A 72,089-nucleotide genomic window follows, 5' to 3' on the forward strand; every position below is an offset into this window, starting at 1 on the left:
TTATGTGCTTATGTGTAATTGTTTTATTTAACTATCGATTATTGGATACTAATAATTTATACCTATAATAATTACCAGATGGAAAACGCTGGTAATGAACCAGTTAATGAAGTAAATCAATCTGAGCAAAATCAGGAAAATCAATTTATGACTAGGCAAGATATCGAGAATATCGTTGCTCAAGGGATAACCAATGTTATTCCAGCAATCCTGGCTGCTGCTCAGAAACCTGCTGAACCTCAACAAATCATTCCTAGTAAACGTACTCAAGAAGATAATTTCAGTAATAGTGTAAACGGAGGCGGCAATCATGATAATCACAACAATGATCCACGGCAGGCCCCACTCCCTAAGAAAATGAAAGCTGCAACGCCTGGTTGCACTTACAAAGAATTTCTTGCTTGTAAACCAGCTGAATTTACAGGCAATGAAGGGGCAACTGCGGCACTGCGTTGGTTAGAGAAAACCGAAGCAGTACTTATGATAAGTAAATGTACTGAAGAAGACAAAGTTATGTATGCTTCGTATCTTTTTAAAGAAGGGGCGCTAGAATGGTGGAATACGGTACTTCAAGCCAAAGGAAGAAATATGGCTTATGCCATGAATTGGGAAGAATTTAAGCAGCTAATGGAAAGAAAATTCTGTCCCGAGTATGAAAAGGAACAAATGGCAAATAAGTTCCTGAGCCATCGTATGGTGGGTGTAGACTGTCGAGGATATACTTTGACATTCTTCGAATATGCGAGAGTGGTACCAACCCTGGCTTCGCCAGAACCGGTGCTTATTTCCCGTTATATTTGGGGATTAATTGGTGAAATCCGTAACAGCGTTAAAGCTGCGAGACCTCGCACTATAGACGATGCGGTAGAATTAGCTAACACCCTAACTGACGAACTGGTACGTACAAGAGAAGAAAACCGGAAGAAGGATTTGGCTCAGAAAATTACCCAAGGATTTCGTATGGGTAATAATAACAAGTTCAAGAAGAGGGGAATCAGGCAATCTTCCACTCCGCCTTTCTGCAGGAATTGCAGAAAGAAACATTTTGGAAAATGCAATGAAACCTGTAACTTTTGCAAAGCTATAGGACATCGTGAGGAAGATTGTGGGAAAAAGACCAGGATCTGCTATAACTGTGGTGAAACCGAACATTTTAGAACCGAATGTCCCAAACTGGTCAAACCAGCAGACAACAAAACTAAGACGACTGACAGAACTACCAAAAAGAATGCCAGAGCATTCCAGCTGACCACTCAGGAAGCAGAACTCATTCCCGATGTAATAGCTGGTACGTTTCTAGTTCACAACGTGTATGCAAAAGTATTATTTGAATCTGGTGCAAACCAAAGTTTTATCAATGCTTCATTCTGCCAAGCTCTTAATTTACCCTTGACCAATCTTAGGCAGATTTTTACAGTCGAAACGGCAGATGGAAATTATGTTAAAATAGATAAGGTTTTGCGAGAAGGAAATATAGAACTCTTAGGCCATAAATTTTCCGCAAACCTATTACCTATGAAATTAGCCGGATTCGATGTAGTATTAGGAATGCATTGGTTAGTGGCCAACCATGCTCAAATCCTTTGTGATAAAAATTCTGTAGAAATTCGTACCCCCACAGGAGAAGTAATTTTAATTACAGGAGATAAACCTCGAAAGCCACTAAAATTCATTCCCGTAATGAAATTGGCTAGTTATTCAAGGAAACAAGAAATGGTGTATATGATTTCCGTAATCATTAACACTGAGAGTAAGGAACTTCAGGAAATCCCAGTAGTCTCAGAATACTCTGATGTATTCTCAGAAGAACTACCTGGATTACCACCTGACAGGGAAGTAGAATTTAGAATTCATCTAATTCCTGGAACTACACCAATAGCCAAAGCACCTTATCGGTTAGCACCCACAGAAATGCTAGAACTTAAGAAACAATTAGATGAGTTGCTTGGTAAAGGATTCATACAACCTAGTTCGTCCCCGTGGGGAGCACCAGTGTTGTTTGTGAAAAAGAAAGATGGATCGATGAGAATGTGTATCGATTATAGAGAACTGAATAAGATTACAATTAAGAAACGATACCCATTACCTAGGATTGATGATCTTTTTGATCAACTACAAGGAGCTAGATACTTTTCTAAGATAGATTTACGCTCCGGATATCATCAGTTGAAAGTACAAGAAGAAGACATACCTAAAACTGCTTTCAGAACGAGGTATGGTCATTATGAGTTTACAGTCATGCCCTTCGGATTAACGAATGCACCTGCAGCATTCATGGACATGATGAATCAGATTTGTAAACCATACTTGGATAAATTCGTAATTGTCTTCATCGACGATATACTTATTTATTCCAAAAGTCAGGAAGAACATTGTGAGCACCTGCATGCACTCTTAACTTTGTTAAGAAAAGAAAGGTTGTACGCCAAATTCTCGAAGTGTGAATTTTGGCTGCAAGAAGTACAATTTCTAGGGCATATGGTAAATCACGAAGGTATTCACGTAGATCCTTCTAAAATAGAAGCAATCACCAAATGGAAGGTTCCACAAACGGCTATGGAAATTAGAAGCTTTTTAGGCTTAGCTGGCTACTATAGGCGATTTATTAAGGATTTTTCTAGAATAGCCGTACCATTAACTAAGTTAACCTGTAAAGCAGTTAAGTTTGAATGGGGACCCAGACAAGAAGAAGCTTTTAAGATTTTAAAGCAAAAGTTGACAAATGCTCCAATTTTAGCCTTGCCAGAAGGAACTGAAGATTTTGAAGTATATTGTGATGCTTCAAATTTAAGATTAGGATGTGTGTTAATGCAACGCAAAAAGGTAATTGCGTATGCCTCAAGACAATTGAAGAAGCACGAGGAAAACTATACAACTCATGATCTAGAATTAGGAGCCATAATATTTGCCCTTAAGATTTGGAGACATTATCTGTATGGAAGTAAGTTTACTGTTTATGTTTATACATATCATAAGAGTTTAAGATACATGTTTGGGCACAAGGAATTAAACATGAGGCAAAGAAGATGGATGGAAATCGTAAGTGACTATGACTGTGATAATCAATATCACGAAGGAAAAGCAAATGTAGTCGCAGATGCTTTAAGTCGTAAGTATCATGAAAAGCAAAAGCGAGTCCATGCTCTTAGATTAAATCTACAGTTAGATTTAATGGAATAACTAAAGAAAGTTCAAGAAACAACAACTGAAGACGATGCTGAAGGAATGAAAGGACGGATAAAAGAGTTAGAGCAAGGAAATGATGGAATTTGGAGATTCCATAAGAAACGAATTTGGGTACCTAAGCAGGGAGATTTAAGAAATAAAATTTTAGAAGAAGCTCATAAATCTAGGTATACCATACATCCAGGAAACAATAAAATGTACCAAGATTTAAGGAATAATTTCTGGTGGATAGGAATGAAAAAGGATATAACTGAATATGTATCTAAGTGTCTTACTTGTTCGCAAGTAAAGGCAGAACATCAGAAACCTTCGGGACTACTACAACAATTAGAAATGCCGGTATGGAATTGGGAACTCATAACAATGGACTTTGTTACTAAGTTACCCAAAACCAGAAAAGGTAATGATGCGATTTGGGTAATTGTGGATCGATTAACCAAATCAGCTCATTTTCTACCAATGAAAGAAACCTTTAGTATGGAGAGGTTAGCCAAGTTGTACGTAGATGAAGTAGTATCCTTACATGGAGTTCCGCTCTCCATTGTATCGAATAGGGATAGTCGTTTCACTTCCCATTTCTGGACTAGTTTTCAGGAAGCAATGGGAACCCGACTAAATTTAAGTACTGCATATCATCCACAAACAGACGGACAAAGTAAAAGGACAATACAAACCCTGGAAGACATGCTTCGAGCATGTGTGATAGATTTTGGTGGTAACTAGGATAACCATTTATCCTTAATTGAATTCTCCTATAACAATAGTTATCATTCAAGCATTGAAGCTGCCCCATTCGAAGCACTGTACGGACGTAAATGTAGAACTCCAGTTTGTTGGGCAGAAATAGGAGAAAGTCAATTATCAGGTCCTGAAATTGTACAAGAAACCACTGACAAGATCACGCAAATCAAAGAAAGACTGAAAACAGCTCGAGATCGTCAGAAAAGTTATGCAGACAATCGCCGCAAGCCACTAGAGTTTCAAATCGGAGACAAAGTACTTTTGAAAGTTTCTCCTTGGAAAGGAGTCGTACGATTTAGTAAGAAAGGAAAACTGAGTCCAAGGTACGTAGGACCATTTCCAGTAATTCAATGAATAGGACCAGTTGCTTATCGTTTACGACTACCAGAGAATTAGCTGTAGTACATGACGTATTTCATGTATCCAACCTCAAGAAATGTCTATCAGACGAATCCCTGGTAGTACCTCTTCAAGATATCGAGGTAAATGAAAAGTTGAAATTTGTGGAGAAACCACTGAAAATAGAAGATAGAAAGATCAAGTTTCTTAAGCACAAACGACTAGTATTAGTCAAAGTCAAGTGCGATTCAAAAAGAGGACCAGAATACACTTGGGAGCTGGAATCAGAAATGAAGCAAAAATATCCTCATCTATTCCAGTAAATCTCAAGGACGAGATTTTTTATTAAGGTGGGGAGGATGTAACAACTCTCACTATAAATATTATTTATTATGTTAATTGTCCAATAAGGAAACCCCAATTGACAAACCCAAATAATTCTGCATAAACCCTAAAATTTTCATAACAATCAGAATCAGGATCAGGGCCCCTAAAACTCAGGGGGGGTAAACCCTAGCTGACGATTATCTAAATAACTCGCGGTAGAATTCGAAATTATCAAAACTGTCAACTCAGATAAGCTAGTTAGGGACGTGGCTACCCTATGGAGTAGGGTGACCCCTCATGTCATGCGACGCCCCCACGTAGACCCCTCGCGTCATGCGAGGGGGGTCAAAATTTCAGTATAAATAGAGGGCTTTGGGACTTGATTTCTGGAGTTGAAACGACGTAAAAAGTTGATTTATGCAATGAGTTATAGTCCGAATACTTTACAACACACACAAATCATGAAACGCTGCCGCGATAACAGGGTAATAACTCGATCGCTATTACGATTCAACGTCCGATCGATTGAAACTATCCAACGAATGTTTAAGTGCCGCTCAAATTGAGTTTATACTTTGTCATTCATCGTTAATTTGATGGATGTTTAAGTATTGCACTTTGTCATTCATTGTGAGGGTTTAATCTCGTGAATTGTCGTAAATGCTGTATTGGTTACTAACCTAGTTTCATGTGCATTGTTATTTAAATTAGGTTAAACAGGCTAATCAGTAGATTAAACTCCGCCCGCATAAATCTGCAATGTGAGTCATTCTTTTTTTACCAAACTTACTTCCAAAATCATGTTTGTTACAAAGTTATAATTACAGGGATTAAGTCTTTGTAGTCTTCATTACAGCCGGTATGTGGGGTTTTGTATACATTACTTGTTAATCCATCACCATTGGACAACGAGATAGCCAAGAGGTGATAAGACCATAGTCACAGACACCATTGGACAACGAGATAGCCAATGGGTGGTCGAGTGACAAATACCGTGGATATATGGTTGACATGTAGAAACATTGTAATCGCTCTTAATACTGTAAATTATAACAATAATATCGTTTTAGACAAAATGAATGATTCACTCAGTATTTCCCCGCTGACAAAACCTTTTTCAAACATGTTTCAGGTGATCTGTTGTGATCCAGGAAAAGTGCCGTGAAGCACTACAAGCTTAAGGAAGTGGCTCAATATAAATAAATAAAGAAACATGTTTTGTAAAATAAAGATTTCCTAGTGAAATCACTTTATTGTAAATTACAGGGTTTTATCCCTAAATTATGTAATAAAGTAAACGGGCATTTTTTGTATTAAAAGATCCTGTATTAAAGACTTCCGCTGTCGCTTAAATTAATACCACGGGGTTCCTCTCCCGCGGCTCTTGACCGGGTCTAACCGGGGCTGGGGCCGTGACGTCTGTGCAAGCTTTTGCTCCGCATCAGACACCCTCCACAACAAACCCTTCTTCTCAGCATTAAACTTCTCCCTCTCCTCAGCGAATGCTTTTTTTATCATTTTCAAATTCAAGAGCCTCCTCCCCCATCAGCTTCCATTCTCGAACAATCTCCTGTGAGGTAGCAAAAAAGTTAACCCCAGCGTGAATGTGATCATCCAGGAGATCAAACCGGTTACGCCTTTTTTGAAATAATCTCTCGGCAGGGGGGAAGGACAATGAGAAAAACTCTCGGCAGTTACCATGATCATTCATCCGGGAGCCCTGAGTTAAATTCAATCGAGGAGCATGCGGCAGATCATCACAAGCCGGGTCATGGGTATCCCAAGACCCAGCTTGGATATTTTCGAACTCAGGACTCCGGGGCACTCCTGAAGTAGCACCACCACCACTCGGTGGACGCCTGGTATAGATGGTTTGACGAGGTGTAGCTTCACTAGACTCTGCCTCTGTTTCAATACCTTTATCTCGACCATCTCCACCAGCACCACCTGCGCCATCACCACCACCTTCTCCGACTTGTTCAGTCTCCACATTAACCTGTTTCTCCTTCTCAGCCAGATCCTCAGAAGGAGGGGATAGACCAAAAGTCCTAGATGGTGGAGAAGTAGGAGGAGTAATCTTAGAAATGTCAACTTTACGGGAAGTTTTCCCTGACTTTACACCTGTCACCAGACAACCATGATAGTCAAAGACAAGACCGAAAGCTAAATAATGAGACTCACAAGCGCAAAGTCTTTACCTTGGGGAGCGCAAGCAACGTATATCTTCTCCAACAGATTACCGCGTTTCGCGCAAAAAACTATCATGTCAATCTCAGATTCCGAAGGAGCAGGAGGAGTTTCCTTCTGGAGTCTGGACCTTTTCGACGCAAGCATAGCAGCAGCCTGCTCATCAAGTTTCCGTTTCTTATCTTCTAAAGCTTTCTTCTTCATCATCTCCGTCAAGGTGGCGCTGTCGTCAGGATCAGACCCACCACGCTTCTCTCCTGCCCCTAAACCAGATAGTGTATCAGAAACGACAACATAATCTACGAAAGGAAGAGTAGAGGGACGCTTACGAGGAGTTTTAGTAGCTTTTTCCTCAGCCTTCTTCTCCTTCCCCTCGGACTTATCCAACTTTTTCTTTCTCCGGGCCTCCAGCTGCTCAGCAGTCTCAACCGACACTTCAACCTCAACATCAACAGGTTCATTCACTGGTTCATTAACAACCGCTTGCGCCGGGCCTGCACGCGCGGAATGGGGGGTTAGGCCTTCAAGAGATCTGTCAGAACCCTCACTCGAAAGGACGATAACTTCCTCACGAGTGGGGTCAGAAGTACCATCATCTTCACCATCTTCACCTAAAAAAACGTTGGCATAAGTAGCAAAACTCTCGTTAGTAGGATGCAAGAAACGGTTGCGGATCTGGTCCAACCATGTCGGTTTCCTATCCTCCTGAACCGCCTCAACCATGGCACCACCGGCCTTCGGGTCAAGAACATTTAACAAGCTGTACCCAACTGCGTAATACAAAAAAATGAGGAAGAACACAACAAAAACCAGAGAAAAAAGCAAAAACTAAGAAACATTACATACGTTTGCCTTGATAACCATAAACAGGAACACCTAGAGGGTTCTTCGGAAACCACCGCATGCTCATACCGGCACCAACCAACGCCCTCTCCTCCAGCTGAGAAATAGAAGTGGCTTTGTGCGTCACCTTCTTGTACCATTCTTGCTTAGCAAAATCCACAGTCACGTCGACCTTAGGGATCCCTGCTCGATAGTGCATGTCTACCGGAATAACACCACGGCGAATGTAAAAGAACTTCTGTTTCCAATCATGTAGGCTTTTTGGAGGATTGGAACTACAAGGGATAACACCGCTGGTCCGGGATTTAAAAGAATAAAAACCACCGGTGTAAGTCACGGTATAAAAAACATTGAACATCTCAAAGGTCGGCTCAACACGGTTGGCCCTGCAGATAAACTCAAAATGGGTAATACGAGGAAGTCCAATCGCGTTGATTTGGGAAATATGAAGCCCATAATTCGTCAAGACATCAGCAGTAAACTTGGTCATATGGAGCCGGAAATTCCCCTCCCGAAAGAAGGCCGCATACAAAGCGATGTAACCTAGAGGTGCATCCACGGCGGTAGAACCTGGGGTAGGAAACGGAGCACCCCATTCCGGAAGAAAACCCATATCCCTAACCAAATTGTGGAACTCTTCCTCTTTCCAACTGATCGTCGCTCGATCAGGACCGGGAGGATTCCTACCCTTATATTTTCTTTTCTTAACCACAGGATTGGCCCCAGAAGACATGTTGCAAGAAGATGAAGAAAGAAAATATGAATGATCTCTGAAAAGGAAGAAAAGAGAGAAGTATGGAAAGAACCGTTGTTCAAATTTTGAAAAAGTAAAGGAAAGGAGAGAACCGCCATGTATTCATACCCATCGCATTTAATCCGATGGGTAGTGGGCCGTCAGGAAATCAGAACGTCACCCAACAGGGGAAGGACACGTCAGCAGAGAGAGAAACCGTCACCTCCCTTTTCGGGAGCGTGGGCGGCACACGTCTGACACCGGGATGGAAAGTAACTGACACCACTGAAAAGGCGCCTGCTCACCTCCGACAAGACAGGGACATCAGACAGTCACATCAGTTGTCTTCATCCCAAGAAAAAAAACTTCTTTCAGAAGGAAACACCACCACGCCGTGCGCCACGCGTCTAGTTGGCTCAACTTTGCAAAGTTACGAACATGTCGTGCGCCACGCGTCCGGTTGGCTCAACTTTGCAAAGTTACCAACATGCCGTGCGCCATGTGTCCGGTTGGCTCAACTTGGTAAAGTTACCAACACACCGTGCGCCACGCGTCCAGATGGCTCAACTTTGCAAAGTTACTAACATGCTGTGCGCATGCCGTGCGCCACGCGTCCAGTTGGCTCAACTTTGCAAAGTTACCAACACACTGTGCGCCACGCGTCCAGTTGGCTCAACTTTGCAAAGTTACCAACACACCATGCGCCACGCGTCCAGTTGGCTCAATTTCACATGTTACCAACACACCATGCGTGACGCGTCCATTTGGCTCATATATGCAGAAACACCACTGTACGGGATGCGCAGTGCGACCACTCGGCTTAACCATGCAAAACAGCAAACATGTATTTCAAGAAAGCCAACAACAACTACCCTTATAAGTCCAGAATCCCTCCTAGACGATCAACTCAACTAGAAGGCACACTGGACTGAGGGACTTGAAGAGGTATGGTCCCAATTCCTTGCCTACATGGCAAAGACCACACCACTTTTCCATCCTACATGGCGCCTACATCAGCAAACGAATACGGAAGCTTCTAGAAGCTTCTGAAGGAGTCAAGGTGGCACCAAAGATGCTCTCATCGACAGAAAGGACAGGAAGTGTCACCACTCATCAAGCGCCATGTAGACCTGCAGCAAATCAAGGAGCAGACCGACAGCAGCGGTACGATGTTTCCAGCGTGGACAAATATAGGCGCGCCACGTGTACCACCACCCTGACCACAGCAGAGGAGACCAAGAGGATATTCCCCTTGGTCGGACAGCTGGCGCCCTATAGCAGCTGGCAAGGTTGCTCCTCCCTCTTTCACCCTCCAGCTATAAATAGGACCCTTCATCATCCAGGTTAATTCGATTCTCTCCACTCCATACTCTCACACTCAACACACACTGTTTTATTTCCTCAGAACAGTACTTATTCTCACGCCGGAGCCCGGTTAAGAGGGAAACCCCCGTATTCCCCTCTTAACGAGCTAACGGTGTTGCTGTTTTGCAGGACCAGTCTTTTGGCGAGTAAGAAAGGAGATTAAACCCACGAAAGAGACAACCCAACTAGTTAATCATTGGATTTAACAAGTGTTTCATCACTTTTATAAAAATACGTAACAAGGATAAACATTTAAACTTTTGATCGGATTCTATAGAACATCCATGCTTTAATTTCAATGACGATGATGACGGTGGCGATGACTGGAATAATTGCAACTTTTATTAGTTTTTTAATGTAATTTGTTTAGTAAAATCAATTTTTAGTATTTATTTTTTTGTTGTGTAGTATTATTTAAAATTATAATTTTAAATAAAGAAATATATTTATATTAAATTAAAAACATTGATTAAGAAATAATTAAAGTTTAATTTAACGCTCCCTTGCTTCCATGTTATAACAAAATTTCTAGACATTTATAGATAGATACTCGCAAGTAAAAACCAAATATAAATATCCAAAATAAAACGGTATACGGCACCACCTATTCACACTATAAAATCAAGCATCGACAGTCGGTCACCAATCCATAGAAGACACATTAACCAGAAGGATTCAGTTGAAGCTACATTCACCATGGTTAAGGCAATCAGAGTTCATGAATATGGTACACCTGAGGTCACTAACTCTTCTTCTCTCTTTCTATTACAAAAGTAGATATTCAAGCATGTGTGTGTGTGGTTCATATTCCATGAGGACATTATCTTCAAGATGCTTCGTTTATACTTAAATCTACCATATAAATAAATTAATAATAGTAATAATAATTGATAGTTATTGATTTTAATGTAATCGTTGTTACAGGTGATGAAATGGGAAGATGTGGAAATAGGAGAACCCAAAAGTGGAGAGATTAAAGTGAAAATAAAGGCGATTGGGGTTAACTTTTTGGATATTTATATGCGTAAAGGTCTAGTTCATGATTTTACTCCACCATTGCCATACACACCAGGTGTGCTTCTTTTCCTCCTTTTTTTTCTCTCTCTCTAATGGATGACCGTGTAGAACACTAGAACTTTTATGATGGTAAATCATTGGAATTTTTTATATTTATTTTTACTTTTTTTATCTTTCGGTGGTTTGGAGAAGTTTTCTTGCTTTTTAGTCAAATTTTGGAACATGCAATGAGATTGTAGGCGGATGTGAATAGTGTTTATGAGGATCCTTTAGTTCAACTAGCCGAAGTTATACATGTGTTAAGAGTTCGAGATGAGTTGGCAAAAATGTATTGGCTTTTTAGTATAAACACTGTTCGCTAGTCAAGTCACACTAGCGAATCATTAGCAGAGCCGTTCGAGATGAGTTGGCAAACATGTATTGGTTTTTCAGTATAAAAACTTGGTCATATTAGTGGATCATTATTTATTAAACCATGCGTAGTCGTTGGGGTGAATAATGCCCCACCCTTGGGCGTTGTGCGCCATGTGGCAACCCAGTCAGCAATTGTGCATTTTTCTAAAATGGGTGTAGTGGAGATGTGGGCATTATGTTAAAAAAGGGGTATAAATAAAATTAAATAAAAAAAACATTAAAAAACTTTATTGGACAAGAAAAAGTAGAACATCACTTATTGGCCAAAAACTTTTGAACATGGGCGTGGAAAATACGACGCCAAACAGCAAAGATTCAAAAAAAAAAAAAAAAAAAAACCGCCACGGGGGCCATGAATGGGCGTGTTTGGGCGTTTTGGGCCAAAAAAAAGGCCCCAATTTCTCACCACTACGGGTGGTCTTAGAATCAAAACAAGTTCTAAATGTTGACTAGAAATTATGAAAACTTCCTAATGATAAAAAAAAGAGTAAACTGCCATTTTGGTCCCTGTGGTTTGGGCACTTTTGCCATTTTAGTTCAAATCTTAAACTTTTTAAATCTGGGTCCCTGTGGTTTGCATTTTGTTGCCATTTTGGTCCAAAAGTGAAATTTGACCAGAATCCCCAAATTAAAACCCTCTGTTTTGTCCTTACCCTCAAGGGTATTTTGGTCATTTTAGAATTATTATAACTAAATATTAATTAAATCTTTTTCTATTTATGATTAAATATAATATTGTCTCTCTCCTCTCTCTCTCTCTCTCTTTCATAATATCATTTGTCTCTCTCCTCTCTCTCTCTCTTAAAGAAAGCTGACTTCTGGTTTTCTTCAATCCTCATCTCTCTCTACATCTCACCTTCTTCATTTCAAGAACTAATAAAGCTGAAACAAACAACTATCTTGATCACTTTTACGGATATTTGATAAATACAATAAGCCGATTAACAACAACATCAATCCGATTACACCGAAACTCTTTCAGATCTTGAATATTCTTTCAGATCTTGAAAATTCTTTCGGTGGCGGTGGTGTTCGAGAGACACCGGAGTCGCAGCAGGAGGAGCAGTCACAGGGGCCGTTGGCAGGAGCCATTGGAGGAGCTTCCACAGGAGCCGTCAGAGGAGATGCCACCGGAGCTTTCATCGGAGCTACTGGAACAGTAGAAGGTGACGCAGCCGGCAACATTGTTACGACAGTTGACGGTGGATGGCGATTCGCTCGCTGCTCACCCGTCTTCAGTCACTCCGGTATGCCCTTTGTCTCAATCACTGTATTTATACATCAAATACTCAATACAGACAACAAATCTTGTGCAGTTAGGGTTCAATTTGATTTCTGCGTTTGATGTATGTGTGAAACAGATACAAATTAGGGCTAAACATGATTTCTGATGTATGTGTGAAAACAGAACGGTTAAAGAGTGGAAAGGGAACCTGCTTCGACTAGGATGATGATCTTAGAGAATCCCATGCCTGCTTGCATCGCCATGGCTGCGATTCAAGATTTGCAGAAACGAACGAATTCGTGTGAAGACGGAGATGCTAGAGAGGAGAGAGAGAGAGAAGAGAGGAGAGATGGGTGGTGGGGATGATGCGGTGGTGGGGGTGGTGGTGGTGTGGGAACTTTGAAGAAGATGATTTATGTTGAGAGAGAGAGATAGATGTCTGATGAGGTTGAAGATGGTGATGATAATGGGTTTTATTATAATTGAGTTATAATAAAGAGATAATAAATTTAAAATGACCAAAATGCCCCTGAGGGTAAATACAAAATAGCAGGTCATTAATGGAAAAGCTGGTCAAATTTGAAATTTGGACTAAAATGGCAACAAAATGCAAACCACAGGACCCAGATGTAATAAGTTTGAGATTTGGACTAAAGTGGCAAAACTGGCCAAACCACAGGGACCAAAATGGCAGTTTACTCTAAAAAAAATTGGCAAATCATTACACTTTTGTTCATCCATCCTCACCATTGTTTGAGTTCAACCTTTGTATTTACACACCAACAATCTTATAAACAACTTTTAAATTGTAATTTTCTTACTCAAAATTCAACATCAAGATAGTTTAAATACAGAAGACCTTGAAAAACCCATAACACAAAGATGTCAAAAATAATTGCATGAATGGCATCATCCTTTTGTGAGATATGAGATTTCTGAGATCTTGTTCTTGTTGCCATTTTCTATTTTTATATGAAAACTATATGTATATCATGTGGCTGTACTTGTTACAGAACAATTGGGGAAGAAGACATATAAATACTCTATTCCCAGATTTGCTGCTTTTCTTTGGCCTTCAACACTCCAACCCATAGCTTTAACCTTTCATATTTTAAGCATAAAACAATAACATTTTAAGTTAGATTTATTTTGTCCCAACGTACTAATGGGGTTGATATTCTCGACAATCAAACCGAAGGTTTGGAGTCAGCTGGAGTTGTAATCGCGGTGGGTACTGATGTCACGACCTGCAAAATTGGAGATATGGTGGCTTATGCTAACTACCCTGTGAGCGCTTATGCTGAAGAACAGATACTTCCTGCAGATAGAGTTGTACCTGTTCCCGCTTCTATTGATCCTATTATAGCAGCTGCCGCAATCTTTAAGGGATTGACAGCTGAAGTTTTGGTCCGGCGTTGCTTTAAGGTGCGTAAAACATTGCTTATAGGTCGGAATCTATAGAGTCAAAATGGGTAGTTATATGACTGAATGGTTGGTTTTGGAAGTAGGTTGGACCTGGGCATACAATACTTTACCATGCAGCGGCAGGAGGTGTTGGATCTTTAGCGTGCCAATGGGCAAATGCGCTTGGGGCCACTGTCATTGGGACTGTTTCAACCAAAGCTAAAGCGGTGCAGGCGAAAGAAGATGGATGCCACCATGTGATCATCTACAAAGAAGAAAACTTTGTTGATCGTGTTATGGAGATCACATCAGGAAAAGGAGTTGATGTAGTATATGAATCTATTGGGAAGGACACATTTGAGGTAACAGATAAAAATTATCGGTTTATATATAGTAGTAATATTAAGTAGAGAACCGTAAGAACCGCATAATGTATTTTGATATAGTGAGTGATGGATATAATTGTAGTTAAAAAAGAGTGGGATAATGCGTTACATAACTGCTATCATAGTTGAATCCAAAGGCACGAGTGCATTATGTGGTTGTAGCGGTTCTCTGCTCTAGTACCACCCTCATATGTTATAAACAACAAACAATCTTTTTTTTTTCTTTTGAAGGGCTCGATGGCGTGCTTAAAGGCCCGTGGACACATGGTGGTATTTGGGATGGCATCAGGTGAACACGAACCTCTAAGATTCCAAAAGGTTGCAGAAAAAGGAATCTACTACACTGCTCCAACGATAATGCTTTACACAAAAGAACGTCACGAGCTCCTTGCAGCTTCGGAAGAGCTTTTCTCTAACATTGAGAAAGGAGTCTTGCGGGTTCGTGTAAATCACAAGTACCCTTTGTCACAAGCGGCCCAGGCCCATTCAGACATGGAGAGTCAAAAAACCACAGGTTCCATCGTGTTGTTGCCCGATGCCTAGTCTTATTTAGTTGTTGAATCTATTGAATAACAATAATAATAATTTACGAGTCATTTTGGTAAGATGTATGCTGTTTGCTCATGGCCAGTTATTCGTGGTCTACACCTTTACGCGTGTAAACATATGTATGGTTTACCCCAACCGCCTTGTTTTTCACTTTGATTTCTCTGCTTTTCGGTTCCCTTAACTCCACATCTTCCCATTTCATCACCTGTAACAATTGATCACAATATTATAAAACAAACAATACTCACTGCCTTTATTCAAGATTTAACCATATACCACTTGGAATCAAATGATATTAGAAGCCAGAAGGGTGATTGAAGATGACGAGAAGAAATTTAGAAAGTTGTATAGACTCGTCTTACAAACAAGGGAATGAAAGAAATGCAACTAATTAAAAGGAAACCACTAACTATAGGACTTAATAATTAACCAATGAAAAGGAAATAGAGATGGGCAAATCGGGGTTTTTTTTTATACCCGGAACTGGTTCCTAATCGTACCTAGTTCTTGACTGAGTTTGAATGGGACCGATTCTTGTAGGAACCGGTTCCGTTTTCTACCCGGTTTCAAACCAAAATTACCGGAACCGTTAGTAACCGAATCCTGGTAGATTGTAACCGGTTCCTCCGGATAACTTCCAGAAAAAGCTGCAAAACCTGCCGGAATCGATTCCAACGGCTATAATGCCGTTAGAAATCGATTTATTGCCATTAAAATCGGTTTCAAGTATTTATATGCAGATCACCATCAAACAAAACATACTCCCACTCAAATCGGTTTCAACTTTCAAGTTACACCTCAAATCGGTTATGGCGTGCAACGATGAAGTGGACATGGTTTTGGAAACCAAAAGAAATCCCCAAGTTTGGAAGCACTTTGACCTGTGCTTAATGACCGATAGCCATGAGATGGCACGATGCAAAGGTTGCGGCATGTTCATGAAGGCTACGGCAAACTTGACGCTTAAAAAACACACCGACCGTCATTGTCCGGTTACAAAGGCTACGGCGAAGAAAAGTGATGGCGGTGGATCATCTGGAACCGTTTCTTCGAAGGTTTAGTGTGTTTATGTGATGTTAGTTTGAGTGTGTTTTATGTTAATGTTATGTTTAGTTATGATGTTGGTTTTATGTTAATGTTATGTTTTAATGTAATGTAATGTTCGGTTGTAATGTTTGATTTTAATGTAATCGGTTTTATTTTAATGTAGCGGGTTATTTTGTTTACGAATGAACCAGTTCCGGGTAGGAACCTATTTTTTTATAAAATGTGGAACCGGGTAAGAACTTACGGGTTTTTAAACCCGGACCGGTTCTTCTATACAGCGGGTAGGAATTGAAACCGGTTACAGATCGAATCTACCGGGTTGGGTTTGGAACCGGTTATTATGCCAACCTCTGATCTTATTTAGTCCTTGAATGTCTTGAATAATAATGATTTGCGTGTCATTTTAGCAACATGTATGTTGTTTGCTTATAGCCACTGATTTGAGGTCTACACACTGTTGTTGAGCCACTAGTTCGTATTTAGTTCATGCATTAAATAATATATTATGAGTAAGTAACTAAGTTTAATGATCAAGGTTTAGATTTGTATGTGTAATAGCCCCCAAAAAAATCTTCACTAAAGTTTTTTATAATTAAGTTTTTATTTTATACCGTCGGTTTTAATTGAGTTTAAAATATGAGTTATATTGGCTAGAGGTGGTCATGTTTGTGGATTGACGGGTTAACTATTTTAATTATAAAAATTAATGTCATTTTTTCATTTGTGTTTGAAGTTTTGTATAAAATACGTAGTTGTTTTAAATTATGGTCCTAAAAATCAAATTTTAAATAAAAATAAAAAAGTAAACACGTTAACCAGGTTAATAAGGCCCATTTAGCTATGTATGTTAGCACATCAAACTAACCCGAACTCGTTTCTACTAATTCCAAACTCATGAATTTTGTGTTAGGTTTGTGTGAAATAACAAAATCCACACCCTACTTTTGAGCCAAGTTTTCATTTTAGTTAAGCTTTCTATTTCATTTGTGTGCGGTTTACATGTCGGTTACCGCATATGCATTTTTGTAGATTAGCGAGTTAACGTCATCCCACACGTTATGCCGGGATACTGAAAAAGTTAAGATATAATAAGTTTTAAAAGTTCATATAATGTCGGCTGGTCAAATAGGTCGGCTATTAATAATCAGTGGCAGACCCATGAATTTTTTTCATGGGGGACGGAAATTTTATGGGGTGGTTTATCGATTGTTAAATGTTAAAAAATGGTCCACTTTGGGTAGCGTCGAGTCAAACCGAGTCACATACTAAAAAGATTAAACCTAATTAATGTCTAAATACACAATAAAAATTCATCATTCTTCACTAGAAATACATTAGTACAATATATTTACAATTGCTCTTTATAGATTTTTAGTTTTTAAATTTAGCCATAATGTAATAAAATTCATAAAACTAGAAAACCCTCTAAACAAATATTTTGAACCATATTAAATAAAGTAAAAAGCTATATAAAAAATGTATGGAAATCTTAGAGAATATCTCACGCTATTAACCCCAAGCTATTAACCAAAAGTCTCAAACAAACATTTTCTTCTCTTTGAACCTAAAATCCTATTATTAAAAAATAGTCTAACAGATAATGGTAGAACTAGAACTTTACAAGACATGAGGGTCATAATAAAAAAGTTTATATTCTCTACTATGTTACAATTACTATTTGTATAAACCTAAGGATGATCAAATAACTTTAGGGATTGTTTGGTGCGCGGAATGTTTTGGTATTGAAATTGCAATTTGTATAGGAATTAGAATTTAAAGGAATTGGATTTGGAATTTAAACATTCCAATTGGAATTGGAAATTGTTGGAATTGGAATCTCAATTCCATTTTTGACGTATTTGATTGTCAAATGCATTGGAGTCCATCACCCCGACACCCAACACCCCCGGTTCGGATCGAAACAGTACGGGTGGAAAGAGTACGGGTCGAAACAGCTCTCGTCGAGACAATTTGCGTCAAAAACAATTCGGGTAAACGGTACGGGCGAAACTGTTCGGATCGAAACAGTACGAGTCGAACAATTCACGTTGAACGGTTCGGGTCGAAACGATTCTCGTCGGAACGGTACAGGTCAAAACGAATCTCGTCGAAACGGTTCAGGTCGAAATGGTTTGAGTCAGAACGGTACAGGTCAAAACAGTTCGGGTCTAAACGGTTCGAGTCGAGACAATACGGGTCGAAATGGTACGGGTCGAAATGGTGCGGGTCGAAACCGTTCGGGTCGAAATTGTACGGGTCGAAACGGTTCGGGTCAAAACGGTGCGGGTCTAAACGGTACGAGTCTAAACGATTCAGATCTACACAGTACAAATCGAAACGGTGCGGGTCGAAACGGTATAGGTCGAAACGGTTCAGGTTGAATTAAACGGTTCGAGTCGAAACGGTACGAGTCGTAACAGTTCGGATCGGAACGGCTTGGATCGAAACGGTACAGATCGAAACCGTTCAGGTCGAAATGGTCGAAGATTCCAATGAATTTACTAAAATTCCTTCACATATAGGATGGATTTTGAATTCCTTTAGTTAAAGGAATTTGAAGGAATTCATGTCAAATTCCAATTCCAATTCCATTGTGAACCAAATACATAAAGATTGGAATTAAGATTCCAATTCCATCAAATTCTGTGAACCAAACATCTAAAGAAATGGAATTCAAATTCCAATTCCATTGAATTTCTGCGAACCAAACGCACCCTTAGTTTTCTCTAATGGAATCAAGGTTTAGATAGGTGATTAAACCCTAAATTACATAAATAATAATAAACAAACCATTAAATAAAAGAATAAATCTGGATATTTTAAGTTAATGGTAGGGTTCATCTACAAAGTTCATTTTTCCTACAAAGTGTACAAAGTAATAAAACACTACAATTTCAGCCATAAAACACACTCAAAACCCACAAATAATAGAGTAATAGAGTGAAGATCACTAAAACATAATATCCAAACCCTAAATGTTCATAGAAACTTCAAACACACCATCATAGAACTATGAATATAAAACACAACATGATAATCAACATAAAACACATAATGTTAGTCATTCGATAATCAAAGTCTTATTATTCAAAATATAACACAAAACTCACAAGTATGACGTTTTAGTAATCTTCACTTTGTTATTTGTAGCATTTGAAATGTTGATTGTATGTCTCTCTATTAGCGCATATATTGTATATATTTTGTATAACATATCTTTGATATCGTTTCCATACTTAGCGCATTGTAATGTTGTATATATTGCAACTTTTTCTAATGAATGAAATCAAGAGTTTACATTCCTATATGGTATCACGAGTCCAGTGAGCCAAACCCTAAATTGTCGTCGCCCACCCTCCCCCTTCTTCTTCTTGCTGCCGTCGCACCCTCCCCTTTCCCTACTGCCTCTCTCGATCATCTCCTTCTTCTCATGGACACTAAGATTCACCCGGCCATGACGGTCAACAACATCAAAAACATGATTCCCATCACCCTCGAGGTCGAAACATCTGATTACACCACCTGGACCGCCCTCTTTGAGGTCCACTGCAGCGCCTACCAGGTCCTTGACCATCTCAAACCCAAGCAACTCGCTGTCGCCCCTGCTCCCGCCGCCGGCTCTCCTGAAGCCGCTGCTTTGGCCGAGTCGGAGGCCCTCTGGAAGCGCCTTGACTCCATTGTCCTACAGTGGATTTATGGAACCATCTCTACCGATCTCCTCTGCATCATTCTTACCCCAGGCCAAACCGCATGCGAAGCTTGGACTGCGGTTGCTGATCACTTCAGTGATAATAAAAGTGCTCGCCAGGTTCAACTCCAACAGCAGTTCTCCAACATCCATCTTGATGCTTTCCCTTCCATGTCCGCCTACTGCCAACAGGTCAAGCATCTGGCAAACCAACTGAAAAACGTCGGGGCACCAGTTGATAACCAACGTCTGGTCACCCAGCTTTTGAGTGGCCTGACCGATGCCTATGACAACATCTCCACGGTCCTACAACACCGGGATCCCTTACCCGAATTCAGTGAATGCCGCTCCCGCCTTACCATGGAAGAAACTGAAAAGAAAGCACAGGCCACACGAGCCGCCTCTACCTCCTCCACCGCTCTCGCAGCCGTGGCCAGCCCTTCCGCGCCTGCTGACCAGCCTTCTACTCACTTCTACACTGCTTTTCGCAGCCGCGGCCGGGGTCGTTCCCGTGGCCGAGGTCGTTCCGGCTCAAGGGGCGGCGGTCGTGGTTACGGTGGTCAGCCCCAACATCCTTATATAGTGTTTCCCAACTCCTGGACGGCTCAGCAATGGGGTTATCTCATCAACAACACCGCTCCACCCTATGGCACACCGCCTTGCCCCTACCCGACCAACCCGCGGCTACATAACCCCACTGCCGGCATCTTAGGGCCACATCCTGATCAAGCTCACATGGCTGCTGCATTCACTCCTACGGACATTCAACAGGCCCTCTACACTCTCGCTCTCAATCAACCTGACCCGCATGGCATCATGGATACGGGCGCAACAGGCCACATGACCATCCCCCAAGGTAACATCTCTCCGTCTGTTTTTAATACTTGCACTAACAAATTTATTACAGTCGGTCAGGGCCGGCTCAAAGTTTTTGGTGGCCCTAAGCGAACTATAAAGTCGACGGCCTTTTGAAGTGATCCTTTTTACAATTCGACATTGAGTTATTGGTATAAAATTATAAAAAAAATGATAGAATAATAGGCAAATAGCAATCTGCTTAAATTATCGAAATGTCTGTATTATCAATTGCAATGAAATAATCAGATTATCACAATGCTTATATCATTAATCACAATGAAAAAAACTTATGATAAATCAGATTATGAAAAAAGAAAAGAGAAAAGAAATGGAAATTGGCAGACAAAAAAAACCCGCATAGTTACCCTGTTCAAGGGTGTTCAATAAAAAGACAAAAAAGATATAAAATGGCTATTGCTTAGAATCGAACTAGAGACATAAAAGATATAAAATTGCCTACATAATAAAGGAGGGGTCTTCAAACCACTAAACTACAATAAATGTTTGCTTATACAAACATATTATTTATATTAATACCCACATTAGATTAATATATATTGTTTTTTTTCTTCAAAACGGAGGCCCAAAAACTTTTGTGGCCTAAAGCCCTAGCTTCACTTAGATGACCTTTGGGCCGGCCCTGCAGTCGGTAATGGCATGACCATTCCTGTTATCGGACAAGGCAACTTCACCCTACCCCCTCCTTACCCCCCACTTAAATTAAACAATGTCATGATTGCCCCACATCTTATTGAAAACCTTATTTCTATCCAAAAACTCACCACCATCAACCTACTTTCTATTGAATTTGACCCTTTCGGTTTTACTGTGAAGGACCTCAAGACCAAGGCTCCCATCCTACGATGCAATAGCTCGGGCGACCTCTACCCGCTGACTGCTCCTCTTCCTTCCGTCTCCAACACCTCTAATGCTTTTGCTGCTACCTCTCAAGATCGTTGGCACCAACGACTCGGGCACCCGGGCGCTTCTTTATTGCATTCGTTATCTTTACCTATTTCATCTACTATTGATAAACATAATAAAACTTTATGTGAACCTTGTATTTTTGGCAAGAGCACTAAATTTCCCTTTTATGATTCCCCAATACTACTTGTCTACCTTTTATGTTATTCACAGTGACATATGGACCTCGCAAGTGCCTAGCATCGGGGGCCATCGATATTATATTTTGTTTCACATGTCTTCTCCATTTTTTCTCAATTTAACGCCTTAATAACCACCCATTTGAAAAGAAAATAAAACAATTTCAATGTGACAACGGAAAGGAATACTCCAATTCTTCTTTCCAAACATTTTGCAAACAACACGGTATGCATTTCCGTTTTTCATGTCTCTATACCTCCTCCCAAAACGGCAAAGCCGAACGTAAAATACAAACCATTAATAACATGATACGTTCTCTCCTTGCCCAATCCCCCCTTCCTCCTAATTTTTGGCACCACGCTCTTGAAACAGCCACCTACTTACTCAACATCATCCCCAACAAACACCATAAATTTCTCACCCCTACCACTCGGCTCTACCACCGTGACCCAACTTACGATCATCTTCGGGTGTTCGGTTGTCTGTGTTACCCTATACTTCCATCCACGACTATAAATAAACTTGCCAACCGATCAAAACCTAGTGTTTTCCTCGGCTACCCACCTAACTATCGGGGCTACCGTTGCCTCGATCTTTCCACCAACACCTTCTACGTCTCCCGTCACGTACATTTTGAGGAGACGGTCTTTCCTTTCGCCTCCACCATGCCACCCGCCCCTCGAGCTTACGAATTCATGTCCGATGTTTTTCATCCGCTCCTATGGGATCGGGTTTCCTACCCCTCTACTCGTCCAACCGCTACCCCGCTCACGGCCCAACCCAACACCTCACCCACGGCCCAACCCAATACCTCACCCACGGCCCAGCCCACTACCTCTTACCTGCAACCGAACTCGGCCAACCTACCTCCGTCCAATCCCTCGTCCAGTATTCCCACCCGGATCATGCGCACACGCGCAATGGATGGTATAGTTAAACCCAAACATCCGTTCAACCTTCACACTTCTACCATCGTCCATATACCCAAAAATCACCAAGTTGCTTTGTCCGTACCCGAGTGGTTCAGTGCCATGTCTGACGAAGTTAGTGCACTTATTAAGAATGAGACCTGGGAGTTAGTTCCTCGGACACCCGACATGAATATCATACGCAACATGTGGCTCTTTAAGCATAAATTCAGGTCCGATGGGAGTTTGGAACGGTACAAGGCTCGACTGGTTTGTGACGGTCGGAGTCAACAGGTTGGTATTGATTGTGGTGAAACATTCAGCCCGGTTGTGAAACCCGCTACTATTCGGTTGGTTCTTTCTCTGGCTCTCTCTCAAATTTGGCCAATTCATCAGCTAGACGTTACAAACGCCTTTCTTCACGGCAACCTGGCAGAAACGGTCTATATGCATCAACCCATGGGTTTCGCAGTCGAGATTTTCCAGATTATGTCTGCCGTTTGCGCAAGTCTCTATACGGTCTCAAGCAGGCACCTCGAGCCTGGTACCAGCGCTTTACTGACTTTGTCTTGTTGCAGGGGTTCACACAGAGTAAATCAGATCACTCCCTATTTATTTATCGGCATGGTCGAGACACTGCATATCACCTTATTTATGTCGACGATATTATCTTGACCACCTCGTCGGACGATCTTAGAAGACGTCTAATGTCTGCTCTCGCTAGCGAATTTGCTATGAAGGATCTTGGTCCTCTCACTTATTTTTTGGGCATCTCGGTTACACGGTCTGGCAATACCATGTTCCTTTCTCAGCAACACTCGAGACATTATACATCGTGTCGCTATGGATTCTTGTAAGCCAGTCGTGACCCCTGTCGACACCAATCCGAAGCTCAGCAGTGCCTCTTCCACTCTGTTTGCTGACTCCACTACTTATTGTAGTCTTGCTGGTGCTCTTTAGTATCTTACTTTCACCAGACCTGACATCTCCTATGCTGTTCAACAGATTTGCATGCACATGCACTCACCTACTGAAGATCACTGGAATGCACTTAAATGTATCATTCGTTATTTACAGGGCACCTCGGAGTACGGACTTCTTCTAAGTCCTACTCCTAACTTATCTCTTATTGCGTATACCGATGCTGATTGGGCTGGATGTCTTGACACTCGTCGCTCCACTTCTGGATACTGTGTTTATTTGGGTGACAACCTCCTTTCGTGGTCTTCTAAGCGGCAAGCCACAGTTTCTAGATCCAGTGCTGAAGCTGAATACAGGGGCGTAGCTAATGTTGTTGCGGAAATTTGTTGGCTCTGAAATCTGCTGCTTGAACTTCATCGCCCATTGTCTCATGCCACTTTGGTATACTGCGACAATGTTAGTGCTATTTATCTGTCTGGTAACCCCGTCCAACATCAGCGGACGAGACATATTGAGTTGGATATTCATTTTGTTCGAGAGCAGGTCCAACCGGGGTGTGTTCGCGTTTTGCATGTGCCATCGCATTACCAGATTGCTGACATATTTACTAAAGGGTTTCCTCGTGTCCTGTTTGACAATTTTCGCTCCAGTCTCAACGTTCGGAAGCCTCCCGATTCGACTGCGGGGGTGTATTAGCGCATATATTGTATATATTTTGTATAGCATATCTTTGATATCGTTTCCATACTTAGCGCATTGTAATGTTGTATATATTGTAATCTTTTCTAATGAATGAAATCAAGAGTTTACATTCCTATACTCTCCATGTCGAGTGGTTCACAATAGTTGTTTACGGGTCAAAAATTTAAAAAAAAAAATTAAAACATATATTTAAAGGTGGTGATGTTATTGGGCTCACACGTAACAGACTCCACGCAGCATACTGCGGTTGGGTTAGCGCCAGGGTGAGCCACATACTTGGCCAGGTGGCTCGCGAGCACTGCAACGGGGTGCCGTGAGCGGTCACGCATCAGCGCCGGGGTGAGCATGGTCTCTTGGGCGAGCGACTGTTTTGGGAGTGTTTGGGGAAAGTCTAATATTAGATGTCTATAGAGTCTTGTTGCAAAACTCATTAATCAAATCCCAAAAGTATCTCTACAACTAAAAATCATGTCTCTAATCAAGATGCTAAAATTGCCAACTTGAATGAATTAAATGCATTGGATATCTATTTGGTTTAATGCATTGTATAGTAAGCATTAAACTAGACACTTTCCCATGTACTCTAAAAAAAGGAGTATCATCCTATCCTTAATCCATTTGTAATCCTAACACATAAGCTGCATAAATTAGACCATAAATTACATTGCAAATCTATACGATATGTTTACTGATATGTTTCTAGAATGAAAATGAAAATAAAATCATTGTCATAGCATCTTCACTAAATATTTCAATAAAACAATGAAAAATAAAAATATTGAAGCAACAAAAGACAAACTTTAGACAATGTGTGTCAAGAACACAAGCCTTTCACCTCTCTTTGAATCTCACAAAACACTGCACAAAGTGTCTACAGAACACAAGGCTTTATAAGTACGACTCTTAAGACTTCATGTATCAGGTCAGTCGTGAATCACAAGAAAATGATAAAAATAAGATAATAAGCAATGAGCTCATTGCGGGCCTCTGCAGAAGCTGATCAATGCCAACACCAACGTGTTTGACATCATGAAATAAGTAAACACACAAAGACACAGTAGCAAGTTTTGAAACTATGATACAAGGAAATAAGAAGGTTTTTATGCCTGTACAAACACAATATGAACACCTTGCTTAGAACACACCAGCATAACACTTAAGACTATATAATTATGCTGCACAAAGACACAGTAGCAAGTTTTGAAACTATGATACAAGGAAATAAGAAGGTTTTTATGCCTGTACAAACACAATATGAACACCTTGCTTAGAACACACCAGCATAACACTTAAGACTATATAATTATGCTGCAATTTAAAGTATAATTATATATAAGCTATAGTTAATGCTAATAATAATGTGTAAGGTAAGGTAGGTAAGTTACTATTTCCTACGAGTTCATATGTGTTGAACATAAATCATAATAAGTGAAGATTTCTAACTACTAACCTGGTTAGCGTTATCCTAACCGTACGTCGTTTAAAAAAAATAATAAGTGAAGATTTATATCAGCTTAATTATATATTTTTTATAATGAAACAACAAACTTAATAGTTAATACAAATTAACTAATTTATCATCACACTTATAAAACCGACGTTAATGAACTATAACATATGTAAATTGGTTAGGCATCGGCTACCAACACGATTGAACCAGTGGATTTTCGACTCTCCATGTCTAAATGGGCTTGCGCTACTTGTGACAGAGGATATGTCTGGTATAAACGAACTCGCAGAGCTCCATTTTCGATATTAGAAAATACTTCTTTTGAAGCTGCAAGAAGCTCCTCTCGTTGTACTATGTAAGAATATGTTGTTACAGCAGTGTAGTAAATTGATTTTTGTGCCGCTTGTATGAATCTTAGAGGTTCGTGTTCACCTGATGCCATCCCAAATGCCACCATGTACCCACGGACCTTTAAGCACGCCAACGAGCCCTTCAAAAAACAAACATTTAATTATAACAATTTCTTAAATTACTATAACAATTGTATTAGCCCGGCTACATTTATGATTATCTAATATATTGCTAGCAATAGTTTCCTCTCAAGACACTACCAATAGCTTCTTATGTTAATGGGATTTTACTAGTTGTGTTTGTTTTTACTTCACATTATATATAGAGGTGAGATATTATTCAATATATATATATATATGTTTGTATTGTCACATTTCATGACTCACCCTAAATGTGTCCTTCCCAACAGAGTCATATACTACATCAACTCCTTTTCCTGATGTGATCTCCATAACGCGATCAACAAAGTTTTCTTCTTTGTGGATGATGACATGGTGGCAACCATCTTCCTTTGCTAGAACCGCTTTCTCTTTTGTTGAAACAGTCCCGATAACCGTGGCTCCAAGCGCGTTTGCCCATTGGCACGCCAAAGATCCAACACCTCCTGCTGCAGCATGGAAAAGGATTGTATGTCCAGGTCCAACCTATTAATTTCCAAAATTAAAAAAATTTATTCATACACTTACGCAAAACCTGTGAGGTCTGGTGGTCTGATATACGCATTCTTACCTTGTTACATTTATATTAAGTTGAACAATTTTTTGTTATGAAAAAATGAAACACCTTAAAGCAACGCCTGACCAAAACTTCAGCCGTCAATCCCTTAAAGATTGCAGCAGCTGCTACAATAGGATCTATAGAAGGCGGAACTGCTACAACTCTATCCGCAGAAAGTACCATTTCTTCAGCATAAGCAGGCGTGTGCCAACCCGCAGCAAGAGCCACCATATCTCCAACTTTGCAGGTAGTGACTCCAGGGCCCACTGCTGTTACAACTCCAGCTGCCTCACAACCTTCAAGTGAGTCCAAATTATGTCAATAAACAGCAAGCTGCTAACAGACATGATTATGAGTAGTAAAACACCTGGTGTGAACGGCAATGGCACATTGAAAGATTCTGCTGCACCTCTACGCGCATAAACATCCGTATGGTTTACCCCAATCGCCTTGTTTTTCACTTTGATTTCTCCGCTTTTCGGTTCCCCTAACTCCACATCTTCCCATTTCATCACCTATAACAAAAGATCATAAATATAAAACAAATAACGTCCACTGTCTTTCTTCGAGAGTTAACCACTAGACATACAAGATGTTTATAGAATTTGAACTACAAATGTTCGAATTTCTAGTTTTACAAATGAAAGAATTGAAGAAGAATCACCTCAATGCCACCATATTCATAAACTCTAATTGCTTTAACCATGTTAAATGTTCTTTGAAGTGAATTGCATGACGTGTTTGATTTTTTTGTTGTGGCTTAAAAACGTTTTTTATAGGCGTGAAAAAGTTGTTCATAGGATGTGTTGTAAATTATAAAGAGAAGTGCCAGCGTTTATTTTTTATAGTTATTTAATTAACATCTGTATGTGGTTAGAAAGAATTACACAGATGCCCTCTTGGTATGTTTATATTACGTATCCCAACGTTTTGTTTGGTACACTTTAGACCTCACTCATAATGGGATGGACATCCAATTGTTACATTCAGTACAAGTAAAAAGTTTAGTTTTTAAATAAAATGAAGTCGTTTTTCTTTTTCTTCGTTATATAAATATAATATAACGTTTTGCAAAAATATATATATATACACACTGTTGCGACGCACTTGTTTTTATATATGATTCAATGAAAGTTTTATTCAAATGAGTCAAATCCAGTTGATGATTTTCTTTATCATGTGGAACAGAACTGATACCGTTTGAACAAAATCATTACCGGTACCGTACTCGTTTGTTTGTTTTCTCAACGTGCCAATATAAAATTCGTCGAAAACGGAGTTGTATTCGCAACGAGGGTAACAATACTATGACGAATTGAACCGATATGACTCGAATAACTTCGGTATAAATATTCGTTTTTATGTTTTTTTAATTGATGTAAAATATGTGTGAATATTCTCTTGGGTACATCACTTTCTGCAAAGTGGCGAATAACCCACTAGTTTATATTATACACGATTGTCTATTGAATGAAAAGAAGTTACGATGAAAAAGTATAATTAGATTATTTTTTCTCTCTTAAAAAGATTAATCCTTTCCGAAAAATATCAAAAGAAGTCTTATATGCGACATAATATATAAGGACCACACAAGGACGTAATTGTTGAGCATGCATTAATGTAGTAGGTCCAATGGATAGGCAAAATTGACTTATATTAGTTGCAAAAGTCGTTAGGCGCTCTCTAGTCGGTCAAGTGAAGAGTTGAGAGTACTCGGCTTAGGCGGAGAGTACTCGAACATGTTAAATTATAAAGAAATTAGTTTTCAGAAATTAAATATATTAAGTTTACTAATAATTATAACAAAATACGTGAAATGATATTTATTCTTTAATATGATAGGGCATATAAAGTATATTTTATTTGTTTTAAAGTCAAACTAGGTCTGAGTTGACCTACTAGATCCGATTATGGCTAAGGTTGACCGCGTTTGATCGATTCCGAGTAATTAGGCGGAGTTGAAGAAAGTTGCCTCGGTAGCCTACCTTGGAGCAATTACTCGTAGAGTACCTGGACTTAGAAACCTTGTTTTACAACCATGTTAGACGCAATTAATCCCAAAACATAACTTCAAATATAATTGCGTTAAAAAACAGAGAAAAATAATATTCACACACTCTCCCATCTTTCTCTTTCTATATATATATATATAGTGAGAGATAAAGTAAAAAGGAATGTAAAAGTAAGATATAAGGGTATGGGAATAGTGAAAACCAAAATAAAAAATAGTAAATATTAAACCTATACGGCTATACCTATTAAAAGTGACGGAATATATCATCATCATCATACTCAGTAAATTTCACCAATAGCAAAGCTAAGGTAGAGTCTAAGAAGGGTAAGATGCAGACAGTCTTACCTCTACCCCGTAGGAATAAAGAGCCTGCTTTCAGTGAGACCCCCTGCTCGATAGTAGTTTTGCATCAAGCCTCGAACATAAGATAAGGCACATAACACTCAGCAATTAAGACATAAGCCGATTAGTGCATGTGCTTCTTTTTCTTTCGGCTGTCAACGTCACCACATGATGCATGATTAACCATCCCTCTCTTTTAACGTTATTTTCACAAAATTAGTAAAACAATGTTAAAATTAGTACACTTTCACTTTTACCCCTCGAACGTCCACACATATATATGTTATATACATATATCGCAAACAGAACGTAAAATTGATGATGGAATATAAATAGTAATATATAAGGATCAAATACAACGGCTTTACCTCACATTTTTTAAATGTCTATCAAGTTTTCATACGTTAATATTTAAAAAGTATATATATATATATATATATATATATATATATATATATATATAATAAAAACAAGCATTGTATTATTTTTATATTATATCTATATGAATAGAAACTTATTATGAACAGTATTTCAATATTTTTGTTTAATATTGATTTTTTAGTTTTCATTATTTTATTGTTTTATTACTTTAATTGATATTAGTTATATATATTCTTATATTACTTTTAAGATACGATCAAAGTATCTGTTATTAAACAAAATACTATAAAAATGAATGCATATCGGTACCTATTTTGTTCGTTTCAGTTTGGTACACAATAGGGTGTCAGTTTATGGAAAACATTAATAATAAAATTAAATATTGATACCGATTGATACATATGTTGTTTAATCGGTTTCAATTCGGTTTAGTACGACATCGATACGTCCATTTTCCAAAAAACTATTGCAATGTTGAAATATAACAAACAAAAAATGCAAACGAACATAACCAATACTGGGATTGATTTTCGTTTTTATTGTTTTCGACTAATGTTATGTTTCCTCTTTGGAATGATACTGCCAGTACTGTAACGAACCGAACTAATACCGACTGACTCTTGCCGCGAAGCATGGGAGAATCTCACTAGGTTAGTATTACATTGCTATAGTTTTTCTTAATACAAGAAAATAACATGTTGGATGCTACATTATTAAATAACTAACTAATAAGAAAAATTATATTTAATAGTAGTAACAATAATGATATGAATAAGAATATAAAGAATAATAAAAAAATATAGTGCCAATGAGCTGGTGGTGGAGTGGTAAGGGAGAAACTTAGTGTGGATGTGACAACTCGAGTTTCCAAGATTCCATCTTCGCATTAGTGCACGTAATTGTTGGATTGTTTGTTTACACGACTTGTTTGTTTCACAACCGTACGTATTATAATATGTTAAATCGTATTGTGGTTGGTATGTTATAAATGGTGGGTGTTAAGTGTGTTATATATATATATATGTGTATGGTGTGCATTATAGGTGGTATACATTGTTATGTGTATTCTGTATTAATAATATATGTTTTATATAGTTAATAATGTTGCCCTCACGCTCCCACACGAAAACACCCTATGACCGAAAACACCTCAGGTGTTTTCGTCCACAAGAGGCCAGCGAAAACATTACGCCAAAATAGGGATACAGTCACACAAAAAAAGTGTGACCATATGTCTTTCGCCACACATATTTTTTTCATGTCAAATGTGACCAAAGCTCAAGTCATCGTAGGTATCATACGGCCACACACACTTCTTAGTGGCCTTAGAACTTAAAAATGTGGCTAAAAGGTACCAACATTTTTTGTTAAAATCTAGCATTTTCTCCATTATGTGTGGCTAAAGGGTTGCAACAACCACATGAATTTAATTTAAGTGTGAGCGTTTCTATTATATAGTCACATATATTTACTAAAAAGTATATTTTAGCCACATCAATTTGAAAAAAAGTGTGATAAAAAGGGTTGTTGTAATCAAACATTTTGTCTATTAAGTATGGCTAAAAGGTATTAACGGCCACATGAATTTACTCTAAGTGGGGTCGGTTCTATTATACAGTCACATGAATTTATTGTAAGTGTGGCTAAAAACTTTTACTAAACACACAAAACACTTCTGGAATTTTAGGTGTGACTATTTTCTAACTTTTGGTCACACATATTTATTTTTCCTATGACATTTGTTATGAGTTCGTCACACGATAAAAACAAAGTAATGATGGTGTGACTATTGTCTAACATTTGGTCACACATATGTGTTTTTTCCATGACATCTGCTATCATTCTGTCACATAAACAAAAACAAAGGGATGAAAGTGTGGCTAATGGTTATGTATAGCCACATTAAATTTTGTAATTATACGTGTGGCTATTCTCTAACATTTGGTCACGGATAACTTTCTTTTCCCATGACGTTTGGTATCATTCTGTCACACAATTAAAAAACAAAGTAACTACAGCGTGGCTAGTGGTTATTTAAAGCCACACGAAATTTTATAATTTTAAGTGTGGCTATCGTCTAACCTTTGGTCACAAATAATTTTCTTTTCTCGTGACGTTTGATATCATTCCGTCACACAAATAAGAATCAAAGTAACTATGGTGTGGCTAGTAGTTATTTATAGCTACATGAAATTTTGTAATTTCAAGTGTGACAATTGTCTAACATTTGGTCACACGTAATTTTATTTTCCCATAACGTTTGGTATCATTCCGTCACACAATAAAAAAACAAAGTAACTATGGTGTGGCTAGTGCTTATTTATAGTCACACGACATTTTGTAATTTTAAGTGTGGTTGTTGTCCAATCTTTGATCACACATAACTTTTTTTCCATGACGTTTGGTTTCATTCCGTCATAGAAACAAGAAACAAAGTGACTATGGTGTGGCTAATGGTTATTTATAGTCACACGAAATTTTCTAATTCCACTTGCGGTTGTTATCTAACCTTTAATCACACATTTTTTTTGTGGTTCTATGTGACCATTTTCGTGTAATTACCTTTTTGTTAAATAAAAACTACAGTGAACATGAGAAAACTAAAAACCAAATGCTATTAATAATAATAACCCAAAATCCATACATAAGTATTCAATTTAAATACCAATACTAACCTATCTACAAAACTTGCAAATGAAAATGACTTTACACATAAACTAAGAACTATTTCCAGACTGTTTTCTTCAAGTCCGCATACTCATTGTTTTAGACCTAAAAGTGCTGCAAATTTGCATTCATGGTTCGTGGCACATTACTGCTGTTGTGGTGGGGAGTAAACTTGTAACTTGTGGCCAATTCTGATGTTGTATGATCCTCCAATTGTTTTATTCATGCTACTTGTAAACCCCATGTTATGGTAATTTGCACATCTAACACATGCTCATTCTAGTAGACTGAGATAAAGAACTTACACACATACTTGTCAACATATATATGCTTGATCTGTCCATAGCTGGAACACCCGCCTTCCACATCATCTTAGTTAATATCCAAATCAAATTTTGGAACAACCTGTAGGATAAACAAATGTTTGTCAATTCAGGCTTAGAATCAAAAGTATCCATAACTTAGTTGGGCCAATGGTGGCAAGGATCCTGAAAATCAAAGAACACAGAAATGAAGTGGAGTAGATAAAGAATCAAAGATAAATGGCCAAAAACAAACTGTATAAACCATCATATCCTAAGTTTCAGCGGTAGCTACTTCATGCATTGCACAATTTAATCGACCAATGGCAAATTAATCCTAAATGCAGCACCAGCAAATATCAAAACAAAAACAGCAGATTCACGCACTTTTCCAGAGGTAGAAGATATCCAGCTGCTTGTTCTTCATTACCATCAAAAAGCTTCAAAGCTTGTATAACTGCATCTCTACTGAACCCGAGTTCAACAAGCTTGATTTTGGCTTCAAATAGCTCCCTGAACTCACAAACATACATAAACAGAGTAAGTAAGAAAGAAATTCATTTTCTGATTAGATTATATTTGAATTTATGTTTAATTGAATTCATTATAAACACTAAAAAACGAATTAAACAAAGAAATGTACATGTGTAGAACTGCCACTAACAGGTTGTTAGTGCATTACGTCTATTGACTTCGTCTTGTATCATGTAATAGAATAGGATAGGTTAGAATAACTAGTGCATGAGGTTCGAGAGTCGAAACTTAGTGGTTATGCAAGAGGTTCCGCTTATATGGACAATGTCCATAAAAGCGAAACCACAAGCATGAGGTTTCGCTCATATGGACGTCCATATAAGCGAAACCACAAGCATGAGGTTTCGCTCATATGGACGTCCATATAAGCGAAACTACCTCAACTATATATAGGTGCATTGTTGTTCATTTGGCAACGGATCTGAAAATTGTAACGAAGTGCTGCCAAATTGCTTTCAGGTTGTAAACGTTGTTAAATCAATCAAAGAAGCATTATAATTAGTTTGAGCATCCGTTTCACTGATTCCGCCTTTGAATCGGATTCACAACTCTTCTGATTGACTCATTCGGGTTCAACAACGATCCTACAAGTGGTATCAGAGCACAGGAGGAAGAGTTTAGCTCAATTGGATCTGTTTTCTGTCTTCTACACCTTCTTTTTCGATCTGAACAAGTTTCCACGGTTAAAATCGATCAAATTTTTCACAGAATGTGTATTAGTGGATAATAACAAACCCTTGAAAGTTTCATATCAAAATTCGGATTAAAAATGGACCAAATCACCTTCGGATGTAGTTTCGCTTATTCAGACAACGTGTGGTTTTGCTCATAGATCCACATGGTTTCGCTCTTGTGACACTTAGTTCAGTGAGGTTTCGCTCCAAAAGTACATAGTTTCGCTCATGTGTACATAGGATAGCAGGAGAGTTTCACTTATTCGGTCCAGTAAGGTTTCGCTTATTCGGTCCAATAAGGATTCGCTTATTCGGTCCAATAAGGTTTCGCTCATTTGGTTTAATAAGGTTCCGCTTATAAGTCAAATCAGGTTCCGTTTATTTGTCATCAATAAGGTTTCGCTTATGTGTCATCAAAAAGTTTCGCTCATATGTTCAAGATAGTTTCGCTCATCTGGTCATCACTTGGGTTTCGCTCATACGTTCAATCTGATTTCGCCCGTGTGTCATATTTCGCTCGATAGTGAATTTTATCATGTCAAGATCATTTCACGACAATCGAGTGTCAGTGTATTTCAGATTACTTGATATTGTTTAAACTGATTGAGGTTGTTTGTTTGCTTTCAGGTTATTGACTTTCAGGTGATTAAAGATGTCAAACAACGGTGAAGAGTTCTACAACGCGTTTACTTCCGAATCGACAGATAGAAGATCTGAGTTGAAAGAATATTTAAGAGAGATTTCGGAGAATTTGAAGTTTGAGAACATGTACGGAAGCCAACAGAAGCCACCAAAGTTAATGAAAGTTGAAGACTATAACTGGTGGAAAAACAGATTTGAGGGTTGGGTAAAAGCTTTCGCTCCTGAAAGCTGGTTAAAATTAACAAATGGATACATTGAACCAGTGAAAGAGGGAGGAGAGTTAATCGATCCAAAAGATTTCACAGACATAGACATAAAAAATGTTGTGGCTGAATATAAGATGATCACATTAATCAAACAGTCAGTGAGAGAGGATATTATTTCGTTACTTGAACAAGAGAAAACTTCAAAAAGTTTGTGGGAAGCGTTAGGGAAAAAGTGTGTAGGAAGTAATGAAATTGTCAAAAACAAAAAGAAATTGTTGCGTAAAGAGTTTGATTTATTCAATTGTATGAAAAATGAATCTGTTTGTAAAATGATCGAGAGATTCGGACATCTAAAAATGGAGTTGGCCAGACATGAAATCAAATATTCTGAAGAGGAGATGGTGGATAAATTGTTTGATTCATTTCCAATGATCAAGATTGGCAATACTTCGCTCTAATGCTGAAAAATACAATCAAGCCTAATGATTTAAAAGTGGATTTGCTGATTGAAAGGCTTGAAAGCCATGAGTTGGAGATAAAAAGATCCAAAGTCAACAGTCCAGCTTATCAGCAGAATGTGGAACTTTACTATAGAGGAAATACACCACAGGCTGGGTCTCCAAGAACAGCGTCTTCTGCAGAAAGTTCAAATTCAGTGAATAATGAAAGTCTTCACAGTGGTTTTCACAGTGGATCTTCTTCAAACACTTCAGACCAATCTGCTTCAAAGAATCTATTCCAGTGTAATATCGCAGTTGATTTGAAGAATGGGCAGAATTCAGCGAAGAATCGGCGAAACAACAGATGGTTTTCTTGGCATCTGTACTTGAATTGTATGAAAGCCTCGTTGCAGGGAAGATTGGTAATACCAATTTGATGAAAGAAGATTATGATCAATTAGACCCCGAGGAGATGGAACTAATGGATATAAGATGGTGCATGGCCAGTGCGGTTCGTCGAGCACAGCGGTTCATGGAGATCACAGGGAGGAAGTCAATTGGTGAACCATCTACCAAACTAGGATTTGATAAATCCAAGGTGACATGCTTCAAATGCAAACAAAAAGGTCACTTCAAGCGCGAGTGCAGAAATGCGTATGCTGCTGATGATTCTGAAAACCCGTTCAACGAAGATTATTACAAGAAAGCGATTTACCATCAGAACAAGTCTGAACCACCAAGATTGAAACAGCCTGAAGAAAAATCAAGGGCTCTTGCAGTTATATATGACGATGAAGGTTACGACTGGAGTCAAGTTTGCCCTGAAAAAGATGTTGTTGGGTATGCGTTTGTGGCTGATGCTGATCCTGATAGATGGTGGAAAGCAGACTATGCAAGATGGGAAATCGGAAAATTAAACGAACCATTCAAAGAAGCCCAGAGAGCCAAACGATGGAATGATGAGTTGGAATGTTACATGGATCCACAGGGTAATCCTGTTGCTGACCCATCAAAAGTGGATTTCAAAGCTGTAACAAATTTGCTTCCTAGGCAGGCTACTTTCAACACACGAAGATTATCTGATAAAGCATATTTGCCTGATTTGGAGAAGAAGATAAGAGAGGTTTGTGAAGCAAGTCTACCGAAGGTGGTAGAGATGAAGAAGAGAAAAGAAGAAGAATTGAAGAAGATGATTGAAGAAGTAAAAGCTGTTGCGAAGACTGCTGCTGAAGAGGGACAGAAAGCTGAAGAATAACAGAAAATTGAGGAAGCACTTAAAGAAGAAAAAGAGGAGAACAAAGAGCAAGTTCAGAAAACTAAGACAGAAGAATCGGTGCTGGAAGAGCCAGAGGTAAGAAAATCTTCTGACTTATCGAATGTTGATTTAGAGGTAAGAAAATCTTCTGACTTATCGAATGTTGATTTAGATGCTGAAAAAGAAAACAAGTGCAGGAATTGCATAGAAATGTGCAAAGCCTGTACTGAAAAAGAAGAAATAATAAAAGCAAAAGAAATTGAAGCAACCAAATTTGAAAATTTTCAAAACAAAATGTAAAGAAATGGTTGAAACAGAAGAAATTTTGAAATTAAAAATTAAAAAGCTAACACTAAAATGTCATGGTCTTGAAGAAGAAAAAAAGGTTTTGAAAGAAAAGTGTATAGCTAAATGTGTTGCTTGTGTTGAAAAAGAATCTAAATTTCAGGATTTATAAAAATAGTATGATTCTTTAAAGTGGTCAAGTCAGATAATACAAGAAGCTTATAATACTTTGAAGAGCCAAGTCAAAAGTTTTGATCAAAGATTATCTGAAACTTTAGTCACTAAAGAAATGTATGAAAGAAAGTTTAAAGAAAAGCAAATTGAATTGAACAAATGTGTTGATGAAATTGCTAATCTTAAACAAGTCTAGGATGAAAAAGAAAAGGTTGTAACCAAACTTCAAAGTTATCATAACTCTTCGTACATTCTCGAACGCATTTTCAACATCACACCAGATGACAAAGATACTGATAATTGCAAAAAGGGTATTGGTTCAGAATTTCATCAGGTACCACCACCATTGAGAAACAATTATACTTTTTATGATGAAGAAAAGGTGGCAAAGGGTTTGAACATAGCTGACCAATTACCTGAAAGTATCGATGTGACATACACCAAATCTGATGATGCTGATGATTCAGAGGTGGTAAGTAAGGTTGTTGATAGCGTTTTGAAAGATGAGTCTACAAAAGGTAAGTCTGAATCACAGGATGAAGATGAAGGAAATCTTTATGATGGATATCTGAAAAACACAAAATCCGAGAAAAATTTGAATGATGATTCAAAGGGATTGCTTTATACCATGATTGTATCAGACAAATTATTCTTAGATATTGTATTCCCGATTCAGAATGTGATTTCAGAAAAGGTTGATAAAGTTTTCAAAATGGTTGAGATTGAAAAGTCTGAGATTCCAAAGTTTGCTGGTAAAGGTCATAAATATTTTTATAACAAACCTGGTTCTAAGAAGAAAAACATGAAGGCTGGTTTGGGTTATAAAAGGAAACAGAATTGGAATCAAAGTAAAAAACAAAATTTGCAACAAAAGATGAATTTTATTCAAGGGAAAAGCTTGAAAGAAGAGGAAAAACTCAAATTTGGACAACAGTCTAATGAGGAGTTTGATGCTATGAAAAAGAAACAACAACAGGCCAAAGATGTTTCAAAGAAAGTGCGTTTTAAATGTGATCAAATTGGACATGTTGCACGAAAGTGTCAAAATCCAAAGCCTGTTGATGTTGAAAAACAGAAATCTGAGAGTGTGAAACAAAGGTCAACCAGATTTGATTCGAAACAAACTTGGCGATATAATACGAACAAGTTTGCTTCCAATCAAAAATGGAAATCAAGCCCTAACAGGTTTGATTCAAGACAGACCTGGAATTCTCACACACCCAGATTCAAAACAACACAAAGTTGGAGAACATCTGTTGATATGACAAAACCTCAAGAGTTTTGGAAACCTAAAAATGTTGTTCAAAATCAAAAGGTTCAAAAAGAGACAAACTTTTACAAAAGAGGTACTCCGAAAGGTCAAGTGTGGAGTGCTAAGAAACAAGTGATGTTGGTAAAAGATGTGAAAGTTGAAATCAAAGCTGAAAAAGTTTTAAATGACAAAGAATTTCCAAAATTGAATGAAAATTATTGTGTTGAAATGCCTAAGGTCCAACAGACCTGGGCTAAATTGTTCAAATAATCAAATTGTTGAAATGTGCAGGTGCTCATCGGAATCAAAGACTGTGAGAATCAAAACAGGAGCAGCCTGATATTTGGAGAGGAGGAAGAGGTTGCAGGACCTTGGTTTGGTTGAACAGGGAGTATAGTTTGAGTGTTGTTTGTACATAAATAAACAATATTTTCAAAAATCTAAAAATTTGAAAAATTAAAAACCAAAAATATGTTTGTTTTTTAATTTTGTTAGAATAAATGTTGATTGAATACGCCGAAACCCTCACGGTTGAACAAACATGATTACATTCATCAGATTGAAAAACGGTTTTCAAACTGTAAAAATCAATGTGTTGTAAATCATAGGGGTAATTACTGCTTTTAGTATAATTTAGTGCATGATTAGCAGAACATGGATGGCGAGACAAAGCTATCAGTATCGTGTTGTCAAATTTCTTTCAATGATTTTGCATTTTAGGGGGAGAAAAATTGTTAGAAAATACAAAAACATTAGAAAATTTGAAAAAGCCAAAAACATGATAAAATTCAAAAATTTGAGTTTTGCGTAAAAAGACGAGATGATAGAACATCAGTAGACAGTTACTGTACGCTAAAGATTTGTATAGTATAAAGTGTTAAACAGTTTCACTGGTGATGTGTTGATAGGTTTTCGCACATTTAGTAGATTTATTTGGGATATAAACCTAAAATTTCAAACTTGCGAAATTTGTGGGGAACACTACTTGGATATATAGGTAACCTCTGAAATCTCGTTTGAAAGGTCTCGTATTCTGATATACTAGGTTTTAATACTCAATGATGTCTGGGGTATTAATCCGGGACTTCTGCTGAATGGAAGTTCTGACCTAGTCCTTGGATAATACTTTCCTCAAATGCTTGAAACATAGCATAAGCCCTCAGCTGATTAGACAATAAAATTGATAATCATTGTTGTTGTAGCTAAAAGATCCTCTAAAGGGGACATACCGCCAAGTCGAAACTGATATCTCTCTGCGCATACGGAAGTATCGACCTGAGATCCCTCAGTCCTCGCATTTAACCCCTAATTTATGTACAGATATCATTGTAGTATACTCACCTGTAAGACTGAATATTGATATTCTGGATACGGGAATATATTCAAGAGGTGGGACACATGAATGAGTTAAGTCTTTAAAACATCTAATTCGTATCCTGAATAGATTGAAAATTATGTGAGAATTTAGAAACAGCCTATGTGAATTGATTAATTCTGAGTATGAATTAAAGCTTAACGGTACTTGTGACTTGTCAAGACTGATATGATCCTCTGTCGCATTCTCAAACAAAAATATTATTTGTAAATATGTTTGTACATATTTCTTTATTGCTTTATATTTTCAGAAAATACAAAAAGATTTTGATTTCTGATTTATTTTTGACAACCGATATCTAAGATGTTGAGTTTCAAAATCTTAGTAAGCTGATTGTGTTTCTGAGAATAAAACAAGTTCATTAATTTGAAACTTGAAATTTTCATAAAAAATTCAAAAACAGTTTGTGATATCTCCAAGGTCATTAAGTTGGACTTGGATGATTAACTGTGGGGGATTTGGATGCTTATACTGTTAAAGAGTCAGTTTTGATCCTGTTTGATGAAATTGCAAATTATTTGTATTTTGATGATAGGGGGAGTGTTTAAAAGTTTGATTTGTCAGTTTATGATTTCTGGAACGTTAAAATGTTATTACTTATTAAATGTGTGAGTGGTTGCAGATAAGATACCAGACTACGATCCCGAAAGCAGAGTCTAAGGGGGAGTCTGAAGACAAGCTGGAAGTTAGAAAGAGCTTGTTAGCTGGAAAGCTTGGTGTCGATCCCTAAAAGCACAGAAGCTTAACGAAAGGGGGAGCCTGCTGACGTTGAAGTTGTTGATGATAAAGCCAGTGATGAGATCCTGGTATAACATTCAAAAGAGAGAAGCTGATCAAAGACAAAGATTGAAAGATGCTTACATTGTTACAATCTGAATGAGAAGGCAAAATGATCAAGACTGAAGAGGTGTCATAACAGAGAATAGCCACTGAAGACTTTGTCAATATCCGAGGGGGAGTCTGTTAGTGCATTACGTCTATTGACTTCGTCTTGTATCATGTAATAGAATAGGATAGGTTAGAATAACTAGTGCATGAGGTTCGAGAGTCGAAACTTAGTGGTTATGCAAGAGGTTCCGCTTATATGGACAATGTCCATAAAAGCGAAACCACAAGCATGAGGTTTCGTTCATATGGACGTCCATATAAGCGAAACTACCTCAACTATATATAGGTGCATTGTTGTTCATTTGGCAACAGATCTGGAAATTGTAACGAAGTGCTGCCAAATTGCTTTCAGGTTGTAAACGTTGTTAAATCAATCAAAGAAGCATTATAATTAGTTTGAGCGTCCGTTTCACTGATTCCGCCTTTGAATCGGATTCACAACTCTTCTGATTGACTCATTCGGGTTCAACAACGATCCTACATAGGTCCTGCAGGTTGAACAAAACAATGCAAATATTAATCAGTGTTATCCTTCCATACTAGGGGTGTAAACAAGAGTCAGACCGCTCAAGAGCTAACCGAGATCGGTTCGTTAATAGTTCGAAAAGACCCGTGTAAACTGTAAAATGAAACAGGCTGGCCCATTTAAACTGCAGAATGAAATAGGCTGACCCATTTAAACTGTAAAATGAAATAAGCTGACTTATATAACCTGTTTAATCAAACAAGTTAACACGTCAACCTATTAAAAAATAAACTCATAAAATAAAAAAATATTGTATATGTTCAATCTGTTTACGACCTATTTACAACGTGTCAGCTTACTAGTCGTGTTGGGTTCATCAATTCAAACCACTACACCTCTACTCAAAACCATTTTTATTCTGTATGTAACATATACCACCCAACAGTGTACCTACTTTATACAACAAGTTAAATCACATGCATCAACTTTTTTACATCTAAACCACTTTTAACTAAAGTTTTGATTCAAAAAGTTCCACTTTAAATTTGAAATATCACTTTATTAAGTCAGAAAATCAACCTAGCTATAGCAAGGCCCCATATAATGCGCTCATAAATTGTAAATTGGGATGAACATTAGCACCACAAGCATCCCCAACACCCTGCAAAAAAAATTACAAAATAATGATCAAAATTGTTTATAAATCAGAGAACAAGATTATAGACAATTAATAATTACTTACAGCGAGTACCGGTGAAAAGGGAGCAATACGAAGGAAGCCACAATGAGAAGAACATGACCCACATCAAGAGATGTAAAATATTAAGCATATATCTTTAGGGGTGTGAATTTCTGACACGATCCGAAAACATGATACGAACCTAACACGAAATTCGTGGGTTTGGGTTTAGTCTAAACGGGTTCGGGCCAGTTTCAGGTTGAACCCACGAACCCGTTTAGCTAAACGGGTCAGGTTCGGGTCAACCCGGTTGGGTTGGCAAGTTGACCCGTTTAACCCATTTCTATTATATTATATTTTTAAAAATATGTTTTAGGTCATAAATTAAATTGGGTGTATATTTTATGCTATAAATATAACTTAAAAATGGAAGTTAACATAAATTAATATGATTTTAATGTAATTTTATTATATAAATTTGTGTTTTTTTTGTTGTAGTGTTAATTTTAATATATTAATTTGCTGAAAAAAATTAAAAAAAAATCGGGTTGAACGGGTCGGGTTCGAATATTCGGGTCGAGTTTGGGTTCATATGTACGACATGATTTTCGGGTTCGCATCAGTCTAAAATTTTCGGGTTCGGGTCAGGTTGACACGCAAACCCGACCCGTTAGCACCCCTATATACCTTCATGAAGAGATTCAAACCGAATATGCCTACGCCTAGTTACAAGAGGACCCGCATCAGTACCCGTATCCCATTCTGCAATAGCCTTTTAGAAGCTTGTTTCTAGTATAGCTGCCATTTAAAAAAATGCCAATAATATAACACTTGAGTTGCATAAACTTTTAGTGCAAGATCAGTTACTTACTAGTTCCTTCGGCTGATCATTAGCCTCTTTAGGGACGAGATACATCATTATTACCATTTTCAGTTTCCTCTGTTTCTACATCCATTCACCCAATGCTGCCAGGCATAGTTTCTTCCTTCTATGATTCAAAAGTATATGACAAAATAATCAACATACGGCAAACATACCAATAAGAGAAAGTAAGTATCTCATAGCGGAGTTTTGATTTGATTTTATGGGGTATTAAGATTTGATTTTAAAGTAGCAATATGAATTTTGATGCTATTTTGTAAAAAAAAATAAAAAAAAACATTTATTTTCATTTACATCTAAACCCAAAAACCGAATAACCCGACCTGAACTAACCCAAACTCGAATAACCCAAACCCGAATAACCCGAACTTTAAAATGGGTTGGTTATCGGGTCAATTTTCCCAGAGAAAAACCCAAACAATCCGACCCGAAAAACACGAAACCCAAATAAAAAACTCGATGAACACCCCTAGGTGCAATTCATGTTGTTGGGACCATTGTTTATTTATGGATTTTCATGTGATATTGGGTGGTGACTTTATTGTCTAAAGGTCTCAGAATGGGCTTATTTTAACTTGTAACATCTAATGATTTGCTGTTGCGCCTTTTTTGTGAATTCAGAATGTTTGAGGGGTTTATAGAGAATGTTCTGTAACTATTTGAGTGATCTGCAAAAGTCTTATAAATGTTCTATTATTTTCCCACCAGATTCTATAGTTACCAATTAGGTTCTTCATCTTACTTATTATGGGTCATGTAGTAATTAGGCCATGGGGTATGGTTCTACAACACTCAATCATCCTGATCCTCCATCTATAAGCTCCACATCAGCCTCCGTTTTGACCTAAACCCGTTTTGACCCATGACGAAACCCGAACCTAACCGACCCGTTTGCCAGATCTATATCATCTCTACAGCTTTCTCAGTTGCTCGCTTTTTTGCGCTTTGTGCCTAGGCCCCAGGTCAGGCCTATGCGCCTTGAGTGCGGCTAGCGCCTTTAATAACTATGATAATAAGATTAAAACTTCAAATGATTCTCGAAAACTAGGGTGGCCTATTTCAACAGCTTATCTGTTTATTGTTTATGTGGATCTGCTTATTTTAGGGTGAAGTAAGTTGTTTTCTATTATTACTAGTACTCTCTGTCTGGTTGTTTGTTTCGATTCCCTTAGCCACACTTTATGTTACCTCGTTTATTACACTCTACATGTAAAAAAGCCGGGTTTCTATAAGCAGTTTAAAAAAGCAAAATCCCAAACACCCATCATATCAATACATTTCACACACCAAACCACCCTTTCTGGTTTCAGAGGACAGTAATCTAAGAGAATTACAAAATAACTTCCAAGCAAACACAATAATGAACAAAAAAACCAATAACTGAAACTGAAAGAAGATAGAATGCATAGTAAACCTCGATCATTATCACAATTTCAAATGATTCTCAGAAACAATCACACAACCAATTATAACTCATGTCAAACATATTCACGTATAACTTGAAATTTTCACCTAATCAACTAACTAGAACTAAAATTAACAACAAACGAGCATTATGAATCACTACAAATCTGAAACTAACTACAAATTTTCACCTAATTAGCTAACTAGAACTAAAATTAACAAACACTGATCATAAAAAATCACTACAAATCAACAATCAAACACATGAACTTCGGGACGAATGTCATAATTTTCACGAATCTGTGGAGTTTTATCAATAAAGTTTAAATCTTGAAGCATTTTCAGTTTATTATATCCACAAAAAAAAACATGAACTTGCAGATTACTGCTTACAGGGTCTGAATAAACAACCACAAAACGCTTTTTTAATAAATGCGAAGAAAATAGGGTTCTTGCACTTACCTTAATCACGTCAGTCCTTAATTGGTTTTCAGCGCTCCGATTAAGGTCTAGAATTGGATGGCTTCCGATTTATGTTCTTCCTTTGGTTCGCGTTCAATCAGAGGAGAGATTAGATGGATTCAATGGAGATGTTGCGTGTCCGGTTTCTTTCTCTCTTTATCGTAATGCCAAAACAAGCTGATTAAACAAAAAGAGAAGAGGGGGTATCAGTACGAGATCTGGGGATGAATTTTGGGAGGGGAATTCATTTAGGGTTAAAAGGAAAATAGGGGGAAAAGTAAAAATGAACATGTTTTAGTAGGGAGATACAAGAGAAATGAGAGGGAAATTAGAATTTTTTTGAGAAAGAGTAAACTGCCATTTTGGTCCCTATGGTTTGGCCAGTTTTATCATTTTAGTCCAAATCTCAAACTTATTACATCTGGGTCCCTGTGGTTTGCATTTTGTTGTCATTTTAGTCCAAAACTCAAAATGTCTGAATTTTAACTGATTTAATGACCCTTTTTTGTCCTTTTCTAAAGGGGTAGTTTGGGCATTAAATTTGCATTAATGTATTTCATTAATTAAAAAAACCACATTATCCATAAAACTCTATCTCTCTTCTTTCTCTGTCTCTCTCTCCATCACCATTACATTAACTATCATATCATCATCATAACCATCAGAATTCATCATCGATTCACCATTAACCATCATAACCACAACCATCAAACATCATCAGCATCAGACCGAAACACCACCTCCAGATCGCAATCCCGCCGATCCGATTTGAAACCCTAGACTGTGATGAGGGTTCAATAGTCGGCCGCTAACGTAACGAATCTATGACGGTTGTGTTAGACACCTTCCGAAGAAAGCATATACGAATCCTATACATAACAAGTTGTATATTAGGTTTCAAAATTTCTAGATCTACAAATTTTCATTATATGAGTTACAGATCTAAAAAGAGGAAGAAGTTATTATGATTCGAATGAGAAGGAGCTGGTGCAGGAGCAAAAGCAAGACCTTGAGCATTAATCGATGAAAGAAGCAAATTTTCATTATATGAGTTACTGACAAAGAATAGTGGGACGAAGCTTATTCATGTTATATTGACTTTTATTTTGACTTTTTTGTTAGTCGAGGCAATTGCAAGATACTACCATTTCGTAGGAAAATTATTTTATGCAGAGCATATCCTATTCCCTTTCATCTGTTTATTCTTTTTTTGAGGTTTGATTATATAATGTAATATTTTATATTGTGCATTGTAATATACAACCAAATTATGGCGTGTATCCTCAATACAAATGCAATCTGTTTTGGGATTTGTTCAATATAGATGAAATTAAGGTTGAATTGATGAAGAAAGTGAGGAATTTGTAGGTTGAAAACAGAGTAATTGATGTAATGGTGATGAACTGATGATGGATGTAGAGAGAGACAGAGAAAGAAACCCCTTATATTGATGTATTGTCTGGTAGTATAAGGGGTTTTTTAATATTATGTGGTTTTTTTAATTATTGAAATACATTAATGAAAATTTAATGCCCAAACTACCCCTTTAGAAAAGGACAAAAAAGGGTCATTAAATCAGTCAAAATTCAGACATTTTGAGTTTTGGACTAAAATGGCAACAAAATGCAAACCATAGAGACCCAGATGTAATAAGTTTGAGATTTGGACTAAAGTGGCAAAACTGGCCAAACCACAGGGACCAAAATGGCAGTTTACTCATTGGGAAATGATGGGAAACGAAAATTAAAGTAATACTTTTCGTATATTACATAAAATAATAATGAAAAATTATATTTATGTTACGTTTGAAAGATTTGTGTTGTGTATGAAAATCCTTTTATAAATATGAACCCGAATACGACCCGACTGGATTTTAAGTTATACAATCTTATGTTAATTTCTCTTTTAAGTTATAATTATAGCATAAAATACACACCCAAATTATTTTATAACATAAAATATATTGTAAAAATATATAATATAATATAAATGGGTTAAACGAGTCAACCCGATAACCCGACCGGTTTAACCTGAACCCAACCTCTTGAGTTGAATGGGTCCACGGGTTCAACCTGAAACTGACCCAAACCCGTTTAGACTAAATTCAAACCCGTAAATTTCGTGTTAGGTTCGTGTTATTTTTCGGGTCGTGTTAGAATTCACACTTTACTCACTATATCATTCTAACCACTAATTCACCTTCGTTGGCCCTGATTAATCGTCATTTAGGTCAACAACCCTAACTGACATTCACTGGGCCTAATTGACCATCACTGAGCTTAACAACCCTAACTGGCCTTCATTTTACTAATTGACCTTTATTAAGCCCAACTAACTATCATTGAAGCTAGCTGACAATCATCAGACCTAGTTGACTTTCATTGGGCCTAATTGACCGTCATTGAGCTCAAAAACCGTAATTAACCATCATTTGGCCTAAATGACCATCATTAGGTCTATTTGATCACCACTGGGCTTAACTGGCCATCACTGAGCCTCAACAACTCTAACTGACCTTTATTGAACCTAGTTTACCATCGTTGGGTCTAATTGACCGTCATTGGGCGTAAATGACCATCATTGAGCTTAACAACCCTAACTAGCCTTCATTAGGCCTAATTGACCTTTATTAAGCTCAACTAACTATCATTGAAGTTAACTGACAATCATTAGACCTTGTTGACTTTCATTGGGCCTAATGGGCCATCATTGAGCTCAAAAACCGTAATTAACCATCATTTGGCCTAAATGAGCATTGTTGGGTCTATTTGATCACCACTGGGCTTAATTGGCCATCATTGAGTCTCAACAACTCTAACTGACCTTCATTGAACCTAGTTTACCATTGTTGGGTCTAATTGACTGTCATTGTGCCTAATTGACACTCATTGAGCTCAACAACCCTAACTGACCTTCATTAGGCGTAATTGACCTTTAAGAACCCAAATAACCATCATTGGGCCTAATTGACTGGTTCTAATTGAACGGTTATACCAACTAACCGAACAGATAATTGAAATTAACTGATTTATGCAACTCTATGACATACTAGTGTCCATTGTTATCCAATAAGGCCCAATATCGTCCATTAAGCCATATATGACTTCTTGTTCTAAGAGTCTTGTATCATCATCATCATACTCGGTAAATCCCACCAATAGAAAAGCTAAGGTAGGAAATCTGTCACACCCCGACCCGCAGTGGACAAGGTGATCAGGGCATGATTGATTGATACAAAGCTCACGACATACTATATAATAGTCCAATATTTATTAATTTCCCATTTAAAAGAAAATCCAAGTAACATATAATCCAATCAAAGAATACATAAACCAAAATGTTTATAAATTAGTTATTTATATGTAATAATTTTTCTTAAGAATTTGTTATTTATCTATGATTAGATTTAAAATTTTAATTATATAAAAAAGAAAAATAATTAATTGTTATAGATAATATAAAAAAGAAAAAAGATTTATATATATATATATATATATATATATATATATTTATATGAATTAAACTTGACAGAAAGAAAAGCGAAATTTAAGAGCAAATTAAAGGAATTAAAATTAAAAAAATCGCCAAAAACCGGGCATAAATGAGTATCAAACCCATGATCTTAAGTTCGTGTGCACCTGTCCTTTCCACTAGGACAAGTGTCTAACCCGATGTAATATTTGATTTTAATTCCTTTTATGCTAAATCGTGTGAACTTCATTAACCGACCATATTGAATGCACTAGTTGAATTGATTGATTAAGTTTTTACATAATTGGTGGCCTCATTGAGCAAATGAGAATATCATGATGAGTGTGTTAACTGATAAGGAATTTGTTTGGTCATGGATTCGCTGGATAAGTTAAGTAATCTGATTGGTAATTTGGTGATAGGCTAAACCAAAATGACCAATTGATACTAAAGTTCACAAATGCATCAGATTCTTAAAGGCAGGACAATGGTTAGTTTACTTGCAAGTTATCTATAATTTTATAAGTGATAATAATTAAAAAAGAACACCACAGTAACCATCATAAAATATATATATATATATATATCCCTATTTTACTTTATTAATATATTTTTTTTGCATGTGCAGAAACAAGGGATGGTGGTCAGGGATGTAGTACGGTGGGTCGTTTAGAGAAGAAGGTCAAGCAGTCTAATGACAAGCAGGATTCAGATGAGGAGGAGGTCGATGAAGTCTACAATGAAACTAATGAATTTATGACTTCGGGAACACATCCTTCATCTTCTAGAGCTCGGGCAAGCAACTCCTCCACAAAGGGTTCCAATGGCTAGACATGTAGTGATTCGAGTCAAGGGGTTGCCAGTTTGTGGCAATTTCATCTTTGATGATGGAGGTTGAGTCGTTTTTTGGTTTTTCGTGTTTTGGTCTTGCCTACTTTGTTTCATGATGTAATGTAGGCTAGGTTATGGGTTGTCTTAGAATGTTTGGTTTTGTTTTTGGTTTACATATACGGGGCATGTCCTGTATATGACTTAGTGTGGAACTCATCCTCACTACCTGTACTTTATTGGGATTGTTTTAATAGAATCACCGGGGTAACCCTTTACCCAAAAAAAAAGAAACAAGGGTGTCACACCCCGATTTCCACACGTTTCACCGGTGGGCCCGGTGGGGGATTACTGTGACGTAGTTGGCAACAATATAGTCAAACAACACAATATTTAAATGCACAGCGGAAGCATAAAGATAGATTTATTTCAACTAACAAAATGTAATATCCAAGTATCACATATTAGCTAAAATAGATCCACAGGTGGATCAAAATAAAAAGGAGATATTGTTCAACAGATAATGGCATCCAAGCTTGCGAGACTCTAACGATGCTAAGGAGTGGCCAGCCTATTTCGTGTAGAACCTGCATTTAATCTTTTTGGGGAAAATACGTCAGTTTACACTGGTAAATACATTCAACCGACACTTTTAGAAAAAGGGTTTAATAAAATTGATTTGAATGCACGTGGCACAAACTTGTATAACTTGGGATAATTAATCAAATCTAATCTTGTAAAAGAATTACATGTTCGTTATGCGTTCAGTCGCCCGAAGACTTGTATATTATGGGTAAACTAAGGTTTATAATAACCTATTAGAATCCTAACGGGTCTTTAATTTAGCCTAAGCTTAGACCGGTCAGTTTCAAAGGATAAATACGGTTTAATCGCATGAAAAGCGAAAACCGGAAATGGAATGTGGTTTAGACCCAACAAGCTCGAAGACTTGTATATTATGGGTAAGCTAAACACATTCTGGATTTTGAGATAAAAACGACAAGGTTTGACCCGTTTCGGCTAATTTATGTAAACTAGTTACATAAACCAGACCGAACGCGCAAATGGCGTAACGGGTAACCGCAAGAGTCTTACACAGGTTTCCTAAGTCAATATGCTCTAAATAGGTTGTGATATCAGTGGGATATCTTGCATTATGCCCATAACGAGTTTAACCCCAATATACGCCCCGTAGGGGTATTTTGGTTATTTTAAAGGTTATAAAAGAGATTTCCGGGTTATACAGGAAATCTGAGTTTTCTGACATGGTTATAAAGTTCAAAATACTTTATTTATTATTTAAAATCAGTAGCAATTGGATTCGTGTCAAAATACTATGTAGAACTCATTTTATGTCCGAAAAGGGTATATTCGGTATCTACCGAATCAAGGCCATAACCGCAGGTTATGAGCAGGTTAAAAATAATTAAAAATCTTTAAAAATCTCAAAATATTATATTACAACAGTGTATAAAAGGTTTGGTGTCGAAATTTGGGTTTAGATAGGCTTTATGCTAATTGCGCCGTTTAATCATTAAAGTTTTCTTAATTGCGCTATTTAGCATAACTCCTATCCTGGACTTCGGATTGACATGAAATTTTTTTGGGGACATGTTTAGAAATCAGTAACTAAGGTTACTGTCCTTTCACATATTCAAAATTCTTGTTTTAAGGTCAAGAGGGCATTATGGTCAACATTCAAGCACATAACGGAAATGTGTAAATGACTCGGACAAACAACGAACCAGCCACAGAAGGTTATACCATCATGTAACATGGTCCTAAGAGAGTCCTAAGGCATATCTAAGTCATAACAATTCGGGTCAGAACTGAAGTCAAAGCAAAAGTCAAAGTTTTGCGACTTTCAGTTCCGAACCGGGTTAAAACAGTAAATGGTTGGATCAAACAAGCTTAGACCAGTTATAATACTTATTATCAAGTTATATGAGTGGTAAAAAAGGTTACATGCCATCTACATTGTTAATTATGCATTAAATCGAAAATTAGCATTCTGTTGACTTTTTCTAAGCAACTTTGACCCGACATTTGGACTAGTTAGAGTGGGAATCAGAGGGTACCCTTTTAAGGGTTTAATGCCCACATAATTACCAACATATAACTACCTTTGATTCGACTAATCACTGGACCATTAGTGATTAATCGTTAAGTCAACCGTTAATTACGACGGTTTGACTTCTAAGCTATAACTAAGCAAACACTTAACTAAGAAGGGTTAAGCACACTTACAGAAGTCTAGTACACGACCAGAGGTGCTTAGAGAGGATCCTTGAGCTTCATAAATGATCAAGAAAGCAGAATGAGGTGTGAACTAAATTGTTGCAACTCATGGCCTTTATATAGTGATCTTGGATGCATTAGATCATGACAACAAGGTCTACAAGTGTAACCAGATCACCAACAAGTGTCCCTGAGTCCTAGGGGTCGTTTAGGGGGCACCCATGCTGATAATAATGGCTCCTAAGTCGGTTAAAACAACAAACAGTGCTTCTGTCCGCATTTTCTGTATCTGGGCCATTGACGCGGCCCGCGTAAAGGTCCTCTAACCTTTACGCGGCCCGTATGAATCCTTCTGACAGAACCCATATCTTTCAACTGCTAGCGCGGCCCGCGTAAAGCCCTTGCTAACCTTTACGCGGCCCGCCTGAGACCTGCTGTAAGATTTTTCAAATCTTTTACAATCATTGCAGATGGCTCTTGGATTTACGGAGGGGTAACTTTGCATTTTGGGCCTTTCTTATTTACGTATAAGGGCCTCGTGACTTTTACCCAACTTATTAATCCTCGGTTAGTTTATTATTACCCGAAAAGTCATAACTTTCAATGTTTGACACTTTTAACCCTTCTTAAACGAATTTGGTCATAACCTTCTCATATTATAACGGAACGTGATGAAATTTATATCGTGCATTCTAGTGGGCATATTTTACTGTTACCAAGCCTCGGGTTTGTTAAAGGGTCACTCAGAGTATAACTTAAACATGTTGACACATTTAACCCATGTAGCTCGTAATCTCTCACTTTCTTCCACATTTCGTTCCGTATGGTCCATGATTCATTCGTTTGAAGGTACGAGCATCATGTAGGGTTACTGTAAAGTATATTTACCCCTTGTTGACGTTTTGAACCCTTGAATTCACATACTTTCTATGTTTGTCAACTTTAGTCCCTCTTTAGTATTTATTACCACATGTAAACTTATGACACGTGTCATTACTTTATAGGACGCAAAAATTTCGAGGTGTTACAAAGGGATGGTAAAAGACTCGCTTTTTAGCCGCCTCACCTTAAGGCGCTATACTGCTCTTACACTTCAGTTAGTAATGCCGCTTCAGACTCGCTTTTTAGCCGCCTCACCTTAAGGCGCTATGCTGCTCTTACAATTCAGTTAGTAATGCCGCTTCAGACTCGCTTTTTAGCCACCTCACCAGAAGTCAACAGCCGCGGCTGCTGCGTTTTCTATTCTACGTTAAGCCATGATGCTTTTTTCACCAATGATTTACTTATTTTGACCCGTTAAAGCAGTTCGTGTGGGAACTGTACGGGTTGAAACGGTTCGCGTCGAAACAATTCGGGTCGAAAAGATTCCCCATCTTCCCATATAAATCTCATTTTCAATTACAAAAGCGACTACAAGACCAAATATGAGAATTGAAGTTTCATATGAAGTATGCTTATAGGAAGCGTGCTACCGAGTGCATTCTTTAGAAGTTTTGCTTCTGTAACAACATTCTCGATAATTTATGATTTCCTGCCAGCAACTGTGAGCGTATCTTCAGCTGGAACCTATTCTTTCACCTGAGTAGGTGGCAATTTTAACACGAATCATGTTAAATCATTACAATAGATTAAGGTAAAGGATGATCACCTTAACAAGCGATAGAAGAAGTCTACGAATTGAAGAAATTAGATGCTCCATACTTTCCAAGCTCTCTTTTAAGGCTGTATAGATTTTCATTCTGCATAATACACCAGAGCTTGTAATAAACAAAGTTCATTTTGACTTGATATCCATTTATATTATCCTTTTTCCACATTAGCCGCCATAAATTAATGATCCGAAAAATTAAAAGTAGAACAAAATTTTGATGAAATAAAGCCTAAAAAAGCGAAAGGAGGTTACCTATGAGTGTTCAATGCTCTTACGTCTTACTCCCTTGGGAATGTTCAAGGAGTTCATAACTTCAGCTGGAATAACTTAATAACTAATCAAGATTTAACTCGCAAGGAAGAGCATTTGCTCAAAAACTATAATAATAGCAACTGTTTTTAGTTTATATTGTCCGGTTACAACATCTAATAAGTAAATGTGGCCCCACAGTTAACAGAGCGCTCTGACTACAGGTGCAGTCATGCAGAAATCGAGTTCTGAGCCCAAACCGGTTGGTGTTGAAACCAGTTCAGGTTGGATCAAAGATGGTCAAATCAGGTTTTTGTCCAAACCAGTTCGGGATTGGGTTTGACTGGTTTGAAACCAGGGTTATGACTGGTTTGAAAGTATGGGTTACGAACAGATTTCAACCCTACGGTTCGTGTCCATACCGGGTTCAACTAATCGGGTTCGATTTGGCTCGGGCTCGGTCGTTTACACCCCTACTTGTAAATTAATAAAGTACTATACAATAAAACATATTGACGAGCTATCAACAACCTAGGTTGTATTCTACCTGTTGAAGTGGGTAAATTATATAATTTAAGCAAAGACAAAATGGGTCAGGGGCTAAACAGGTCAAAATGAGTCTTATTTGTACTCATATGTTCACTACGACCAAAATCGTTCTATTTAAAAAAAAATATTATCATTTCAGTGCTAAAGCTCTCGTTAATATAGTTCCAACATTAAATATTCAGAAAATACAAAAAACCTGGGCAAGTAGTGGCGCGGCCAGCTCAATACGACCCTGCACGTTTTGAGCGGCCTATGAAAATTACCCATTCAAACCACCAGCCACTTGCCTCATCCTGACGTTTTAATTTTTCAGTTAGCTGAGGTCACTAACAGAATGAAAGCTATCGGACAAAAAAAGTAACAGTAACCATCAGATTCGCCTATTGAAACAGTTGCTGAAGGAATTAAAGCGTATAATATCGAGTTTAGTACTATAGTTATCCTAATGCATCTAAAGCGTATTCACGACACTCTTGTATAACAACTTCTGCATTTTTAACCTGGGCGGGTCAAATAAATTGTTAACTGTGGGATAAAATGTGTTTCTGTTGTTTAAGATAACACGAAAACATTACCACCTTGTTTTTTAGTTTTCAAACTCGTGAACGCCACAATGGCAAGCGAGGCAGCCGTCTCGATGCTTCGACGATTGAATTGATGGGTAGAGGTTGCTATCTCCTTCAACAGAGCGATGCTCATGTCTTGATTACTGTCAAAGAAGAAGTTGGTTAGGTGAGCGTTCTGTGACGGATTGTAACAATAGTTACCTTAATAACATCACGGTTTAAACGACTAAATAACAATTTAAGATTTAAAAGGCGAAATTAAGTTGATATATCTTTGTGTGCTGACAACCTAAATAACAGCAGTATGAACCTACTTTTTTCAGTTGATATATCTTTTAGTGTACTGTTTGATATATCTCTCATACTTGCCTAAGTTGATATATCTTGAAAGTTGAAAGAGCGACATACAGTTGATATATCTTACTGGTCATGGTCAACTGTACTGTAAGAATCTGATGGATACAGTTTTTGATGGTTATAGTTTTTGGTCATAATCAACCGTATGTCACTATTTCGACATACAGTACAGTTGACCATGACCAAAAAGATATATCTTTTAATGCACCGTTTGATATATCTTTCAAGTATAAACCTACTTATTTTTAGTTAAACCACTAAATAACAAATGAACATCTATAAAACCTTGTAAGTGAATGCTTTTAATCTCCATATGGTTAAAGAATTAAAACTGCACTAAAAAACACACATTTTGAGGATTGTACGTCATGATGGACTTCGTTTGGTACCGGGTATCGGTACCGAATGCGCAGAAGCGGTGAGATACTTAACTAACCAAATGCCTCAAGTAAACTAAACTACTTCTAACAACAAAAACCTCACAGTTGCCTCTTATCATTAGTCGACTCTCGAAACTCAATATCGCGTTGCCTCTGCTGCAACAACGAGTATATGCAATTGCAAGTTCGCGCAACCGAAACCTAAACATAACCCATAAACAAAAAATAAACACAAACTAAAATAGCAAAATGTCAAAATCATAACACAAACTCAAAATTCTCAAACCGGATTAGTTGCAAACAAATCCAGAGAAGCCGGAAATCCAAATGTGACTAGCGTCTGGTTCAAATACTTCATATAATGGTCCAGATTATCCACGGCAGCAAATGTATACTCACTGCACAACAGTACAGAACAAATCTTACAAAATTCGAACAAATTCGATACCCCAACTCGTAGCGAAAAAGTGAAAAAACGATTAAATTGTACCTCGCACCATAGCTGGACTGTGTCAGTTACAGATCGAGCAAACAAATTCACGAAAAATAGGTAAAATTCATGAGAAATTAGAAACATAATCGCATTTTCCACCGAAAAGTGTCCTAGCCCTAACAAATGCCTGATCTCATGCACCGCCACTGATTCCAGATCCATTTTTGTTCCTGTTCCAGACCCAGAACCAAATATATCACCAACAATCCACGTTTCGTCACTGTCTAGATGCAACAAGCCTCTAGGCGGTGCAAACGCGTGAGCTAACGTCCCCAACACACCGTCAAACTCCTCACCATCGTCGTGTTCTCTGGCGTAGAATCCGATTTTCATATCAGTAGTGAAGTAGTTAACGCTTTCTGTAAATGTTAACGGCGTCCATTCGGACCACCGCGTGAACCGTTAGCGAAAACGCGCCATAGCTGGACAGTGTCGGTTATAGATCGAGCAAACAAATTCATGAAAACAGGTAAAATTCATGAGAAATTACAAACAATTGAAGATGAAATTGAATTTAAGAGATGAGATAGTGTACCCTGAGATCGAAATTTGCAATGTCGGTTGATGTCATTGTTGAGATGTGAGGAGGATTAGTGTCGCCGGAGTGTAGAGAGAGTGTGTGACGGCGGCGACGCGACGGCGACTGGTGGTGATAGAGATTAAAACACGGTTTTAGAGTTTGAAAATTGAATTTGCACGAAGAGACCGTGAACTGGAGCAGCAGCGGTGGAATGGGGTAAGTTTACCCGGAAAACCATCACCATTATTCCACCTAGACACAGACCTCCCACTCTCTGAGAGCACAAATTCAAACTATCACCACCATAAGAAACATCAACAACCGTATTACCACCATTCCGACACCTCGAAACGACCTCCAATAGATGGTTTATTATGTCGAATTTTGGGTGAAAATGGTAATTGGGGATTATGGTTTTTGCTTGGTGGGGATGGAAGAAATGGAGGAGATAAAAGAGTGAAAATGGATGGTCACGTAAATTACTTAAAGTGTGGCAATAGACCACTTTTAGTTACGGTTTTTTTTCAAAACATTTAATTAGTTACACATAAAATGTTACGAGTGACTAATAAAAAATGTTTTTAGTCACAAAAACTTATAAGTGGCTATATTTATTATCTTTTAACAACATTATTAAAAGCCTATTGTATCGGTTAGTAACATTTAGCCACATTTTTCTAATATGGCTAGTGATTGTCACATTTTTATTGAAAGTGTGACTAAAGGTTTCAAAAAGATGTGTTACTGTCACATGAATTAGAAAATCAAACAAATATTATGGCGGTAGGTCACATTTCGCCACACTTTTAGAGTTGCGGCAAGTCAATGTCACATTTTTTTTGAAAAATGTGGCTAAAGGTTTTGAACTATTGTGCAATGGTCACATTAATAATAAAATGTGTGGCTAAAAGTGTTTTAAAATGTTATAAAGGACCTTTCGCCACATATTTTTTCAAATGTGTGGCAGGGCGGTTTTGCCAAAAGTGTGGTCGTACCCCTATTTTGGCGTAGTGAAAGCATATGGGCTTCGGCCCAGTAGTTGTTGATTTTGGAGTTTTTGTTATTTAATCTTCACGCAAAACCTAATTAGCAAAAACCCTAATCACATCTCCTCTCTCTCTCGGTTTGCTTTACACCCGACGGCTGCTCCTCTTATTCGAAGCCAAAAATCTCTTGTTTTGATCATTATTGGTTAGTGGCTTTTGTCTTGTGCTATTCATATTTACGTATTGTTTATATGTTTATTGGTTAGTGGCTTTTTGTCTTGTGCTCTACATAGATAATGGATGATGCTTTCTATACTGATTGATCTCTGACATTCGCACATGATCTCTTCAATTGGCAAAAATTGAGATCTAAGGTTTGCATGTGTGATGTTTGAAATTGTAGTCAAATAGATATGGACAACTTCTTAAATGGGCGGCTACTGTGTTTAGAATTTGCATGTGATTGTGAGTGGGCATGTGATTTAGATTAGATATAATATGCAAGAGATGGTCCAATGATATTGAAACTTGCAGCCACTACATAAATTGGTCAAATAGCAACATGAAAAGAATCTACACTTGTCGGCCATTGCTGATTATTTTAATGATGATCTACTGATTTAATTGTGATGTCGGTCTCGTAATGTTTGATAATTTATATGTTAATATATTGATGATTTGATTAATGATTTCATTGATGTTTGATCATGTAACTGTAAGTGACGATTAGGTATTACTATGTTGCGTTTGTAACTGATATTGATGATGAGTTAGCAGATGAAAACACAGGGATCACGAAAACACCATAGTCAGACGAAAACACCTTGTGTTTTCGTCACACCCCATACTCAACGAAAACTCTAGTGTTTTCGTCCAAAAGGGGATTTCGCCCAACTAGTGTTTTCGCCATTAGGTGATTTCGCCACTGGTGATTTCGTCGAGTGTTCTGGACATTAACTCTGTTAAGTAGTTAACTTTATTAGCTTGTTAACTTTGTTTATTAACTCTGTTAGTTAACTAGCACTGTCAGTTACTATTCCTGTTATGTATTCTAATCATGTTAAGTTGTTAAATCTGTTAAGTTTATTAACTCAGTTAATAAATACATTAACTCTGTTGAGCATGATAACTTAGTTAAGAAACTTGCATGTAACTCTGAACCGGGTATGATTGACAAACTGTTTATGTATTACTTGATGTTAACTGCCAAGTCACTTTGTAATACTGATTGTACGTGAAACTTTACGAACTTGAACTGATTTCGCATACGTGCCTAATTATAGGACTTGACTGATTATTTGTGAGAACGTAATTTAGCATACCGAGCAAACCAAGGTGAGTTCACACTCTTACCAAGGCATGGGATTCCCGGGGTTGGGAATGGGGTTGAATGATTACTTGTACTTCCATTGCTACTGGAGTATGTACCACTGACCTCGTTAGGTGTAGGACACCTATAGATACAGCTAGACTAGTAAAACACGGGAAGCCCCCACTAATCTTCGCACACATGCCTAGGAGGCCGCGATACAAACATTAATCTTCGCACACATGCCTAGGAGGCCGCGATACGAATACTAAAATTCGCAAACATGTCTGGGAGACCGCGATACAAATACAAATGCAACTAGTCTAGGATACATGGGAAACCCCCACTAACCTTCGCATACATGTCTGGGAGACCGCGATACGAATTAATACGATACCTGGTACAGAACGAACAAATGATTTACGAAACGAATACTATAACTAAACAACCAACTGTGAACTCGCTCAACTTTGTTGTTGACTCGTTGTTACATGCCTTGCAGGTCGTTAGGTACTCGTGGAGCTTGCACAGGGAGGAGCAGTCGTTGTGGGACATGGATCGTGGATGCCATGTTAATCAATTATGACATTTCAAACTTATTACTATGTTGGATTTTTACATTATTGCTTCCGCTACACACTTGATTATGTTTTGGTTTTTGAACACCTTTCGTATTGATGAATGACTTTTACTTATTACTTATAATGTTCAATATGATTGGTGGCTTGATCCTGGTCATGTCACGCCTCCAGGCGGTGATACTCCGCGTGTGAATTTTGGGGGTGTGATAGATTGGTATCAGAGCCATTGGTTATAGAGAACTTGGTTTTAATAAGGGGAAAATGTTTTTATTAAAACCAGACTATAACATGTACAGTGCTCAACGATCCACAACGACACTTCGCTCCACGTGCAAGACTCAACACACTAGGTACTATTATTCATGTTTACATTGCCTACTTGCTAGATTACATAGAACTTTGCTCATGGTGTGCTTAGATAAACGTAACAGCTATTGCTTGAGAACACTTGTGTGCTTACTCTCTTCTGTCATCTCATTATTCGCGAACCTCTCTCACTTATGTTGCCTTTGCCATGAAGATCATGGCTGGACGCATTAACATGACACAAACCCAGTTGACGGCTCTGATTAACGAACAGCGGCACTTGCAGCCGCACAAGCAGGAGGTATACCCTGCAATCGTAACTCACACTAGGATCTTTAGATCCTACACTTCTAAACCAACTCTTGTGTTTAACCTTGTCCTGATTCTTATAAACAACAGGTCAACACGCTCAGCAACCCGTTTTCACTTTCAAGACTTTCATGGACTGTCGTCCTAGCACATTCAGTGGCACTGAAGGAGTGATTGGACTCCTCCATTGGTTTGAAAAGCTCGAGTTCGTATTTGAGATGTATGAATGCCCTAAGGCTCGCAGGGTGAAGTACGCCACTGGTACTCTCGAAGGCATTGCGCTGACTTGGTGGAATGCGCAAGTTCAGATGTTAGGGTTGGCAGCTGCTAACGCCACCCCTTGGAACGATTTCAAGGAACTAATCAAGCGAGAATACTGCACACGTGATGACATCCACAAGTTAGAAGTGGAGTTCTTCAATCTGAAAATGACGGGGTCAGAGATTGAGGCGTATACTAAAAGGTCAAACGAGCTGGCCATCTTATGTCCAACTATGGTGGACCCTCCTATCAAGCGTATTGAGTTGTATCTCAAGGGGTTAGTACCAGAAATTCAAAGTCATGTGACATCGGCCAACCTTGCTACTATTCAAGATATCACTCGTCTTGCTCATCGCCTCACAGATCAGGCAGTAGAACAGAACAAGCTACCCAAACATATCAGTGCTACTAATGCTACTACCTCCGCTACTCCCAGTGACAACAAGTGGAAATGGGATGGGGATTCCAGCAAGGGTTCAGCTACAGCTCAGTCTCAGGTACAGCAGCGAAAGACTGATAACTATCAGAGCCCTGGTCAGTAGTTTCCTGGTAATCAAAGACAGGGTGGATACCGAGGAAACCTTCCAAGGTGCAACACATGCAACAGGAACCACAATGGCCAGTGCAACAAGGGTCGTTGTCAGAGGTATCTCAAGATGGGCCATGAGGCTAAAGATTGCAAGAGCTCACGACCTGCGAATCAGAACCAGCAACAACAACCACCAGCTCCACGAAACCAGCAGCAGCGAGGCAATAGGGGATGCTTTCAGTGTGGTGCTGAAGGCCACTTCAAATGTGACTGCCCCCAGTTAAACCAGAACCAGAATAACAACAACAATAATCAGGGCAACGGGAACAACAACGGGGGAAACAATGATGGAAACAACGGCGCTAGGGGTCGTGCATTTGTGCTGGGTCAGGGTGATGCAAGGAATGATCCTAACGTGGTAATGGGTAAGTTTCTTCTCGACGACTTTTATGTTACAGTATTATTTGATTCAGGTGTGGATACCAGTTATATGGTCTCTGAAAGTTAGTCAAATGCTCAAGCGCACCCCCATACTTTTGAACACTAAACATGTCGTAGAGTTAGCTAACGGTAAAAGACTAGAGGCCACACACATAGTTCAGGGTTGTAATCTTATCCTCGCTGGTCAGACTTTCTCCATCGATCATTCCCATAGCTCTGGGTAGTTTCGACATCGTCATTGGAATGGATTGGTTATCCCAACAACAAGCAGAGATCCTATGCAAGGAGAAGATTGTTCGTATTCCCCGTTCTGGCAAGGAACCTCTCGAAGTTCAAGGTGACAAGAGTGGTGCCGTGGTTGGTATCATCTCTTTCCTGAAGGCCCAAAAGTGTTTGCGAAAGGGCCACACTGCCATTTTGGCACTTGTTACTGACGCATCAACAAAAGAGAAGAGATTAGAGGATATTCCAGTAGTACGCGACTTTCCTCAAGTGTTTCCTGAAGATTTACCTGGGCTACCGCCTCATCGCCAAGTCGAATTCCAAATCGAGCTAGCCCCAGGAGTAGCACCCATAGCTCGAGCACCGTATCGCTTAGCTCCATCAGAACTGGAAGAACTGTCCAAGCAACTGCAAGAACTCTTGGATAAGGGTTTCATTCGTCCAAGCTCTTCGCCTTGGGGAGCTCTAGTATTATTTGTGAAAAAGAAAGACGGTACCTTTAGGATGTGTATTGACTACCGCGAACTCAACAAGGTGACCGTAAAGAATAGCTACCCTCTGCCACGTATTGATGATTTATTCGATCAGCTACAAGGGTCGAGCTACTATTCAAAGATAGATCTGAGGTCAAGCTACCATCAACTGAGAGTCCGGGATGAGGACGTCTCCAAAACAGCATTCAGAACTCGCTACGGCCATTACGAGTTTCTAGTTATGCCATTCGGGTTAACAAACGCACCTGCAGTCTTCATGGATCTTATGAACAGAGTGTGCAAGCCCTACCTGGATAAGTTTGTGATTGTATTCATCGACGACATTCTGATCTACTCTAAGAGTCAGGAGGAACACGAGCAGCATTTACGACTTATTTTGGAACTCCTTCGATCAGAACAGCTGTACGCCAAGTTTTCGAAATGCGACTTCTGGCTTCGTGAAGTCCACTTTCTAGGCCACGTGGTAAACAAGGATGGGATTCATGTTGATCCATCCAAGGTAGACTCGATTAAGAACTGGCCTGCACCTCGCACACCAACAGAAATTCGCCAATTCTTGGGTTTGGCGGGTTATTACAGGAGGTTTATCAAAGACTTCTCAAAGATTGCACAGCCGCTTACACTACTGACTCAGAAAGGTGTTACTTATCGTTGGGGTAATACACAGGAAACAGCTTTTCAGCATTTAAAGGATAGACTCTGCAGCGCACCTATTCTCTCATTGCCAGAGGGCACAAACGATTTCGTGGTTTATTGTGACGCATCAATACAGGGTCTTGGTTGCGTATTGATGCAACGGGATAAAGTCATTGCTTACGCTTCGCGCCAACTTAAGATCCACGAAAGAAATTACACCACACACGACTTGGAGCTGGGAGCTGTTGTTTTCGCGCTTAAGATATGGCGGCATTACCTGTACGGTACCAAGTGCACCATCTACACCGATCACAGGAGTCTCGAGCATATCTTCAAGCAGAAGGAATTGAACATGCATCAACGTCGATGGGTCGAACTCTTAAACGATTATGAATATGCCATCAAGTACCATCCAGGCAAAGCCAATGTTGTGGCTGACGCCCTCAGTCGAAAAGATACTGCACCTAGGCGTGTGCGAGCATTACAACTTACCATTCAGTCTAGTCTTTCGGCACAGATACGAGATGCTCAGGTAGAAGCATTGAAACCAGAAAATGTCAGGGCTGAAGCCTTACGCGGTTCAAGGCAACGATTAGAACAAAAGGAAGACGGCACCTATTATGTAACAGGGCGTATTTGGGTCCCACTTTATGGCAACTTACGCAAGCTTGTGATGGATGAAGCACATAAGTCTCGCTACTCGGTACATCCAGGTTCGGATAAAATGTACCACGATCTCAGAACTACGTATTGGTGGCCTAGTATGAAGGCCCACATCGCAACTTACGTCAGCAAGTGTTTGACTTGTGCGAGAGTCAAGGTCGAATACCAGAAACCATCTAACCTACTTCAACAACCCAAGATACCACAATGGAAATGGGAGGAAATTTCCATGGATTTTGTCACTAGCCTGCCTACATCGCAACGTGGGAACGATACTATTTGGGTGATCGTGGATCGACTCACGAAATCTGCACACTTCTTGGCTATTAAGGAAACGGATAAGTTCTCCACTCTAGCAGACGTATATCTCAAGGAAGTTGTTTCGAGGCACGGGGTGCCAACCTCTATTATCTCAGATCGCGATGCACGTTTTACTTCGGAACTGTGGCAAGCAATGCACAAATATTTTGGCTCACGGTTAGACATGAGTACGGCTTACCACCCTCAGACGGATGGGCAGTCTGAGCGCACTATTCAAAATCTGGAAGACATGCTACGTGCATTGTAATCGATTTCGGCAACAGCTGGGAAAAACATCTCCCGTTAGTGGAGTTCTCATATAACAATAGTTACCACACCAGCATTCAAGCTGCTCCATTCGAGGCATTATACGGGCGTAAATGCCGATCACCTCTCTGTTGGGCAGAGGTGGGCGATAGTCAGATCACAGGTCCAGAACTTGTAGTTAATGCTACTGAAAGGATTGCACAGATACGACAACGCATGGCGGCAGCTCGCGACCGTCAAAAAAGCTACGCTGATAAGCACAGGAAACCGCTCGAGTTCCAGGTTGGGGATCGAGTGCTACTCAAAGTCTCGCCCTGGAAGGGTGTAGTTTGTTTTGGTAAACGAGGCAAGCTCAATCCGCGGTATGTCGGACCGTTCGAAATCATAGAAAGAATAGGCAAAGTGGCCTACAAACTGAACCTACCAGCAGAACTCGGTGCAATTCACAACGTTTTCCACGTGTCGAATCTGAAGAAGTGTCTGTCAGATGAGACCCTCATAGTTCCTTTGAAGGAGCTCACTATCGACGAATAGTTGCATTTCGTCGAAGAACCAGTTGAAATCACGGACCGGGATGTTAAGGTCCTCAAGCACACTAGAATACCTCTTGTTCGAGTTCGTTGGAACTCCCGTCGTGGCCCAGAGTTCACCTGGGAACGAGAAGATCAGATGAAACTCAAGTATCCCCAGTTATTCGAAAACAGCGCAACCACTACTGAGGCTGAAGCTACTACAGAATTTCGGGATGAAATTCCAAACCAACAGGGGGATGATGTGACACCCCAGGAAAACCAGGAAACAACGCAACACAACTATCTTCCTCAGTAACTGCATGCTAAATTTCGGGACGAAATTTCTTTCAAGTTGGGGATAATGTGACAACTCGAGTTTCCAAGATTCCATCTTCGCATTAGTGCACGTAATTGTTGGATTGTTTGTTTACACGACTTGTTTGTTTCACAACCGTACGTATTATAATATGTTAAATCGTATTGTGGTTGGTATGTTATAAATGGTGGGTGTTAAGTGTTATATATATATATATATGTGTGTGTGTGTATGGTGTGCATTATAGGTGGTATACATTGTTATGTGTATTCTGTATTAATAATATATGTTTTATATAGTTAATAATGTTGCCCTCACCCTCCCACACGAAAACACCCTATGACCGAAAACACCTCAGGTGTTTTCGTCCACAAGAGGCCAGCGAAAAGCATATGGGCTTCGGCCCAGTAGTTGTTGATTTTGGAGTTTTTGTTATTTAATCTTCACGCAAAACCTAATTAGCAAAAACCCTAATCACATCTCCTCTCTCTCTCGGTTTGCTTTACACCCGACGGCTGCTCCTCTTATTCGAAGCCAAAAATCTCTTGTTTTGATCATTATTGGTTAGTGGCTTTTGTCTTGTGCTATTCATATTTACGTATTGTTTATATGTTTATTGGTTAGTGGCTTTTTGTCTTGTGCTATACATACATAGAAAATGGATGATGCTTTCTATACTGATTGATCTCTGACATTTGCACATGATCTCTTCAATTGGCCATAATTGAGATCTAAGGTTTGCATGTGTGATGTTTGAAATTGTAGTCAAATAGATATGGACAACTTCTTAAATGGGCGGCTACTGTGTTTAGAATTTGCATGTGATTGTGAGTGGGTATGTGATTTAGATTAGATATAATATGCAAGAGATGGTCCAATGATATTGAAACTTGCAGCCACTACATAAATTGGTCAAATAGCAACATGAAAAGAATCTACACTTATTGGCCATTGCTGATTATTTTAATGATGATCTACTGATTTAATTGTGATGTCGGTCTCGCAATGTTTGATAATTTATATGTTAATATATTGATGATTTGATTAATGATTTCGTTGATGTTTGGTCATGTAACTGTAAGTGACGATTAGGTATTACTGTGTTGCGTTTGTAACTGATAGTGATGATGAGTTAGCAGATGAAAACATAGGGATCACGAAAACACCATAGTCAGACGAAAACACCTTGTGTTTTCGTCACACCCCATACTCAACGAAAACTCTAGTGTTTTCGTCCAAAAGGGGATTTCGCCCAACTAGTGTTTTCGCCATTAGGTGATTTCGCCACTGGTGATTTCGTCGAGTGTTCTGGACATTAACTCTGTTAAGTAGTTAACTTTATTAGCTTGTTAACTTTGTTTGTTAACTCTGTTAGTTAACTAGCACTGTCAGTTACTATTCCTGTTATGTATTCTAATCATGTTAAGTTGTTAAATCTGTTAAGTTTATTAACTCAGTTAATAAATACATTAACTCTGTTGAGCATGATAACTTAGTTAAGAAACTTGCATGTAACTCTGAACCTGGTATGATTGACAAACTGTTTATGTATTACTTGATGTTAACTGCCAAGTCACTTTGTAATACTGATTGTACGTGAAACTTTACGAACTTGAACTGATTTCGCATACGTGCCTAATTATAGGACTTGACTGATTATTTGTGAGAACGTAATTTAGCATACCGAGCAAACCAAGGCGAGTTCACACTCTTACCAAGGCATGGGATTCCCGGGGTTGGGAATGGGGTTGAATGATTACTTGTACTTTCATTGCTACTGGAGTATGTACTACTGACCTCGTTAGGTGTAGGACACCTATAGATACAGCTAGACTAATAATGTGACAAACGGCAAAATTCCGGTAATTCCGTACAACCTGAACAACTATTTCAACTATTATTTTCGCGTGTTTGACTTGATTTTAATTAATTAAGTCTTAAAAGTCTAGGAAATATAAAAATCATAGTGAATTATGATAGCAAATCCGTTGCGATTGGAAACAATATCCTAGACTAACAATAAGAACGTGAATAAACGATACTTGTTAGTACTAGTCGCGGTACAGTCGGACAAGATAAAAATAAGACATACATATATGTCTACACAAATATTCTATAAAAGCTTTGTTTAAAATAATAGGTGCCTTATTATTTAGAAAATTCCAAATAAAAAAAAAACCAAATTGTCCAAGTCCGCAGAAAAATACAGCAATCATGCGGAAGTGTACAGTATTCCGCAGAACAAAACAGTAACTGTCTGAAAACCCAAAAATAAATATTATTTTACATAAATAATATAATGGGTATTAAAAACGACACAAAATCCGTAATCGAATCTTATTGCGTTAAGCTGTACGGCTAGTTCAGTAAACTGCCAGTCAGTAAAGCCGGTACCGGAACCGTGCCAAAAGTAATAAAATTTTTAGTCCAAAACGTTGTATTAATTATTCGGACGATAAAACATGTGCAAAAATAATTTTTGTCATGTATAAATCTAAACAAAGCACGGTGTCGGTATTTAACCCGTTACAGGACCCGAACCGACTTTTTTCACCCGAATTACGAATTAAATTTTTGGTGAACTAGTTTTATCTAGTGTCACACTACTTTAAAATATTAGACCTTAAAACGTTGTAGATATTTTTATAAAAAATGTCAAAGTTCTAAAAAAATACTAAAGTTTATTGTTTAAATAAGATTTTAATAAAAATTCAGCAAAATAACTCCATATTTGGCTGATTTTCGGAAATTAATGGGCCCCATGAGCCTACTCATTTTGTTGATAGTGTGTTGGAAGCTCAAATGTATGATTAGTGTCCTTTTTCCAAGATCTTGATATCTCTAACACTCCACCACTTTTCCATAATCCCCAAAACCATCAAAATTTACCATCTTCTTACCTCTCTCTCTCTAAAAATCGTTCAAGCCAAACACCCCTTACATCACTTTCATTTTAATCTTCAAAAACTCAAGAATTCATACACTTATGGAGGTCCATGGATAAAACTAGCTACAAGGGTGTTTAGAAAAGCTATTAGGAGCCTTTTTGGTGGAACTTGAAGCTTTGGATCAACAAGATTTCTTATCATCATCTTTATTTCCTTGCAAAAAAAATTGTAAGAATAACATACTAGCTTCACTTTTATTTTTGATTTCTTTTACAAGTTCATTATAAACCCAGTTGAAAAATAACAAGAAACAACTAAAAATCATTATTTTTAAACATGATTTTTCTATGATTAAGAGATGAACTTGGAGAAAACTAGACTAATAAATTTGAATCTTGGTTATTTTTACTCAAAAATATAACCTACATACATGCATGTAGGATCAACCAAGATCCATCAACAAAGTGATGAACATGAAATTTTTTATGAACATGCATGCTAGTAAAATGTAAGAAAACATTTAAAACCAAGAAAATAATTTTTTGAAATATTTCTTGAATAAAGTTTCCATTTCTGGAAAGGATCAAAATCAAGGAATATGTTTGTAGTAAACGTTTTGAATACATATTTGTGCTTCAAATGACCTTGTAAGACATCTAGAACAAGAGTTTTTCATAAAATCTCGTTCTACAATTTTTTGGCAAAAATAAGGAATAAAGTTTCCTTTTTCGGAAAGTTCATGCTACTTTTGTTGACAAATTTTGATAGATATTGATACTTGATGGTGTTTTGTATTGAAATAATTTGAAAACAAGTTTTGTATAAACTTGGGGAAAAATCCATATTTCAAACAAAACTATGGCAAAATTTTTATAAATTTTGTTATGTTTTAAAAGTTGTTAAACAAGGAAGTATGTAACTAAAACAAACAATTGGGGTCTTGAACATGGTTAAACAAGTTTTGGACAAAGACATAAATCCATGTTTTATAAAAAGATTTCTAAATAAAAATGACAAGTATATATTTTTGGATAAAATGTGTACTTACAAAAATATTCATCAAGTATCATAAGTATATATATTTTTTGATGTGTACATCATATGTTAGTTCAAGTAGGAACAAATGAAAAATTGATACACATCCATAAAAATTACAAGAGTATATATATGAACTTGAAAAACGAAATAAAATGTCCATCCTTGGACACGAAAACACAAATGGACAAATTCGGACACTATTGGAGAATATGGACTTTTGGACAAACTAAAATGGCACAAACAAAACAAATGGTAAAAACGAGACGGACGACACAAACGGGACAAACGATACGAATAAATCAAACCGACATGAAGTAAACGACTATAACAAAATACAAGCCGTCACAAACGCTTATGCACTAAAAAGGTTTAATTATGGCATAAGTAATAATTTTTATAAAAACTAGATTTTTATAAGAATACAAGTATTACTATTATTATTTTGACTAGCCCAAAGTCTTGTAAATAAAGAAAATAGTCCATAAGTTAAAATTGGGCTAAGGTCCATTTGTCATAAATAAAATTTGGGCTAGGCCCACTTTTATAAAACAATGGACTAAAAATATATTTTTAGTCAAATTTGGGCTAAAGCCCACTTTACAAACTATTTGGGCTAAAAACCCAATCTTTACAATCATTATGGACTAGATATATTTTTTTTAGAAAACAATTTGTGCTAGGCCCATTCTTACACAAATTATTTGGGCTAAGTCCACAATTACAAACTAAATTGGGCTAGGCCTACTTTTATAAAATGTTTTGGGCTAAGGCCCACTCCTACAAATTAATTTGGGCTTGACCAATTTTTAAACAAAGTTATTTGGGCTAGGCCCATAAGCACCACATATCCAAAATGGACTTAAATTATAAAACATAAATTAAGCCCATTCAAACATAAATCAAACAGAATAAATATATATACAAGGAAGTTATATATATATATGAAAACACAAAAACAAAATACAAGATAGAATATTTGTACGATAAACATAAACCTAAGTGTCTAACTAGATTAGAACACTTGTAGGTCGAGAAACGAACCGCGAACAAGGAATCGAATAGAGATTTGCACAGAACGCAAATCTGTGAGTTCATGCTTCCCCTTTTACTTTGAATGTTTATAGTTTTAAACTTCGGGGATGTATACATGTTACAAATAGTATGATAATACGATGAAACTATTTTGGATCACATGCAGATAGGTGTTAAAATAAAGGGGCCATTAGTGAATAAACAAGTACCGAGGAACAAACGGATAGATCTATTTGGGTTTTGGCAAGCCCCACTCTTAACGACAACGATAACCACGATCGTCAAGAGTGCCTTTGTGTCCAAACTAGTGTCGTTGACACACACGATAAATTGTCAAGGTTTGGTTGCCTCCTATTCGGCATACATATTAGTGTCCTTGCAACACACTAATGATCATACAATTTTTTTTATCATACTATACAAAAACGAATTTTATTACTTCAAATGTTTTGGAGACTCATTTGATGCAAAAACAAAATAACATGAATTCACTCAACTTTTGTTGACGTTTTCAAAATTAACATGTATTACAGGAGATTAGTGGACGGCTGTGGAAAAATATGTTCAAGTGGTTATCAAGAACGCAAGCTTTTGTGATGTCATCTGTTTTCGGTTGTTATGTTTTGAACTTTGAATAATGTGGTTAAAGTTGTTGTTGTTTCAAGTTTCAAACAAGACATATGTAATGTAAATTATGATTTCGAATCAAATGTATGGATGAACATCTTTTATGTTTCAAATGTGTTGTTTACTCGATTGATTGTAACGATTGCCGCTCTCGTCACACCTCGCCATACGCTTCCGCACAAACCGAAAATCGGGGTGTGACAGACCTGGCATCAGAGCATCAATTGTAGTGAACTAAGATTCTTTTTGAGTCTAGTCTACAATTTCAAAACGATGTTCTTTATAACAAGCGTTCTACATTTTATTTTTACAAAGCGTCCACTAATACAAAACGATAATGCAAGGATACTATGTGATAGTATTAAACGATAGTTCGAAACGATGATACCAAAGACTAGTTTATTTGGTACAAGTCTATGGCGTTTAGACACGATAACAATAAGTCAAACTGGAAACGATATATGATATAAACAACGATGAAAACAAAATTACAGTTGCCCCAAAATCGATTATTTATAAGTTATTCACAGGTATACGTTGTACGGATTATTTTGCCATAACCATGATATCTTTGTATTCAAATTCTATTATTCTGGATTCTCATAACAAGCGTATTGACCTCGCATCTGTCGATGAGCTTATGGTAGGGCGTAGTCCCTAAGTGAAATCCTAAGCTTAACGTTCCATAAAAGATGGTTGTTTTCCCTCGGATACGGAAAATGCTTGACCTCGATGATGACATTGAGGCGGAGGTGGTAGCCTTGGACGAACACTCTGTTAGTAGGAACGAGGTTCCTATGGTTCATATTAATCATGATTGGTGACAGTCCTGTCAAGATAAGGAAGATGAAACACTCATCTTGAAGGTGCCCATTATACCATTATTGTTAAGAATCCTCTTTACTTATATTTCTTAACGCCGTGCCATTCCGCGAGCGATGGCTACAAGTATTAACGCGTGGACCATCACGCAGTTCCATTCTATGTTAAAGGTAAATAGACAGTCATGTTCCCCTCTCCAACTGATCGTCTGTTTTGAACGAGGGAACGCTAGGGTGACCATACAAGGCAATTTATTATTACGGGGGCCCACGTAATAATAACTTGCAGTGGATGGAAATCCTGGTGGGCCCTGCGGGTCAGACTAATGATCACTACCTGTTTAAAATTCTTGAGTTGTTACTTGAGAATTCAATTTTTCCATTTCTTAGAATGCTAACTAAGGTGATTACTATGACTCCCCACAATGCATTAAAAACTCAACGTATTCATTTCGTGCCTAAGATTCGATCTATATCACAAGTTAGTTGAGATTAGTCATCTAAGCAAACAAATTAGGAAAACCATCCAGGAAGGATTTTCCTCAAACATTCTAAAACTCCAACATTTGAGTTAATCTCACGATGCCTATAACACTTTATCACATTTATGGGAGTTATTTTGATAAAAACCGTCATTTGACATTCATTTAGTCTCAAAGGATAATATGGCACGAGCCATGGCGCAAGTCTCTTACCATATTCCATTCGACATCTATAGAAATCATAACAACTTTGTTGGAACTCGTTGAGCTCAAACAATACCAATGTATTCGTCACATAAGTTAATGCGACGAAGGATTTTCCTTATTTTGGACGATGAAGGTCCATTGAGTATGGAATACATACTGTAAGGATAGAAGTGACCGTTGGTTTTCCCCTCCTCAACAGATGGTTGTTCCGTTTAGGCATATGGACAACACATACATCCTATCGCCCACAACTCTCCACCTTACTATTCCGATGCACATTCTCAATCTCCACCACCGGACATGAACCCATCTAATCCTTATCGTCCATGCCATTTTCTGCTTATTACTATAAACTGTGAGTTTTATCTTCTAAGATTCATCTTAGTATTCCCTTTCGACGAGTCCATGATCTTGAGACTCAGATTTCTTCTACTCGACCTCCCCCGGAATGCCCCATTACCATCATTTTCCCCCTATCAGTACCTCCACACTCTCCATTCCATAAAGCGCCTCTATCATTTGAGGAACGCATTCGTACCCTTGAGAACCACTCGATTGCTACCATTAGGCACATTTTTGGTCTCGAGGAGGAGGTTACGTGCCTTCCAAGTCTAATTTCTATGTCTTCAATTTCACATCCCAAACCATGGTAGTTATGTTCAATTACTATCTTTTGGGAAGTATACCCGATTTTGTGAACGACTAAAGACTGTTGAAGACTTGGAGATTTGAATAACAAGCAAGGAACAATGTGAAGAAAAGACTTCACCTTATTTTATATATTACTATATGTCTTGTATCGACCGAAGTGATGTAACTCCGAGATTATTTTTTTTTTCTTCACAAAAATAATTGTAAAAAGGTGACATGGCATATATAAGTTGGTATTTTCTTATTGACACACTTTTGTAATTTTTTTTACATCCCTGCAAGGATGTGATGAATATGGTGCGAAAGATTTGCATAAGTATCAATATGATCTATCTTGACCCTTATGATCATAGTGCGTGACGATGTCTTTATATTTTCGTTCATGTCTAATCTCTTCGATATATATTTTTATATATATATATGAAGTTCATGGCACCAGAACCAAGTAGCACTTTTTAAGCCCAAACGGAACCCTTACCTATAACACGAGCTCAGCTTGATGCTCTACTGAACCAGCGAGTTGCAGAAGCAATCGTACAACATGAAGCAAACCATACTGCAAACAACGGCAGAACTGGAAGAACCATATTGAGAATTGCTCAGGCTATAACTCTTGCCTTAAGTCTTAGGAGGATGTAGTAAGGATCAGAAAACTGAATAAAGGTGCGGTGAAAAAGGAGACGCATGTGGAGTCAGTCTACTTCGAGTAACAATAAGAGAAAGTATTCATATTTCAAGAAAGGTTCTACGTAGAACAACAAACACAAGAAAACCCCTACGAATAAGAAAAACCAAGGCATTCGTTGCCACAACGGAAACGAGTGGTAAGAAATATAATGGAAATGCACCTAAGTGTAAACAGTGTGGTTATCACCACTATGGCGGATGCCAAGCCACCAAGTGTGATAAATGCGGGAAAATGGGTCACCGCACAGAAAAATGTTGGGGTAACAACAAGGTGGTTAAGAAGGAAAGAGGCAGCGGAAACGATAACGAACGATGGAAAAAAAACCAAGGCTGTTTCAATTGAGGTGGTATGGGACATTTCCGGAAGGACTGTCCCAAAGAAAACAAAGATCGCGGACGAGCCTTTGTGGTTGGAGCTAAAGAAGCGCGACAGGA

At 38.0% G+C, this 72,089-nt stretch overlaps 3 protein-coding genes and 1 long non-coding RNA gene across 9 annotated transcripts; 2 read left to right on the top strand and 2 right to left on the bottom strand.

Moving 5' to 3' along the window:
* The first annotated feature begins 10,300 nt into the window (after positions 1-10,300).
* LOC110916603 (quinone oxidoreductase) lies at positions 10,301-14,866 on the top strand. 2 transcript variants are annotated; one of them, XM_022161309.2, is made up of 5 exons: positions 10,301-10,459; positions 10,646-10,793; positions 13,576-13,802; positions 13,886-14,143; positions 14,399-14,866. In XM_022161309.2, the coding sequence occupies exons 1-5, from the start codon at positions 10,418-10,420 to the stop codon at positions 14,708-14,710; spliced, it is 987 nt and encodes a 328-aa protein (XP_022017001.1). In that variant the 5' UTR covers positions 10,301-10,417; the 3' UTR covers positions 14,711-14,866. The 2 variants fall into 2 exon arrangements, with proteins under 2 accessions (XP_022017001.1, XP_022017002.1); XM_022161310.2 differs by having other exon boundaries at positions 10,323-10,448.
* A 10,588-nt stretch (positions 14,867-25,454) lies between these two features.
* LOC110917490 (quinone oxidoreductase) lies at positions 25,455-27,194 on the bottom strand. The gene is made up of 5 exons (XM_022162036.2): positions 27,127-27,194; positions 26,830-26,977; positions 26,529-26,758; positions 26,132-26,389; positions 25,455-25,884 (listed from the first exon to the last, which is right to left on the bottom strand). Exons 1-5 carry the CDS (start codon positions 27,166-27,168, stop codon positions 25,573-25,575), a joined length of 990 nt encoding a protein of 329 aa, XP_022017728.1. The 5' UTR covers positions 27,169-27,194; the 3' UTR covers positions 25,455-25,572.
* A 4,597-nt stretch (positions 27,195-31,791) lies between these two features.
* LOC110916905 lies at positions 31,792-44,063 on the bottom strand. 5 transcript variants are annotated; one of them, XR_002580104.2, is made up of 7 exons: positions 43,788-44,063; positions 41,910-42,027; positions 41,102-41,836; positions 39,867-41,020; positions 39,637-39,764; positions 32,556-32,681; positions 31,792-32,271 (listed from the first exon to the last, which is right to left on the bottom strand). XR_002580104.2 is itself a non-coding variant. In XM_022161553.1 (5 exons), the coding sequence occupies exons 2-5, from the start codon at positions 41,927-41,929 to the stop codon at positions 32,130-32,132; spliced, it is 336 nt and encodes a 111-aa protein (XP_022017245.1). In that variant the 5' UTR covers positions 41,930-42,027; positions 43,788-44,063; the 3' UTR covers positions 31,792-32,129. The 5 variants fall into 5 exon arrangements, 1 of the variants encoding a protein (XP_022017245.1); XR_002580103.2 differs by having other exon boundaries at positions 39,637-41,020; XR_002580102.1 differs by lacking the exons at positions 39,637-39,764; positions 39,867-41,020 and having other exon boundaries at positions 41,726-41,836.
* Positions 44,064-68,362: 24,299 nt separating this feature from the next.
* On the top strand, positions 68,363-68,915 carry LOC118488279. Its single transcript, XR_004884131.1, has 2 exons — positions 68,363-68,517; positions 68,713-68,915. It is a non-coding gene; the product is annotated as an uncharacterized LOC118488279 (long non-coding RNA).
* Positions 68,916-72,089: the final 3,174 nt, after the last annotated feature.

Source organism: Helianthus annuus, chromosome 16 (assembly GCF_002127325.2).
Source record: "Helianthus annuus cultivar XRQ/B chromosome 16, HanXRQr2.0-SUNRISE, whole genome shotgun sequence".
Classification (NCBI taxonomy): domain Eukaryota; kingdom Viridiplantae; phylum Streptophyta; class Magnoliopsida; order Asterales; family Asteraceae; genus Helianthus; species Helianthus annuus.

Coding starts and splice junctions, on each gene's coding strand:
- LOC110916603 (XM_022161309.2), top strand. CDS start 10,418: ATGGTTAAGGCAATCAGAGTTCATGAATATGGTACACCTGAG. Junction 10,794..13,575: donor ACCATTGCCATACACACCAG/GTGTGCTTCTTT, acceptor ATCAAACCGAAG/GTTTGGAGTCAGCTGGAGTT. Junction 14,144..14,398: donor TTGGGAAGGACACATTTGAG/GTAACAGATAAA, acceptor TTTCTTTTGAAG/GGCTCGATGGCGTGCTTAAA.
- LOC110917490 (XM_022162036.2), bottom strand. CDS start 27,168: ATGGTTAAAGCAATTAGAGTTTATGAATATGGTGGCATTGAG. Junction 26,978..27,126: donor ATGAATATGGTGGCATTGAG/GTGATTCTTCTT, acceptor CTTTTGTTATAG/GTGATGAAATGGGAAGATGT. Junction 26,390..26,528: donor TGGTCAGGCGTTGCTTTAAG/GTGTTTCATTTT, acceptor GGAAATTAATAG/GTTGGACCTGGACATACAAT.
- LOC110916905 (XM_022161553.1), bottom strand. CDS start 41,929: ATGATCAGCCGAAGGAACTA. Junction 32,682..41,788: donor TATTGCAGAATGGGATACGG/GTACTGATGCGG, acceptor TTGTGAGTTCAG/GGAGCTATTTGAAGCCAAAA. Junction 32,272..32,555: donor TATCTTCTACCTCTGGAAAA/GTGCGTGAATCT, acceptor TTTATCCTACAG/GTTGTTCCAAAATTTGATTT.